Source organism: Anomaloglossus baeobatrachus, chromosome 1, assembly GCF_048569485.1.
Source record: "Anomaloglossus baeobatrachus isolate aAnoBae1 chromosome 1, aAnoBae1.hap1, whole genome shotgun sequence".
NCBI lineage: Eukaryota > Metazoa > Chordata > Amphibia > Anura > Aromobatidae > Anomaloglossus > Anomaloglossus baeobatrachus.
Window position 1 is genome coordinate 607,394,338 of NC_134353.1, and position 72,089 is coordinate 607,466,426.

A 72,089-nucleotide genomic window follows, 5' to 3' on the forward strand; every position below is an offset into this window, starting at 1 on the left:
CTGACCCAGGGGAAGAAAAGTCCTCTGAGAGCCATGACTTGTTCATCTTGGTTCTTTTAGAAACACAGCGAGGGGACTCCAACCACAGTCTCCCTCGTTGCCACTAACTGGGCCACACACACCCCACTTGACTGGCATCGGTTGAGCCCCCTTTTGAAAAAGAAAAAGATGCTTTGCATGAAGCACTCTCAAAAATACGCGTGCCTTTCCCGTCCCCTGGCTGACCCAGGGGAAGAAAAGTCCTCTGAGAGCCATGACTTGTTCATCTTGGTTCTTTTAGAAACACAGCGAGGGGACTCCAACCACAGTCTCCCTCGTTGCCACTAACTGGGCCACACACACCCCACTTGACTGGCATCGGTTGACCCCCCCTTTTGAAAAAGAAAAAGATGCTTTGCATGAAGCACTCTCAAAAATACGCGTGCCTTTCCCGTCCCCTGGCTGACCCAGGGGAAGAAAAGTCCTCTGAGAGCCATGACTTGTTCATCTTGGTTCTTTTAGAAACACAGCGAGGGGACTCCAACCACAGTCTCCCTCGTTGCCACTAACTGGGCCACACACACCCCACTTGACTGGCATCGGTTGACCCCCCCTTTTGAAAAAGAAAAAGATGCTTGGCATGAAGCACTCTCAAAAATACGCGTGCCTTTCCCGTCCCCTGGCTGACCCAGGGGAAGAAAAGTCCTCTGAGAGCCATGACTTGTTCATCTTGGTTCTTTTAGAAACACAGCGAGGGGACTCCAACCACAGTCTCCCTCGTTGCCACTAACTGGGCCACACACACCCCACTTGACTGGCATCGGTTGAGCCCCCTTTTGAAAAAGAAAAAGATGCTTTGCATGAAGCACTCTCAAAAATACGCGTGCCTTTCCCGTCCCCTGGCTGACCCAGGGGAAGAAAAGTCCTCTGAGAGCCATGACTTGTTCATCTTGGTTCTTTTAGAAACACAGCGAGGGGACTCCAACCACAGTCTCCCTCGTTGCCACTAACTGGGCCACACACACCCCACTTGACTGGCATCGGTTGACCCCCCCTTTTGAAAAAGAAAAAGATGCTTGGCATGAAGCACTCTCAAAAATACGCGTGCCTTTCCCGTCCCCTGGCTGACCCAGGGGAAGAAAAGTCCTCTGAGAGCCATGACTTGTTCATCTTGGTTCTTTTAGAAACACAGCGAGGGGACTCCAACCACAGTCTCCCTCGTTGCCACTAACTGGGCCACACACACCCCACTTGACTGGCATCGGTTGAGCCCCCTTTTGAAAAAGAAAAAGATGCTTTGCATGAAGCACTCTCAAAAATACGCGTGCCTTTCCCGTCCCCTGGCTGACCCAGGGGAAGAAAAGTCCTCTGAGAGCCATGACTTGTTCATCTTGGTTCTTTTAGAAACACAGCGAGGGGACTCCAACCACAGTCTCCCTCGTTTCCACTAATTGGGCCACACACACCCCACTTGACTGGCATCAGTTGACCCCCATTTTCAAGATGAAAAAGATGCTTTGCATGAAGCACTCTCAAAAATACGCATGCCTTTGCCGTCCCCTGGCTGACCCAGGGGAAGAAAAGTCCTCTGAGAGCCATGACTTGTTCATCTTGGTTCTTTTAGAAACACAGCGAGGGGACTCCAACCACAGTCTCCCTCGTTGCCACTAACTGGGCCACACACACCCCACTTGACTGGCATCGGTTGAGCCCCCTTTTGAAAAAGAAAAAGATGCTTTGCATGAAGCACTCTCAAAAATACGCGTGCCTTTCCCGTCCCCTGGCTGACCCAAGGGAAGAAAAGTCCTCTGAGAGCCATGACTTGTTCATCTTGGTTCTTTTAGAAACACAGCGAGGGGACTCCAACCACAGTCTCCCTCGTTGCCACTAACTGGGTCACACACACCCCACTTGACTGGCATCGGTTGAGCCCCCTTTTGAAAAAGAAAAAGATGCTTTGCATGAAGCACTCTCAAAAATACGCGTGCCTTTCCCGTCCCCTGGCTGACCCAGGGGAAGAAAAGTCCTCTGAGAGCCATGACTTGTTCATCTTGGTTCTTTTAGAAACACAGCGAGGGGACTCCAACCACAGTCTCCCTCGTTGCCACTAACTGGGCCACACACACCCCACTTGACTGGCATCGGTTGACCCCCCTTTTGAAAAAGAAAAAGATGCTTGGCATGAAGCACTCTCAAAAATACGCGTGCCTTTCCCGTCCCCTGGCTGACCCAGGGGAAGAAAAGTCCTCTGAGAGCCATGACTTGTTCATCTTGGTTCTTTTAGAAACACAGCGAGGGGACTCCAACCACAGTCTCCCTCGTTGCCACTAACTGGGCCACACACACCCCACTTGACTGGCATCGGTTGACCCCCCCTTTTGAAAAAGAAAAAGATGCTTGGCATGAAGCACTCTCAAAAATACGCGTGCCTTTCCCGTCCCCTGGCTGACCCAGGGGAAGAAAAGTCCTCTGAGAACCATGACTTGTTCATCTTGGTTCTTTTAGAAACACAGCAAGGGGACTCCAACCACAGTCTCCCTCGTTGCCACTAACTGGGCCACACACACCTCACTTGACTGGCATCGGTTGAGCCCCCTTTTGAAAAAGAAAAAGATGCTTTGCATGAAGCACTCTCAAAAATACGCGTGCCTTTCCCGTCCCCTGGCTGACCCAGGGGAAGAAAAGTCCTCTGAGAGCCATGACTTGTTCATCTTGGTTCTTTTAGAAACACAGCGAGGGGACTCCAACCACAGTCTCCCTCGTTGCCACTAACTGGGCCACACACACCCCACTTGACTGGCATCGGTTGAGCCCACTTTTGAAAAAGAAAAAGATGCTTTGCATGAAGCACTCTCAAAAATACGCGTGCCTTTCCCGTCCCCTGGCTGACCCAGGGGAAGAAAAGTCCTCTGAGAGCCATGACTTGTTCATCTTGGTTCTTTTAGAAACACAGCGAGGGGACTCCAACCACAGTCTCCCTCGTTTCCACTAATTGGGCCACACACACCCCACTTGACTGGAATCAGTTGACCCCCATTTTCAAGATGAAAAAGATGCTTTGCATGAAGCACTCTCAAAAATACGCGTGCCTTTCCCGTCCCCTGGATGACCCAGGGGAAGAAAAGTCCTCTGAGAGCCATGACTTGTTCATCTTGGTTCTTTTAGAAACACAGCGAGGGGACTCCAACCACAGTCTCCCTCGTTGCCACTAACTGGGCCACACACACCCCACTTGACTGGCATCGGTTGAGCCCCCTTTTGAAAAAGAAAAAGATGCTTTGCATGAAGCACTCTCAAAAATACGCGTGCCTTTCCCGTCCCCTGGCTGACCCAGGGGAAGAAAAGTCCTCTGAGAGCCATGACTTGTTCATCTTGGTTCTTTTAGAAACACAGCGAGGGGACTCCAACCACAGTCTCCCTCGTTGCCACTAACTGGGCCACACACACCCCACTTGACTGGCATCGGTTGACCCCCCCTTTTGAAAAAGAAAAAGATGCTTGGCATGAAGCACTCTCAAAAATACGCGTGCCTTTCCCGTCCCCTGGCTGACCCAGGGGAAGAAAAGTCCTCTGAGAGCCATGACTTATTCATCTTGGTTCTTTTAGAAACACAGCGAGGGGACTCCAACCACAGTCTCCCTCGTTGCCACTAACTGGGCCACACACACCCCACTTGACTGGCATCGGTTGAGCCCCCTTTTGAAAAAGAAAAAGATGCTTTGCATGAAGCACTCTCAAAAATACGCGTGCCTTTCCCGTCCCCTGGCTGACCCAGGGGAAGAAAAGTCCTCTGAGAGCCATGACTTGTTCATCTTGGTTCTTTTAGAAACACAGCGAGGGGACTCCAACCACAGTCTCCCTCGTTGCCACTAACTGGGCCACACACACCCCACTTGACTGGCATCGGTTGAGCCCCCTTTTGAAAAAGAAAAAGATGCTTTGCATGAAGCACTCTCAAAAATACGCGTGCCTTTCCCGTCCCCTGGCTGACCCAGGGGAAGAAAAGTCCTCTGAGAGCCATGACTTGTTCATCTTGGTTCTTTTAGAAACACAGCGAGGGGACTCCAACCACAGTCTCCCTCGTTTCCACTAATTGGGCCACACACACCCCACTTGACTGGAATCAGTTGACCCCCATTTTCAAGATGAAAAAGATGCTTTGCATGAAGCACTCTCAAAAATACACGTGCCTTTCCCGTCCCCTGGATGACCCAGGGGAAGAAAAGTCCTCTGAGAGCCATGTCCACATTGTCAGTGGACAGACACGTGTGCTTATCTGCCAGCAGACCCCCAGCAGCACTGAAGACAGGTTCCGAGAGAACGCTGGCTGCAGGACACGACAAGATCCCCAAGGCGTACGTGGCGAGCTCAGGCAATTTATCCAGATTGGAAGCCTAAAATGAGCAGGGCTCAAGTTGCACAATATTGGAATCGATGTTTCCTTGCATATACTCATATATCTCTGTGTCCTCCTCTTTTTCCTTGTCCAGCTGTTTTGTTTTCGCATGAGTATATGTCCTTGTCACTTTCCCATGTGTTTGAGTTGTTTGTCACCTTTTGGACACCTTTGAGGGTGTTTTCTAGGTGTTTTTCTGTGTTTGTGATTGCCTGCCATTGTTTCCTATGCGGTTCGAGTTCGGTTCGTCGAACGTTCGACGAGCCGAACTCGAACGGGACCTCCGTTCGGCGAACCGGCCTCGAGCTGAACCGGGACCGGTTCGCTCATCTCTAATGATAACACCAAAAGGTTCGACTTTTTCACTTGTATGTTGTGAGTTTTCAAATTGGTTTACGTCAGAACTGGTTCTAAACACTGATGACTCATAGCCATTTTCTGTGAGAGACTTGGGCCTACACCTCACATGAAGCTTATGCATGCTTACATTAACATTTTATGTTTTAGAGTGCACTTGTTTGGTTTTTTTTAAGAAGGGCAGTAACTGTTATTAATGAAAGTGTATGTGAATATTATTATACAATTCAATTCTTAAAGCATGGTTAAAGTCCAAAGCTTAAAGAATGCACTTCCTTGTGTATTTTAGTCTTGTGGTTATCATTGTAGAGGTTTTAAAATGTCAGTTGGAATATATCCAGTTCAATGTGGAAATATAAATACTAACATTGGGCAAGGATGTTACTTTTAGTTACAATGAATTAGCATTTGCAAAAGCTTGGACAGTCATAGTGTTTTTCATGATAAACAATACAATGACGTGTAAGACAGTGAGTAATAAAAGTACCATCCTCATCACTTGGGGGGAAAAGTATCAACAACATCTATCTATCTATCATAATCAATATATATAATTGCCTTATTCTGTCTGTCTGTCTGTCTGTCTTGCTCCAAAATTGTGTCGTTACAGTGACAACCAGCGGATTGGCCGCTGGGCTCGGCATGGCCCCGCCCCCTCCACGGATTGGCCGCTCAACCTGGCCCCGCCCCTGCACGGATTGGCCTCTCGCCCCGGCCCCCGGCACGTATTGGGCACTCGGCCAGGCCCCGCCCCCTCACGCATTCCCCGAACCCACACGGAGACGCCCGACTCCCAGGTGCCGAGCCCCCCTGCACGGATTGGCCGCTCGGCTCGGCTCGGCCTGGCCCCACCCCCTTCATGGATTGGCTTCTCTCTCCGGCCCCCTGCACGTATTGGGCGCTCGGCCAAGCCCCGCCCCCTCACGCATTGGATGCTCGCCCTGGCCCTGCCCCCCGCACGCATTCCCCGAACCCACATGGAGACACCCGACTCCTAGGTGACTGCTGCAGCCCCGAAAGCCCACACCGGCAGGACTAAGTGGAGAAAAGCCACTAGCTTACCCCGCCTGCTGGCACACGTGTGCCGGAGCTGGCGTAGGCTGGTAACTATAGTACACATCGGGTAACTATAGAAACCTCTTTCCTTAGTTACCCGATGTAACTAGCTTACCCCGGGTCCCGCACACGTCGGCACTGTCGCTTTTAATAGTTACCTTTTCTCCACTTTGTCGGCGCGCTCCCGTGCACTGTCTACACTACAGTTGCCGCGTGACAAGCTCCGATCACATGTTGTCATGTGACCAGGAAGTTGCGGCACAGCCACTGTCCTGTACACAGTGTACGGCTGCTTTCAGACGTCCGTGTCACACATAGCACTCATGCATGTATATACACACACAGCAGACACACATGGATACACCGGCGCATACACACATACCACACATGCATATACACACACACACACACACACACACACTCTGCTGTACACTCATCCAGCGATGCAGTCCCCGGCACTGAAGTCCCCAGCGCTGTTCCTGCTTCCAGCTCCTCAGGGCACTGAATATTCAGTGAGTATAATAAGCGGTGATAAGGAGCGGGAGGCAGCAGAGCCAGAGACAGCATCGCTGGAGAGAGGTAAATATAGAAAATATTTTATTAAAAGCAAAACCTATGGAAAAAAAAAATGCTGTGCGCACTATGCGGATTGTGACAGCTGCATGTTTTGCTGCGGGATTCCCGCAGCGAAAACAATTGCATGTCACTTCTTTTCCGCAGGTAGCTGCGGGATTTCACTCCATTGACTGCAATGTAATCGTGAAATCCCGCAGGGAATAACGCAGGCAGCAAATTCTGTGCGGTTCATTGCGTTTTCCTGCGTTATTCCCTACAGTATTTTGCGGTTTACCTGCGGTAATGTTCATCACTGCCTGTGGTTTGCAGGGAAGTGATGTCATTATGACAAGAAGAGGAAGCGGAGCAGAGAGTAATCACACACAGATCACACACAGAGACATATACAATACACACACATCACATCACACACAGACACAGAATACACACACATCACACTCACACACAGACACAGACATATAGAACACACAGAAATCAAACGGACATATAGAAAAAAAAACACGTGGGCTCTGCTTTATTTTTACCGTCCAGCCACGGTAAACACACAGTGGTGGACCGGTATTCTCAGGCTGGGGAGAGCGAGGGACAGCGTTAATGTACCCCCCCCCTCCCACAGCCGAGAATATCAGCCCGCAGCTGCTCCGGGACTGTCGTATCCATTATGCGGCGGTCCCGGAGTGTCCCCGGCTCTTCCAGACGCCGTGATGCGGTGGCAGTCCAGGTAATAAGGAGTTAAATGACAGCGCATCGCAGCCATTTAAGTCCCGGCTTTTAATCATGGCAGCGCCTATGAGACAGCTTTCATGATTAAAACCCGTAATTAAAGTGAATAAACACAAACACCGAAAAATCCTTTATTTTAAATAAAACAAAAAGCTCCTCTTTCACCCGTTTATTAAGCCCCCCAAAACACACAGCTCCGATGTAATCCACGTCCTCCGATGCCTGCATCCAGCTGTGACTGACAACAGCGCTGAATGAATGCAGCCTCGCAGGGAAACTGTAGAGGTAATTACAGGTCATTTCCCACGGCCGGTAATATAAACACACTACCGCCCGGGAGAAATGCAGCGTGTCAATCTGTCCTCTATCATCTATCTAGCTATCTATCTATTTCTCTATCTATCTATCTATCCCTCTATCTCAGAAGGAATTTTTATTTTTTTTTCAATGTGGTTTATTGCATTGAATGCATTAAAACACATGTACCAATCCGCACGCGGTAAAACCGCGGCAATACCGCGAACAATACCACGGTAAAGCCGCCGCAAACCGCATGTGGTTTTTGGGTGCGGTTTGCTGCGTTTTTTTTACTGCAGGTGCAGTAATCTTTCAGACCCTGCAGAATTTTCTTAAGAAAATTCCATTTTCCAGTGCACACAGGGCCTAATACTTACCTTTTCTCCACTTTGTCGGCGCGCTCCCGTGCATTGTGTACACTACAGTTGCCGTGCGACAAGCTCCGATCACATGTTGTCATGTGACCAGGAAGTTGCGGCGCAGCCACTGTCCTGTACATAGTGTATGGCTGCCTTCAGACGTCCGTGTCACACATAGCACACATGCATGTATATACACACACAGCAGACACACAGCAGACACACATGGATATACCGAGCGCATACACACATACCGCACATGCATGTACACACACACACATACACACACACTCTGCTGTACACTCACCCAGCGATGTGGTCTCTGACTCTGAAGTCCCCAGCGCTGTTCCTGCTTCCAACTCCTCAGGGCACTGAATATTCAGTGAGTATAAGGAGCGGGAGGCAGCAGAGCCGGAGAGAGCATCTCTGGAGAGAGGTAAATATAGAAAATATTTTCATTAAAAAGACCCATATTTTCTCTGGTATGTTTTACACTGATGTCGCACAGATCACATCAGTGTGCGATCCATGTGACATCCGTGCTGCCGGAGATGCCTGCGTGTGTGCGTGCGGGGTCATGAAAAGTCACATGGTCCGTGTGCAAACACAGACATGTTAGGCACATCAGAGAAAAACATGGGTACATGTGACATCCGTGTTACAAAACGCATGTCACACGTACCTAAAACACAGACGTCTGAAACCAGCCTACGGCAGCGCGCCGGATCCGACAAAGTGGAGAAAAGCTGGATGTGTGAAACCACTAGCTTACCCCGGCTCCCGGCCCACGTGTGCCGGAGCCGGCGTAGGCTGGTAACCATGGTACACATTGGGTAACTATGGAAACCGCTTTGCATAGTTACCCGATGTGTACCATGGTTACTAGCTTACCCCGGCTCCCTGCCCATTCAGATCGTTGGTCTCCCACTGTCAAATACGCCGATGCGTGCTGCACAGCAGGAGACCAACAAGCAAAAAATAAACCAGCACTGTCGCTTTGCATAGTTACCCAATGTGTACCATAGTTATCAGCTTACCGACGTACGCTGGTAACAAATGGTACACAATCCTGTAACTATGGAAATCGCTTTCGTTAGTTACCCAATGTGTACCATGGTTACCACCTTACCCCCGGCTCCTGGCACACGTGTGCTTGAGCTGGCGTACGCTGGTAACCATGGTACACATCAGGTAACTAAGCAAAGCGCTTTGCATACTTACCCAATTGTGTAACATGGTTACCAGTGTACGCCGGCTCCCTGCCCATTCAGATCGATGGTCTTCCACTGTCAAACACGCCGATGCGTGCTGCACAGCGGGAGACCAACGAGCAAGAAATGAACCATCATTATTCAAGACTTGATAATTATATTATTATTCAGTCTGCTAACCTACATACACATTCTAGACTACCCGATACGTTAGAATCGGGCCACCTTCTAGTAAACAATAAGCCCGCTCTCCTGATTGCATCAGTTAGTACATCTCAAATGGACATTTTTTCCAACACTTTTTTGCTAGGTTTCCTTCATAATATCATATTCTTAGATTAATTATTTATTTACAATTGCTTTTAATAGTTTTAGGCCTGAATTCTCTTTCACAGACTAGTAATGTCATAACCAAGGTATATCACATTAAGTATATAAACCTACTTATTGGAATCTATAAGGTTTCCTCAGCAGCTGGGTCAGAGAACTCCAACTCCTGATTGTCCTAGAAACATTTGAAAAATCCCTCTGGATCAAAATGATTGACCTTGCTTCACACTTTGCTTTAACCCTTTTACCCTCCAGCCTGTTTTCACGTTCATGACCAGGCCAATTTTTCAATTCTAACCAGTGTCACTTTATGATGTAATAACTCTGCAACGCTTCTAAGTTTGTGTTTTTGAGACACATTGTACTTCATGATACATGGTCAATTTGGTACAATATTTTTGTGTTTATTTGTGAAAATATCAGAAATTTGGTAAAAATGTCTCAATTTTCAAAATTTTAATTTTTATGCCCTTAAACCAGAGAGTTATGTCACACAAATACAAGTGCATCAGTAAATTAGAATATCATCAAAAAGTTAGTAAATACAAAAAGGGAATCACATATATTATATAGAGTCATTACAAACAGAGTGATCTATTTCAAGTGTTTATTTCTGTTAATGTTGATGATTATGGCTTACAGCCAAAAAAACCTCGAAAGTCATTATCTTAGAAAATTAGAATAATCACAATAAAACACCTGCAAAGGCTTCCTAAGCATTGAAAATGGTCCCTTAGTCTGCTTCAGTAGGCTACACAATCATGGGGAACACTGCAGACTTGACAAATATCCAGAAAGAATTGACAGGCCTTGCTAGTGCTACCTAAAAAAAAAAAATCGATTTATTATCTAAGAATATCCCTCTTATTCTGCATTTAGTGTACGGTGTGTTTCTAGAGAGGGGTTAATGCATTAGAGGCCTGGAGGCAGGGATTAAAAGTTTAGAGACCTTGCTGCTGAAACCTAAAAACAAAAGTCCTTTTCAGGCCTACATCTATTCTTCTTCCTATTAATACTACTATCAGCTGCATTTAGTCTAGATATGGCTGCTGGAGGAGAGATAGTTTTGGATCAGAGGCATATAGTCATGGTATATTGCTATATAGTCCTTCTGTAGGTATACTGGTGCTGCAACCTAACTGGTTTGGTCAGGGCATGGGTGTTGTTATACAAGAAGAACAGGTGTAAGGCTGGGATGGCACCCTGGGAAATATATTGTCGGATGGGGATTGAGTACTGCAGGATGGCCGCCACCATCATGTTGCAGAATGCCTCAGAGTGCATAAGCCTAAATGGTAACATTTCCAGGGCAAGTAGTCAGGATATGCAAGCATGTAACACTGAGTGTACTTACTTGATCTTCACAAAATCCACATGCAAAGCTTTATCTTTAATTGTGAATATTGAGCATTTGAGTACACACAGAAGCAGGATGGTGATGCTAATGATGACATCATGACTGCTCACCATCTTCGTTGATTCCTCAAATTTTTGTCAGTTGAGTGAAGACCACCTGCTGGCCCTCCAAAAATCATGAGTGATGGCTGACTGCTGGCCCTGTAAAAATTATTCAATGTTTGCATACCTTAGAGACTCAGATACAGATCTATATTTGTTAGGGCATATTTCAAGTTCAGTTTGCACCTGTTCACATTTGTCTCTTGGGAAGTGCTGTCAATTTTCTTATGTCAGCATTTTCATTTGATCATTTATTATGCTCCTAGTGGCATTAGGAACCTGCTCTGAGAAAACGCTATAGGCAGACCAGGCCAGCACCTTAAGGGCATAGAGGGACAGTTCAAACCACATATTCCAATTGGATACCCAGTAGTTGTATGACATGTTACTTTATGCCATAATAAAAAATCTAGGTTGAGAGTGACCCCCATCGAACAAATTCCCTCCTATATGCCTAATCGTATGGAGATTCTCAATAGGAAAGAAACCTTTTGGATTTATAAACTTGATACCCTTAAACCCCGAGGTCTTAATGAGATTACAGATCTATTTTATTAGCGGGTATATTTTGGTTTTATTTCCACATTTTATTGTTATACACATAGATATATATATATATATATATATATATATATATATATATATATATATATATATATATACATATATATATATATGTATATGAATATATATATATATATATATATATATATATATATATATGTTTATTTATTTATTTTTTTTAATAACATTTTGTTTTTTTATTTATGTATTAATTATACCTGCCTAATTTATGGTCCATTTTATTTACTCAATTATATAATTAATACTAAAAAAAGGGTTTTAATTTATATACTATATTTTTAGATTCTATGTTTTTAACTACCAGGTCTATCCGTGTTTCATGATATATGTAACTTTATATCTAAATGTATGCACCTTGTTTCCTGTTTTTATATAGGTATTTTCATATTTTTACATATACATATAATAATTTTTTTACCTATTTGTCTTTTCACTTGTAAGTTTTCTCATCACCAGCCCGATATTTTTATATTTTTATTATACACATTCACTATAATATACACGTATTTAATCTGTAAAGATGGGCATTTAGTGCCTTCCTCCCCCTTTTTTTTCTGCTTCTGCTTTTTTCATAAGCATATCACACTCTTTCATTTGCTTCCATAACTACTTAATTGTATTCTTGGCCTTAGTACTGTTTCACTTCTTCTCATAGACACATGCGCCCTTCATTTTTTCCCACGCCTTTGAACTCTATTCACCCCTTCCCCAACCATCCAGCGATACTACGGAGTTTTTTTCTTAGCACTTGCTTATTGCTCCTGACTGACGCATGCACCCCTGTTATTTTCCCACGCTTTTGAACCCATTTCACCCTACCCTTGTGTCTCCAGCAATACGTCTATACTTTTTGACAAGACTGGTCCGATTTTTTAATTGAATTACATACTTGTTTCTCTACAGTGTACACTTTTCCCCCCACACATTTCTTCGTTTCCTCTTTTTATCCTTTTTTTGCAGCAGACCAGACCTCGGTTCCTCACTAATTGTAAGTCCGAGAATACGGGGGCTGCAATATGGGATATATACCTATAAATATATAATTTTTTCTTTTTTCTCCTTTTTTTTCGTGGTCCTCTGATGAAAATCACTATTGTATAAAAACATCCTCTGATTTCAAGAGCTTTCCTATCATACGTTTACAAGCTTTGCTGGACAACTGGCTAATAATTTCCCCTTTTTCTTCCCCTTTTTTTCTTTTAGACCATGCCCACATATAACCACCCTCACTATCTTTCACTTGCGCAGTCTTTTTTCCTCATGTTCTGAGCTTAGTGACCCCATTTCTAGCCAATTTGGCTGTATGTCTTTTTATTAATCTTAGGTTTTTTTATTTCCAGCGGTATTTCTAGGTTATACCCTACTCATAACATATCCCCTGTCCTTTTTCTCCTTTTTTCATTCTTACAATTTTTCCCGTTTCCTTTACTAGTTCTTTTTTCCCATATTCTTAAACAGACACATACCAGACACACGCTTGGGTGTGTGGACTTGTATCACTTGCTTGTATCACTCAAGTTACCCATAGAGCCTACAAGTGATGCGAGTTCTAGACTCCTTCAGCACATTTAGGGTTTAACACTCTATATGTTCATTTATACTTTATATATTTTTTGCACATTCAAGCACACTTGTTGTTTTTTATTATAATGTTTTTTTATTAGTATTGTTTCATGACCTTAGGCATTTAGAGAATATGCTTGATGGATACATTTTATTATTCCTGCATATCAGTGTATTATATCACATTATGGTATATTGTGCTGGTTTCCAACTGATTTTTTTCTTCTTGGGGGAGGTTCCCTGACGTCACACTGTGTATATACATTCTGTATGCATCTACCTCGGTAGATTTGATGTATCTTATGCCTATCGATCCTGAGGAAGGGAGCTGAGCCTCCCGAAACGCGTAGACCTGTGGAAAAATAAAAGTTTACATTAATCCAAGATATCATCAGTGATCATTGGCGCGGTGTTTGAAAGCCCCGTTCTACTACCTCTCTCAATTTTCTTATGTCAGCATTTTCATTTGATCATTTATTATGCTCCTAGTGGCATTAGGAACATGCTCTGAGAAAACGCTATAGGCAGACCAGGCCAGCACCTTAAGGGCATAGAGGGACAGTTCAAACCACATATTCCAATTGGATACCCAGTAGTTGTATGGCACAGAGGCATCATGGAGGATGCTGGTATGGTCAGCTAGGTACTCCTTGACCATCTTCATAAATGTTTCCCTACTTGTTAGACTACCCAGCACATCAGGGCCTTGGCGCTGGGAAGATCTAATGAAACTGTCCCAGACCTTTGATAATATTCCCCTGCCTCTGTTGGAGCTGGTGTGTCTCCTCCTTGGTTGCGCCAGCATTGTCAGATGGGAAATTTTTGAACTAATTGTTCAACTAGGGCTTTCTGGTAATGCCCCATTTTAGTAGCCCTCTCCACCTCAGGAAGGAGAGATGGAACATTCTCCTCATAGCGTAGGTCGAGAAGGGTGAACAACCAATGATCAGTGTTGGGCAAAATGCTTATAACTAGATATGAGCAATCCTGATCGCAAAGGTTTGAAAATGTTAAAATCTTATGACCTTTGGCCAGATTGGATCATCAATCTTGCCCATCACAGCCATGTTAAGTATTGCCATGGCTTTGATTGCCCACTGTAAGAAAAAAGGAAGCATAAGGGTTAAAGCAGTACATACTTACCAAGCCTCCTCGCAACTGCAGCGCTACTTCTTGGGCTGATAATTATCCCTCATCCATGTCTGCGCGGGTCCCTATCGTGGTATAAAATAAATAAATAAAATTTGCGTAGGGTCCCTCCATATATTGATAAAAGCACAGATAAAGACCACACCTACAGACTGCAGCCCCCAGCCGTGCGCTTATCTTGGCTGTGTATCAAAATAAGAGGAACCACATGCAGTTTTTTTTTTAATTTAAATATTTTAAAAAAACCTAGGTGTGGTCCCTCCTGATGGTGGCTGGTATTCTCAGACTAGTGACACCCATGCTTATTGGGCCCCCCCCAGCCTAAAAATCCATTAGATTTGACAATCCCAGCACTTTACCTGGCTCTTCCAAGTTGCTCTGGTGCAGTGGCAATCGGGGTAATAAGGGGTTAATGGTAGCCCCCAGCTGGGACCTCAATGAACTCAGTGACATCACCTCAGAAGGTCCTCTGAAGTCAGGTTACCTGCTGTCACAGGTGGAGGACCATGGGAGCCTCCAGCTGTGACTGCAACTTACCTGAGTGATGTCACCACTGATAGCGCAGCTCATTCATTCTCTGCCGGGAGCTTACAGTGGGAGGTCATGTTCTATGGTGCCCACTCTGAATTGTATCTGAGTTAGGATTGTTGTGGGTAGAGATGAGTGAAGCTCTCAAGGTTCGGTTCGCCGAGCCCACCCAAACATATGCTACATTCGCCGAACTGTTCACTGAACCGAACTCAAATCTTTATCAAAACTTTCCGAACCCCATTGAATTCAATGGAAGGTCAAACGAAAGGCAGAGAAAACACCTTTAGGGTGTCGAAAAGCTTCCAAAACAACAAAAATACAGTGCAGCACCACTGTTTTGGCATAGCAATTAGCTTCCTAGACTACTGACATAAGAAACATAGAGGTGGATGAGAGACAGGTGTAGAGCTGGTGCTCCCATATCCCTGCAAATACAGACAAAAGACAAATATGAGACGTTTCTTGGAGTCTCGACATTCAAAAACCTTTCAGACAGCACAGCAGTACAGTAGCACCAATTTCCCTCCTCCCCATAGGGCCTTAAAAGATCAGGGACATACGGTTCATGTAACACACAGTCTGTGGCTTTGCCTTTCAGTTTTAATAATGAAAACATGCTTGAATGACCGGTGTAGGTCTCTTGCTCCCAGAAGACTGGCATTACCCACAAGACAAAACTTGGAGACCCATGTTGTAGTCTTGACATTCAAAATCCTTTCCGCAGACAGCAGTATATTAGCATCAATTGCCCTCCTCCCCATAGGGCTTTAAAAGAACTGGGAGGTACTGTTTCCTATTTTGTGGTCTCTAGATTTAAAAATGTTCAGGCAAATAGCAATACATTAGTATCAATTGCCCCCCCCCCTCCCTATAGTGTCTTTGCACACCAGAGAGGTACGGTCCATGTAACACACAGAATGGGACCCGGAATTTCAATTTTAAAAATGAAGACATGCCTGAGTGGCAGGTGTAGGCCTGTTGCTCCCAGAACTTGGCACTACCCACAAGACACAATGTTGAGACCTATCTTGGAGTCTTGACATTTAAAAACCTTTCAGGCAAACAGCAGTACAGTAGCATCACTTGACCCCCCCCTCCTCATAGTGTCCTTGCACAGCAGGGAAGTCCGGTTGATACAACACACATGCTGTAGCCTGGCATTTCAATTTAAAAAATGAAGACATGCCTGAGTGGCCGGTGTAGGCCTACTTCTCCCAGAAACCTGACACTACCTACAAGACACAACTGTTATGATTCAGTGATCGAGGAGGATCAAAGGAGAAAGAACTAGGGAACCCAGAGAATCACCAGAGTGGTTGGAAACTCAGCTGACTGCAGACCTCTAACTGACAACACAACTAGAAGTAGCTGTGGGACGTGCCTACGATGACCTGGTCGCCTCAACACTGCCGGAGAGCTAATTGTTCCTAAAGAGAGAAAAACAAGGAAAGCTAATTTGCCTCGGAGCAGTTCCCAAAAGATTATAGGTAGCCCCCAAACATGTAAAGCCGGTGAGACAAGATGAAACACAATACACAAGTAGAGAACAGATGCAGCAAAGATGAGGCCCAAACTATCTATATAGGAAAGGACAGAAAAGAGCACTGTCTGCAGCTGTGCAAAACCCTAACAAAAAACCAACACACCTAATATGAAAAAACTGAGACCACATGATCTCTCCCCCACTAAATCAGTACTCTGGTGTTACTGTAATCCAAGCAAAACACTAATGTAGAGGAAGGACTGAAATTAATACCAGGCATGACAAAACAAAAATACATTGCAGGATATGGAGCTCGGTAAACAGACATTCCCAGCAGGGAATAATCCTACTCCACCCAGAACTCCACACAAACAGAAACCAGGAACAGCCTTAATACTACAGAAATAAAAACGACAAAAAAGTGGATACAAACCAGCAAAAGGTACAAAGACAAAACTCAAGGAGTTCATGGGGAAACAGAAGATAGGGCAGGCTCTAGAATATCCACAGCACCACAGGAGACAACATTGATCGCCCAGGCCGAGAAAACACTAATTAGTTATATAGGTCCAGTCTGAGCAGCCTGATTTCCAATCATAATCAGCTGTCTGGATCCTGTTAAGCAGACTAACTCTACTACCAACACTGGTCACAAGAGGGAGCCCCAAACCAGAACCCAGTACAAATGTGTTTGCAGTACCCCCCCTTGAGGAGGTGTCACCGAACCCTCACCAGAGCCCCTGGGTTTGTCAGGATGGGCCCGATGAAAAGCACGGACCAATCGATCAGCATGTATGTCAGAAGCAAACACCCAAGAATTATCCTCCTGACCAGGTACTTGACCAGGTACCAGAGCTTCCATCTAGTAAGACAGGAATCCAAAATGTTCTCCACTACATATTCCAGATCCCCTTCGACCAACACAGGGTCAGGAGGAGCAGCCATTGGCACTACCGGTTCAACATATTTTTTCAACAAAGACTTATGAAAGACATTGTAAATCTTGAAAGTCTCTGGAAGAGCCAAATGGAAAGAAACAGGATTAATAATCTCTAAAATCTTATAAGGCCCAATAAAGCTTGGTTTAAATTTCAGAGAAGAAACTTTCATAGGAACATTTCTGGAGGACAACCAGACCATGTCCCCTACTTGAAACCGGGGACCCACAGTCCTACGCCGGTTTGCAAACCGTTGGGCATTTTCCTGTGAGCGAGACATTTTATCCACCACTTGATCCCAAATTTGTTGCATTTTTTCTACCACAGAATCAACGCCCGGAGAGGCCGAAGCCTCCACCTGCCCCGAAGAAAACCGAGGATAAAACCCAAAATTGTAAAAAAAAGGAGACATTAAAGTGGCTGAACTAGCCCTATTATTAAGAGTAAACTCAGCCAAAGCCAAAAAAAAATCCATTCATCCTGATCAGCAGACACAAAACATCTCAAATAGGTTTCCAAAGTCTGGTTTGCTCTCTGTCTGTCCATTGGTCTGAGGATGAAACGAAGAGGAGAAGGATAACTCAATTCCCAGACTTGAACAAAAAGCTCTCCAAAATCTAGATACAAACTGGACTCCCTTATCGGACACAATGTTTTCAGGGATCCCATGCAAACGAACCACCAGACGGAGAAACAAGGGCACCAACTCCGAAGACGATGGCAACTTAGGCAGTGGCACCAAATGGACCATTTTGGAAAACCTATCACAGATTACCCAAATAACCGTCATCCTCTGAGAGATAGGGAGATCGGAAATAAAATCCATTGAGATATGAGTCCATGGTCTCTTAGGCACCGGCAATGGCAATAACAATCCATTAGAATGAGAACAACAAGGCATGGATCTAGAACAAATCCCACAGGATTGCATAAAACCCCTCACATCACGAGATAAAGAAGGCTACCAAAAGGTCCTATTCACCAAATTCCTGGTGCCAAAAATCCCAGGAGGACCAGCCGATGCAGAACAATAAATCTCAGACATCTTTCAGGTTTGTCCTCCTGAAATTCCTCAAGAACTAGTCTCAAATCGGGTGAAATAGCGGAGAGAACCACTCCCTCATGCAGGATGGTAGCAGGCTCAGTCACATCAAGAGAATCAGCAAAGAAACTTCTAGAGAGGGCATCCGCCTTAATATTCTTAGTGCCTGGAAGATAAGAGACCACAAAATTAAAGCACATGAAAAACAAGGCCCATCTAGCCTGCCTGGGGTTCAATCTCCTGGCTGATTCGAGGTAGATAAGATTCTTATAATCAGTGAGTACAACAATTTGATGTCTGGCCCCTCCAACCAATGTCTCCATTCTTCAAAGTCCCACTTCATAGCCAATAATTCCCTATTCCCCACATCATAATTCCGTTCCAGTGGGAAAAATGTTTTGCAAAAAGAAGGCACAAGGGTTCATTTTAGAAGTCACAGGATCTCTTTGAGACAAGACAGACCCTACTCCGATCTCTGACGCATCGATCTCCACCTGAAACGGAAGAGACACATCCGGCTGCCGCAGGACTGGAGCAGAAGTAAACCTCCTTTTAAGCTCCTAAAAAAACAAGACTGCCTCTGGAGACCAATGCACAACATTAGCTCCCTTCTTGGTCAAATCAGTCAATGGCTTGACGATACCAAAAAAATTACTATGAATTTACAATAGAAATTAGCAAAACCCAAAAACTTCTGAAGGGCTTTCAAAGAAGTAGGCTGAACCCAATCATGAATGACCTGGACCTTGACTGGATCCATTTCAATAGAAGACGGGGACAAAATGAACGCCAAAAAAGAGATCTTTCATACGCCAAAAAGACATTTCGATCCCTTAACATACAGCGCATTGTCCCTAAGAACATGAAACACTGTTCAAACCTGTTCAACAGGAGAATCCCAATCATCAGAAAAAATCAAAATGTTGTCCAAATAGACAATCAAAAACTTGTCACCAAAGTCCCGGAAAATATCATTCATGAAAGACTGGAAGACGGAAGGGGCATTAGTGAGCCCAAAAGGCATCACTAGGTACTCAAAATGCCCCTCAGGGGTATTAAATGCCATCTTCCATTCATCACCCTGCTTAATGCAAATGAGATTATATGCCCCCCGAAGATCAAGCCTAGTAAACCAACTAGCACCCTTTACTCTAGAAAACAGGTCGGAAATCAGAGGCAATGGATATTTAACACTAATTTTATTAAGGAGACGATAGTCAATACAGGGTTGCAATGAGCCATCCTTCTTGGAAAGAAGAAGAAAAACCCGGCACCCAAAGGTGAAGATGACGGTCTAATGTGACCCTTCTCCAATGACTCCTTAATATAAGTCCGCATAGCAACATGTTCAGGTACAGATAAATGGAAAAGCCATCCCTTGGGAAATTTACAGCCAGGCACTAATTCAATAGCGCAGTCATAGTCCCTATGCGGAGGCAAGAACACAGCCTCGGTCTCATTAAACACATCCATGAAATCCGACAAATAGTCAGGGACCTCCTGTGTCTGAGACGAAAGAGACAAAACAGGAGTATCACTTTGCGTACATTGACAGTCCCAACTAGTCACAGACGAAGATGTCCAATCCAGAACTGGATTGTGGGTTTGCAACCAAGGGAATCCCAGTACCAATATGTCATGCAAATTATGCAACACCAAAAACTTACAATCCTCGTGGTGGTTTGGTGCGACTCGCATCGTCACCTGGGTTCAAAACTGGGGCTTATTTTCAGCTAAAGGAGTAGCATCAATACCCCTCAAAGGAACAGGAGTTTGCAAAGGTACCATAGGGAAACCACAACGCTTAGCAAACCCCAAATCCATCAAGTTCAGGGCAGCTCCTGAATAGAGATGAGCAATGTTCGAATCGAACCGTTCGACAATTTCAAATTAGAGTTGTTTTGGGCGGTGTTCGAGTCGTTCGATAAATTTGAACGATTTGCTTCACATTCGACAGTTCGAGTTAACGTTCGATAACGGTTCGATCACCAAAAGCGTGGCTTTTCACAGTAAGGCTATGTGCGCACGTTGTGTATTTGCATGTGTCCTGCGTCCCCAGCACAATACCTCTCTCTTTCCTACTCACCGATCAGCTGCATGGCTGTCACAAAGCTCCGGCGGCTTTTCCTCTTTTGAGAATGGCTGCCGCTCATTATTCAATCTGGTATTCCCAGCTTCCCCCGCCCACCGGCGCCCATGATTGGTTGCAGTCAGACATGCCCCCATGCTGAGTGACAGCTGTCTCACTGCAACCAATCACAGCTGCCGGCGGGCGTGTCTATATCATGCAGTAAAATAAATAAATAAATAATAAAAAAATAAATAAATAATACAATTTTTTTTAAAAACAACCTGCTCCATGCAGCAACTGAAGCGAGCCGCGCTGTCATCGGAGACTTCACTCAGGTAGTGCCTGAGTGTGTGAGAGGATGATGATGGAGGCGGTAGTGCTTGTGTGTGCGGTGATGATGATGAGTGCGGTAATACTGGGGTGTGTGCGGTGATGATGATGATGAGTGCGGTAGTGCCGGGGTGTGTGCGAAGATAATGATGAGTGCGGTGGTGGCGGGCTGTGTGCGGTGATGAGGATGAGTGCTGTACTGCCGGGGTGTGTGCGGGGATGATGATGAGTGCGGTAGTGCTTGGGTGTGTGCGGTGATGATGATGAGTGCGGTACTGCTGGGGTGTGTGTGGGGATGATGATGAGTGCGGTAGTGCCGGGGTGTGTGCGGTGATGATGATGAGTACAGTAGTGCCGGGGTGTGTGTGGTGATGATGATGAGTTCGGTAGTGCCGGTGTGTGTCCGGTGATGATGATGAGTGCGGTAGTGCCGGGGTGTGTGCGGGGATGATGATGGGGGCGGTACTGACGAGGTGTGTGCGGTGAAGATGGTAAGTGCGGTAATGCCGGGGTGTGTCCGGGGATGATGAGTGCGGTAGTGTCGGGTTGTGTCCGGGGATGATGATGGGGGCGGTAGTGCCTGCGTGTCTCTCTCCCTCTCTCTTCTCTCTCTCTTCCCTCTCTTCTCTCTCTCTTATTTTCTCTTCCTCTCTTTCTTTCTCCTCTCTCTCCTCTCTCCTCTCTCTTCTCTCTCTCTTGCTCTCTAGTCTCTCTCCTTTCTCTCTCTCCTCTCTCTCTTCTCTCTGCTCTCTCTTCTCTCCTCTCTCTTCTCTCTCCCTCTCTCCTCTCTCTCATCTCTCTCCTCTCTCTCTCCTCTCTCTTCTCTCTCCACTCTCTCCCTCTCTCCTCTCTCTCTCTCTCCTCTCTTCTCTCTCTCCTCCCTGTTCTCCCTCCTCCCTCTCTTCTCTCTCTCTCTTCTCTCTCTCTTCTCTCCTCTCTTTTTTCTCTTCTCTCTCTCCTCTCTCTCCCTCTCTTTTCTCTCCCCTCCCCTCTCCTCTCACTCTTCTGTCTCTTCTCTCCTCTCTTCTCTCTCTTCTCCCTCTCTCTTCCTCTCTCCTCTCTCCTCTCTCATCTCTTTCACTCTCTCCTCTCTCCTCTCTCTCCCTCTCTTCTCTCCCTCTTCTCTCTCTCCTCTCTCTTCTCTCTTCTCTCTATCTCAATTGAAGGAAAAAGAGAAAAAGAAAGTGTTATAATTCAGTGATCGAGGAGGATGAAAGGGGAAAAAACTAGGAAACCCAGAGAATCACCAGAGTGGTTGGCAACTCAGCTGACTGCAGTCGTCTAACTGACAACACAACGAGAAATAAGCTGTGGGATGTGCCTACGATGACTTGGTCGCCTCGACACAGCCGGGGAGCTAATTGTTCCTAAAGAGAGAAAAACAAGGAAAGCTCATCTGCCTCGGAGCAGTTCCCCAAAGATTATAGGTAGCCCCCAAACATGTAAACGACGGATTTTCTTCAGCTCACCTGCTGCCCGGGCTGCTAGTCCTTGCGGGTGCCTGGAATCTGCCGGTAAGTCCCAACCGGTTGGAAGTAGTAGAGAAAGGAAAAAGATCCGGCACAACCTCTTCTAAGATAAAATCATCCAAACTTTATTTATGAATATTAAAAAGTTCCATCCGTGAAACCAAAAGGAGGTGTTACTCCATGGAAACTTTACGCGTTTCGGACTACCGCATTAAAACAAAAAAGAGTCCTTAATCATAAGTAATCCATGTATACCATGCGGCTACTAAAATAGACTGGTTCATTAGGTGGACAAAGGAAGGGCTGGCTATCTCTAATTGCACACATCTGTTAATGGGTGTTATTCAACGCACACAATTATAAACAAGAAGTTGACCAAGTAACATGCCATAATGAACCAAAATTACATGCATGCATATCAAAAAATAATGAATGGACATACACATCCTTAGTGTTGGTAAAATTAATCCAACAAATCATAATGTCTTGGGCAAAAAAATATATACATATAAAAAAATGTAAATAAATAAAAAAATATATACACACATATATATATATATGTATGTATACGTACACATATACATACCCATACACACACATATACTAATATACATACATCCTGATATAAAAAGCTGCCCACATAAAAGTATGTAAACGTATAGGCAGAAATGTATAGAGAGATGCATGTATGTAAAGAAAACCTCCCATTATAAATAAGCAATATCAAAAACATCCGGGGGTCATAAAAAAAGAGAGAGAGAGGAGGCTCATCCAGAAAAAAAGAGAGAAGATCCAACCAGAAAAAATGTGTATGTCCAAATATATATGCATGTTCATTCATATAAATACTCATGTGAAAAAAACTTTTTTTCTAATTTACCGAAATGAATACCGGCTTAATGTTCACATTACAGCGATCATATATACATACATGAAAAAATTTCACTCAACCGAGTATAAGGCAATAGACCTCACACCGATTGTCCTCAGCAGATGAAAGTACGGATTGGTGAAATATAAAGAAGCAGTACCTTATAAGTTGTAAATTAGAAACCTTGTAACCTTAACAATAGAGCTAGCTCTACCACGTTGGTGTCCCCCTTTTTCTGCAATTTTGGGTATCACCCTAGGTTCCTCTCAGGGCAGCTTGAGGCGTCTGACTGTCTGGGGGTGGATTCGGTGGTCAACAGAATGCAGCAGATTTGGGGGCAGGTAGTGGATAAATTGTTTCAGTCCCAAGAAACTGCCCAAAAGTTTGCCAACCGGCGTCGGACTGTTGGTCCCCGGTTTAAAGTAGGGGACATGGTGTGGTTATCCTCTAAAAATATTCCTATGAGAGTTCCGTCTCCTAAATTTAAGCCCAGATTTATTGGACCTTATAAGATTAAGGAGATTATTAATCCTATATCTTTCCGTTTGACTCTGCCTACGCCATTTAAGATTCACAATGTCTTTCAAAAGTCCTTGTTGAAGAAACATGTGGAGCCGGCAGTTTCTGCAGCAGCTCCTCCTGACCCTGTTTTGGTACAAGGGGATCTGGAGTATGAGGTTGAAAAAATTCTGGATTCCCGTCGCAGTAGGAGTCAGCTTCAGTACCTTGTGAAATGGAAGGGTTATGGGCAGGAGGATAACTCTTGGGTTGTGGCTTCTGACATTCATGCGGACAGGTTGGTTCGCGCCTTCCATCATGCTCATCCCGAGCGACCCGGTGGCGTGGGTGAGGGTTCGGTGACCCCTCCTCAAGGAGGGGGTACTGTTGTGAATGTTAGTTATGTTTTGGCTGCTGGGAGGCTCCCTCTGGTGGCCAGGAAAGGTTTGGACAGAGACCAGGTGTGTTGTGCAGTGGGTGTTTCCTTTGCTAACTCTCTGCTTATTTAAGTCCTGGTCTGATTGCAGGCTGTTGCCGGATGTCAGTTGTTCTTTGTATCTCTAGCCTGCTTAATCCTGCTCTACACCACATCTACTCCAGATAAGTGCTTGCTCTTTATTTATTGTCTGGTTCTTTTGTTTATCTGGGTTTGTCATTTGTTGTGGTTGGTTTCAGTTTATTTCCTTCCAGGGATTTTTCCCCTCAGTGGATTGTTGAGGAACTCCCTGCAGTTCTGTGTGGAGTATTGCTCCTTTGGGTCCATGTGTTTGTGGCTTGTTGAATTTGTTATAATTCTTGTTTTCTGTTCATTGGTATGACAAGGGCACCTGGTAAAGGACGGAGTTCAGATCGAGTGATCTGAGGGGCTTTTTGTACTATCAGGAAGTTGGTATTTTGCAGGGTTTTTCTCTGGCAACCATCAGTCCCTTTCCTGTCCTTTCCTATTTTAGTCAGCGGGGGCCTCACCTTTTGCTAATCCTGTCATCTACCTGTGTATTGTGTTTTTCCTATATCACCGCAGTCTTTGAATGTGGGGGGCTTGCTATTCTTGTCTATTTTCTGAGGCAGAGAGTTATTCATCTTTCCTACCTTTAGGATAGTTAGTTCTCCGGCTGGGTTCGCGGTGCACAGGATGTTAGTTCACCCCTCGGCTACTTCTAGTTGTGTTGGTTAGTAAGGGGATGGCGGCTAGATTAGTTGCCAATGCTCTTGTCACCTTTTTTGCCAATGATTTGTGGTGGTCTTCCATGGTTCCGGATCATAACAACGTGGGCTTCGCCATATTTTTGTGTCCAGCCAGGTACAACTAGGCAGCTGGGGATTGGAATCCACGGCACAGGTTGGCCTGAGCTTTCTGGGCCCCTCTGCTGTGATTTGCAGTCCGCAGCTGCCCCAGAAAAGGGCACTTTCATAGAAGCGCCATCTTCTGGCACTGTATCCAACTCTTCCAGCTGCCTGGTGATGGGTGGCTCACTGGATAATAATGGGGTTGGGGCTAGCTGTATATTATCAGCTGGCCCTAAGCCCTAAATTCATGGTGTCCCACCAATATTAGACATGGCCACCATGAATTTCTAGTACCGATAATAAAACCCACAACACACAGAAAAATATTTTTATTAGAAATAAAACACAACACAATTAGTGATTCCATCTGTATTGAAATAAAGAACCCCCCTCCGCAGTAATCCTGGGTCAAGGGTCCCGCGCCTTCCAATCCGGATCCAATATCATCTGATCGGTTTGCTGGAAGGCAAAGCGATCAGATGATGTGTCAGGTTCAAGGGCCTGAATCACATGACACAGCAGCTGATTGTATAAACAGCTTTTATACAATCAGCTGATGCATCAGTGCAAAAAAACCCAAAACAAACTACACACTTCAGTGCAGACTCCTGTCCGACGGCATCAGCTGATAGTTTAGCTGGCCGGGCGGTAAAAAGCCGGCCTCACCGCTCGACTTATAGTGTCAGCTGATCCCGTCAGGTGACCGCATCAGCTGATCATCGCCAGGTCTGAGACAGAGAGAGAGAGAAAGAAGAGAGAGAGAAAGAGAGAGAGAGAAAGAAGAGAGAGAAAAAAAGAGAGAAAGAAGAGAGAGAGAAAGAGAGAAAAAAGAGAGAGAGAAAGAGAGAAAGAAGAGAGAGAGAAAGAGAGAAAGAAGAGAGAGAGAAAAAAAGAGAGAAAGAAGAGCAAGAAAGAGAAAGAAGAGAGAGAAAGGAGAGAAAGAAAGGAGAGAGAAAAAGGAGAGAGAGAAAGAGAGAGAAAGGAGAGAAAGAAAGTAGAGAGAGAAAGGAGAGAAAGAGAGAGAAAGAGAGAGATAAAGAAAGGAGAGAGAGAAAGGAGAGAGAAAGAGAGAAAGAAGAGAGAAAAAGGATAGAAAGAAAGGAGAGAGAGAAAGGAAAGAGAGAAAGGAGAGAGAGAAAGGAGAGAGAGAAAGGAGAGAAAGAGAGAGAGAAAGAGAGAGATAAAGAAAGGAGAGAGAGAAAGGAGAGGGAAAGAGAAAGAGAGAAAGAAGAGAGAGAAAGGAGAGAAAGAGAGAGATAAAGAAAGGAGAGAGAGAAAGAGAGAAAGCAGAGAGAGAGAAAGGAGAGAGAGAGAAAGGAGAGATAGAGAGAAAGGAGAGAAAGAAAGGAGAGAGAAAGAGAGAAAGGAGAGAAAGAAAGGAGAGAGAGAAAGGAGAGAAAGAGAGAAAGGGGAGAAAGAAAGGAGAGAGAGAAAGGAGAGAGAGAAAGGAGAGAGAGAAAGGAGAAAAAGAAAGAGAGAGAGAGAGAAAGAAAGGAGAGAGAGAAAGGAGAGAGAAAGAGAGAAAGGAGAGAAAGAAAGTAGAGAGAGAAAGGAGAGAGAGAAAGGAGAGAGAGAAAGGAGAGAAAGAGAGAGAAAGAGAGAGATAAAGAAATGAGAGAGAAAGAGAAAGAAGAGAGAGAAAGGAGAGAAAGAAAGGAGAGAGAGAGAAACGAGAGAAAGAAAGGAGAGAGAAAGGAGAGAAAGAGAGAGAAAGAGAGAGATACAGAAAGAGAGAGACAGAAAGGAGAGAGAGAGAAAGGAGAGAAAGAAAGGAGAGAGAGAAAGGAGAGAGAGAAAGGAGAGAGAGAGAAAGAGAGAGAAAGAAAGGAGAGAGAGAGAAAGGAGAGAGAGAGAGAAAGAAGAGAGTGAAAGAGAGAAAGAAGAGAGAGAGAAAGAAGAGAGAGAGAAAGAGAAAGAAGAGAGAGAGAATGGAGAGAAAGAAAGTAGAGAGATAGGAGAGAAATAAAGGAGAGAGAGAGAAAGGAGAGAGAAAGAGAGAGAGAAAGAAAAGAAAGAGAAAGGATAGAGAGAGAGAAAGAAAGGAGAGAGAAAGGAGAGAGAGAGAAAGGAGGGAGAGAAAGGAGAGAAAGAAAGGAGAGAGAGAAAGGAGAGACAGAAAGGAGAGAGAGACAGAAAGGAGAGAGGGAGAGAAAGGAGAGAGAGAGAAAGGAGAGAGAGAAAAAGAGAGAGAGAGACAGAAAGGAGAGAGAAAGGAGAGAGAGAGAAAGGAGAGAGAGAGAGAAAGGAGAGAGAGAAAGAAAGGAGAGAGAGAAAGGACAGAGAGAGAGAAAGGAGAGAAAGAAAGGAGAGAGAGAGAGAGAAAAGAGAGAAAGAAAGGAGAAAGAGAAAGGAGAGAGAGAAAGGAGAGAGAGAAAGGAGAGAGAGAGAGAAAGGAGAGAGAGAAAGAAAGGAGAGAGAGAAAGGAGAGAGAGAGAAAGGAGAGAGAGAGGGCGAGCTCACAGCTAATGTCCGGCTCCTCCTCTCAGTGCATAATTAAATTATAATTATGAATATATTATAAATATATTATAAATATATTTTAAAATGAAAGAAAAATAAAAATTATTTACCGGGACTTGAACTCACGACCTAATGCTTCTTATGCAAGCGCTCTATCCACTCAGCTACTGCTTCTAATGATAAAGATAGGCAGATTTGGTAGCAGAGCTGATAGTGTCGTGTGGATTACGTTGGACCTGGAGGGGTATTTGAAGATTAATAAAGGGGTGAAACAGGGTGGTTTTTTGTCTTTTATTCCAAATAAAGGATTTTTCGCGGTGTGTTTTTCTTTACTTTCAGTTTAATCATGAAAGGTGTCTCGGGGAGATGCCTGGCATGATTAAACTCATTATTACCCCGATTGCCACCGCACCAGGGCAATTCGGTATGAGCTGGGTAGAGTTCCGGGACTGTCGCATCTAATGGATGCGGCTATTCCGGGCGGCTGCTGGGTGATATTGTTAGGGTGGTGGGCTCCCCATACCGTAGCGCTCCCAATCCTGACAATACCAGCCTCCAGCCGTGCGGCTTTATCCTGGCTGGTATCAAATATGGGGGGAACCGCATTTTTTTTTTTTAATTATTTATTTTACTGCACGATGTAGACACGGCCTCCGGCGGCTGTGATTGGTTGCAGTGAGACAGCTGTCACTCAGCTTGGGGACGTGTCTGACTGCAACCAATCATAGGCGTCGGTGGGTGGGGAAAGCACGTAATAACTAATTGACTAATGAAGCGGCAGCCATTTTCTAAAGAGGAAAAGACACCGCAGATTTGTGACAGACGTGGAGTGAGACGCCCGTGATCGGTGAGTAGGAAAGGGAGAGGGATTGTGCTGGGGCCGCAGGACGCATGCAGATAGCAATGTGTGCACATAGCCTTACTGTGAAAAGCCACGTTTATGTTGATCGAACTGTTCTCGAACCTAACTCGAACTGTCGAGCTTTTAGCAAAAAGCTCGAGTTCGAGTTCGAGTTCGATCTTGAGCACCCCCCAAAATCACTCGAATATGAATTTGGCGAACCTCGAACATCACTCAACTCTAATGTACACCTCCAACATCCCACCTATTCCCCCTTCCATGACAACCTCTTTGTGATTTACAACTCATAGTTAATGTACCCTTCCCCTTTCAAGTAGATGTTATGCAAACCTATGCCCACACCTCTCAGACACCTGACACAAAAGATAAATTATTTTCTGTCTGAGTTGCCAATATTGTGAAGACACTGAAAGTACCACTACCTACAAATGCCTTTCACTGTGTAATTTAGAGCAGACACGGAAAAGTAGCTCCTGCGCAGGAGATTTCACTGTCCGTGCACACGATCAGAGTGACTGTCAGTGCATTTTCGCTATATTCTCCCGCTCAGAGCACTAGCATTGCTGTTAGAATAAATTGACATGCTGAGGATAGGAAAGCAGCACCAGAGGTCAGTTTTTGAAGTGGTTAAAAGAAGCACAAGGGGCCGGAGATTCCTATAAATCCATCCACTGTGCCTGTACTGTACAACACAGCATTTTGGACTCTGTGAAAACACTTTGCATCCAAAACACTGCTGACACTGATTGTGGGCTCGTGCCCTAAGGGCTCTCTCACATATGTGTTAGGGAATTTAATTTGTCTTTCTATGATTATGAAAAGAAAATTGAAATTAACCCCTGCACTGTGACATAGCTTTGTCAACACTTTATGGCCTCCTTCACAGTTACCACGCATACCCATTATAAGCTATGGTGCTGCTCGCATGTCCGTGTGTTTACACAGACCGTGTTTGATCCCTATGGAGACATCTGTTTTTTATCCCAGCAGCGCACATGACAAGGGCCAATAGAAGTATATGGGGCCGTGAAAAACACATACAGCACACACATGGCTTAAGTGTATAGTCTGTGTACCAGCCGTGTTCCGTACAAGTTTAACATTGAAAATATAGAATAAGCTTTGCAATTGCTGTATATGTAGTTAGCTGGGTTATGGTACTGTATCTATGTAGCAAGTGTGGTTTTGCTCCTATAGCAATACAGTAAGCTCAGTTATGGTACCATATTTAAGCAGTAAGCTTAGTTCTGGTACCATGTCTATGCAGTAAGCTTTTTCTGTTCCCATAGCTATGTAGAAGGCTTGGTGTCCTGTTGCTGTTTCTATGTAGTAGACTGAGTAAGTACGATTTTGTTCCTGTATGGGTAAGCAAGCTGTGTTCTGCTCCTGTATCTCTGTAGTAAGCTTGGTTCTGCTCTCATATCTCTGTAGTAGGCTCGGTTCTGCACCCTTATTTCTGTAGTAAGCTCGGTTCTGCTCCCTTAACTTCTGTAGTAAGCTCGGTTCTGCACCCTTATTTCTGTAGTAAGCTCAGTTCTGATCTCGTATCTCTGTAGTAAGCTCGGTTCTGCTCCCTTATATCTGTAGTAAGCTCAGTTCTGCACCCATATCTCTGTAGTAAGCTCGGTTCTGCTCCCATATCTCTGTAGTAAGCTCAGTTCTGTACCCTTATCTCTACAGTAAGCTCAATTCTGCTCCCTTATCTCTATAGTAAGCTTGGTTCTGCACCCTTATCCCTGCAGTAAGCTCAGTTCTGCACCCTTATCTCTGTAGTAATCTTGGTTCTGCTCCTATATCTCTTTAGTAAGCTCGGTTCTGCTCCCTTATCTCTGTAGTAAACTCAGTTCTGCTCCTTTTTCTCTGTAGTAAGCTCGGTACTGCTCCCATATCTCTGTAGTAAGCTCAGTTCTGCTCCTATATCTCTGTAGTAAGCTCGGTTCTGTACCCTTATCTCTGCAGTAAGCTCGGTTCTGCTCCTGTATCTCTGTAGTAAGCTCTGTTCTGCTCCCATATCTCTGTAGTAAGCTCGGTTCTGCACCCTTATCCCTGTAGTAAGCTCGGTTCTGTCCCCATATCTCTGTAGTAAGCTCTTTGCAGTTCCCATATTTATGTAGTCATTTTGGTTCTGTTGCAGTAAGAATGTAAGCAATAAGCTTGGTTCTTTTCCCATATCTCTGTAGTAAGCTCTTTGCAGTTCCCATATCTATGTAGTCATCTTGGTTCTGTTGTAGTATCTATGTAAGCAGTAAGCGTGGTTCTGTTTCCATATATATATGTACCAGTCTGTTCATAAAGTCGGTTACCAATGCTGCTTTAATGCAGTGGCCAGAGATAAACAGACCAAAGGTGGACCGACGCAACTTGAGGGCCACTGCCTTATGATTGCCCCCCAGTCTAAAATGTACCAGCCAGCCCCTGCCGCAGGAGCAGCAAGTGAAAGTGAATTCCTGCTCCCTGCGGCGCCCCCTCTGCTGTCTGCCAGCCAGAATCCTGTGCGACAGCACCATTTGTACATAGGTAAAGCCGTTCTTACCTCTATTGAGGTTCCTTTTGCAGTACCCTAGCCCTTACTATGACCATTTTATAGCCCCAACCTTTGGCTCCTCATTGACTTGTATGGGGTTTGTTATTCAAAGTCAAGTTTGGGGTCACGTTTGGCTGCCGAACGTGCTGGTTAGGCGAACCCGCGAACCCGAATATCAATGGGTTCGTTAATCACTAATGAAAAAAATTAATGATAGAGTCTGGCTGATGAGACTCCACTGATCAGCAAAATATTTAGACATGCAGTGATATAGAAGTGATGGCATACCCTAGCAATATGTCATCACTTACTTTAGTAGTGAAACTCATATATGGTGATTTTAAACAGAGTGTTTATTTATATAGATATAATAGATAAGTCAATAGTTAAATATTGAATTCAGAACAAAATACATATTTTGGTGGTGGTATGTTTTCCACACAAAAAAAACATACTCTAGGCAAAGTGTCTTTTTCAGGCATATCCCATAGATTTCTTTATAAAAATCTAAAATGAAAAAAAGTCTGATTTCTAAAAACACACAAAAAATAACAGTTTTACAAGAAAAAAATTCTGTAAAAACTGTTAAATGAAATCCTATTTTGAATGTTCAAAACTGGGGCAATACTGCCATCTACAGTGCGTAAAGAATAATCTGTGAATATACAATTTGTTTTACATATGTTTTTTAAGTGAAGAACTCCAGGTATCAACTTCTTCATATTGAGGTAACTGTACATCCTGCGCTTGGAAGACGTGCATGGAGAGAGTTTCAATGTTAAGCACCCTCCACATGGGGCTGATTCTGGTTATATTAAATAGTTGACATCTAACTCAGAAGGGGGACACATCCTCCGAATAGTGAAGCTACGTGGAAATTAGTTTGTCGCAAGAAAGCTTTTATTATGCTCACAGGATATAAACTTGTTATAATACACATATAAAGGAGGGGGCGTGGCCTGGCTATGGAGGAGTAGAGACGTGAGTCTGCTAAGCTCCCAGCCCGGGCCGACAGAATCCCACAACATCAGACTACCACAGCACCCAAATCACCCCATGGGAGCGAAGAAAAGGAAGGGAGCACATACCAGATCGTCGGGACCAGCAGAAGCCCTCTCCCAGGATATCTCCTGCTTCATGTCGGGAGCGGGCCCTGCAGACAAGTGCAGGCCCGGACCTGTGATGGAGGCACAGGCAGACGGCGGGACGGAGGGACAGCAGCCGCCGACAGCTAAAACTGGAGCAGCAAGAGGCAGCAGAGCAGCGGCGGTTCCAGACGGAGAGGGACCGGCAATGATCAGGGCTCAGGTCAGAGGAGATGGGGGAAGTGCGGGACCCACACCACGAGGTAAAGATGGCGCCACGGTGGGGGACAGAGACGTACCAGATATCGCAGCACGGGCAGAGGTGGAGGGAGGCCCCCTGACAGGGAACAGAGGGAGAGTTGGTGCTCAGGCTCTGTTGCAGTCAGAGCCTCCAGAGAGGGGAACGCCGCAAGGAGTCACTGCAGCACAAGGAGCAGGCAGGCCAGCACCACAGGAAGATGAAGGCAGGGATAGGCAGGATCAGACGCCATCCCCCACAGCAGATCAGAGGGGGGACCCCCAGACTACTGGTCCAGGATACAAAGGAGCAACCCCAGCTCCAGAAACAACACAAACATCCCAGCAACTAGGGAGGGGACTCCAGGAGCAGGGAAATGAACCCCACCATCACCATATGAACCCCCCCAGAGAGATGCTCACTCCCCACAGGGAATTCAAGATCAGATGATGCAACTGGGGGATGAAGGTCTCAGGTCGGTGAGAAAGGCGGCCCTGAGAGACCTTCGGGACTTAAGCATTAGAATTAAAAACATGCCATCACGGGAGGAAATGGAGCAATACGTATCCCGACTGGAAAACGCATACAAAGCGGAACTGATGGCTCTGAAAGATGATGTACAGCATATGAGGGAAAGAGTGAACACCGTGGAGACAACTGCAGCATCTATTTCACAAACACTAAACACCCACTCCTCTGACCTGTCAATCCACTCTTACCAACTGCATTACCTGGCTGATCAAATGGACGATGCAGAAAACAGAGGGCGGCGAAATAATATAAGAATACGGGGCCTCCCAGAGTCTATTGAGCCGGGGTAGCTGGATAAAACAACACGTCATATATTCAACTCACTCCTGCAGGTCCCCCTGGATACCAACCTCGAGCTAGATAGAGTCCACAGGGCCTTAGGACCCAAATCAATTGACCCAGAATACCCCAGAGATGTGATCTGCAGGGTCCATCGCTACCAGCTAAAAGACTCTATCATGGCACGGGCCCGCGAGGCCGGAATGGTCCGTCACCAAGACAAGCAACTCCAGATCCTCCCAGACCTATCCAGATGGATTTTGCAAAAAAGAAAGGCACTGAGAACCCTACTGGATGTTCTCCGGCGGCACAATCTGCTGTACACATGGGTGTTCCCGTTCCGCCTATGGGTCCGACACGAGAGAAGAGTTCACACCCTCAGCCACCCCAGAGGAATCGACGCCTTTACTAATGCTCTCCGATTGCCGCCGGTGGAGATCAGGGACTGGCCCCAGCTTCCCTCAGGTCTTTTGGGGGGGAGACCCCCGTACCCTGCTCCCCCACTACCCCAGAGAGGACGGGACCCCAGGAGAAGGGGAGAGATTGACTGAGCATGGAGAGATGAGATGAGAAGCCTCCAATACTCAAGAGAACAAAAACAAAAATTTATGCCACAGAGACACTCCCCAGTCCCCCCCCTGGAAATGGACTGTCGAACGACAAGACGGAGGAGGGACTCGACGGAAAGTGACGAGCGGCGAGACCAAAGAAAAGAAGCCCCTGCAGGGACTATTAAGCTCGCCATTGTGAAAACAGTCAATTGCCACTTATGAAAGCCTAGATGGGGGGGTGGAATAGGGGGGATGTCCATATCTTTATGCAAGGAGCTCTGTTATACAGCGGGGATAATCGCTATTGTTATACTTGAGAATATGATCGTAACGGTTGGGTGTTAATTGTTGACATATTTTACTTTGAGTTACAGATTGTGGTTCTGTCGGTCTGGGGGGAGATCTCCTCGGTAGAAAGCTCGCTGACCAAAGAAAGGGAGTACCATCTAGTGGTACGGTAGGAAAACTTCTTTCCATATTCCCTTTGATTCTAGGGGTACCCCTCGAATTGAGAGTGCCCCATCACTGTCTTTTCTAACACTTTTCTCACTCAGTATCCACAAATACTTCCTGTTTTCTCCCCTCTAATACTTCTTTAACAACCTTTCTTTTACTTCTCCCCCCTTTTTTTGTCCCCCTTCATATCCCTCTCTCTCCCCTACTCCTCCTCCCCCTCCTCAAATTTTTTTTTTTTTCTTTCTTTCCTTTTCTCTCTTTCTTCTCCCCCTTTTCCCCACCCGCCCCTTTCCCCCCCCCGTACCCCCCTGGCCACCACAACACGGTAATAGACACACAGGCTCTACGCCATCCGGTGACGGTGGGATTCATTGAACATGACATCTCTGAATTTCGGATCCATTAACATCAGGGGATTTAATACCCCACAGAAGAGATCACAAGTTTTATATGGTATGCACAAACAAAAGATTCAGGTACTGATACTAGAGGAGACACACTTTAAAACGGGCCACACCCCCAACATCAAGGATAGGTACTACACTGAATGGCACCACAGCTCTAACACGGAATCGCGTTCAAGGGGGGTTTCCATAGCGATCCATAAAAACTTGGGTCACTCTGTGATTGATTCAATCACAGACCCCAACGGTAGATTCATACTGATAAAAATCAGAATCAACTCAACGCTTTATACGATCGTGGGATGGTACTCGCCTAGTCAGAATCAAGCAAAAGCATGCATCTCTTTCCTGAAAACCTTGTCCGGATTCGCTGAGGGGGTGGTGGTGATAGGAGGGGACTTTAACCTGACACTGAACCCAGGGATGGACACCACATCGGGACGGAGTGCAGTCCCGGGAGGGTCACTTAGGGCTTTGAAAAAAGAAATACATAGACTGCAACTGGTGGACATCTGGAGGATAATGAATCCCCAGGGGAAGGACTACACGTTTTTCTTGAACCCCCACAACTCCTATAGCAGAATTGACCTATTTTTAATAAGTCACCACGCCCTCAGGTGGAAACCTAACACCTCCATAGGCAACTTCTTGTGGTCAGACCACGCACCGATCTTTTTGACACTGTTTTCCCCGGATAGACCTGAGCAAACTTGGAACTGGAGACTAAATGACACTTTGCTCTGGGACCCTATGTGCATGACAGACATTGGAGACTCAGTTGACTCCTTCATCTCAGTACACGCATCAGACGATACACCGTACCCCATTAAATGGGAGGCCCTGAAGTGTGTCTTGAGAGGCACTTGTATAAAACAGGGAGCACGTGTCAAAAGAGCAAAAGAAGCAAGGGTGACGGAGCTCTTGGCCCAAATTCAAATACTAGAAACTCAACATAAGAGTCTACCATCTCCAGAAAAACTGATAGAACTCACTAAATGTAGAGATGACCTAAAAGCCATCTTAAACTTAAGTTACCTGAGATTCAAAAATCAATTCAAAAAGACCTTATATCACCACTCAGATAAACGCGGTCGCTCAATGTCACGCCTCCTTCACCCCCATACACAGACTCAATATATCCCACGGTTAAGGCACCCAAATGGGACAGAAACACAACCCTGAAGAAATCCTAGACATTATGAAAACATTTTATTCCAATTTATACAATATCAAAGGGAAATTCTCGGATATGGATCCTCAGGAGTTTCAGAGACGGGTAAAAGAATACATGTTGGACACAGCCCTCCCGCTAATAGGGGACGAAGTAGCAACTCAGCTGGAAGAACGCTTCACTGAGGCGGAGGTGGAGGCAGCTATCAACAACACACCTAGCGGTAAGAGCCCCGGACCAGACGGCTTTTCCCCACTATTCTTTAAGACCTTCAGAGACCGGCTCACACGCTTCATGACAAAGGTGTTTAACTCAGTCACATATACCAATGGGTTTACCCCCCAATCATTAGAGGCTCACATAGTTGTAATACCCAAACCAGAGAAAGACCCCACAATGGTAACAAATTATCGCCCTATCTCATTGATAAATGTAGACATCAAAATCTTCGCCAAACTATTAGCCAACAGACTGACACCGATACTCCCAAATATAATACACTCAGATCAGGTGGGATTCGTTTGGGGGCGAGAGGCGAGAGACAATGTATGTAAGACCATATCGCTGATTGCCAGGGCAGGGGCGAGCCCAGGGGGAGTGGGCTTGCTGTCAATTGACGCCGAGAAGGCTTTTGACCGCGTACACTGGGGTTTTATGGAGGCGGCCCCTAAACAGATCGGACTGAGGAGTCGGTTCCTAGCTAAAATAATGGCCCTTTATACAGGCCCTACATCTCGGATAAAAGCAAATGGCTCGCTATCCACCCCTTTCCGGATCCACAACGGTACTAGACAGGGATGCCCGCTATCCCCACTAATCTACGCCATTGTGATGGAACACTTGGCAGTGGCTATCAGGAAGAACCCCAGTGTGCGAGGTCTGAGCTTGAACGGTAGACAATATAAAACGGCCCTGTACGCAGACGACCTACTGCTATATTTTACAGAACCCCATGTCTCCTTCCCCTCGCTCCTGAGGGAGTTTGAATGTTATGGGAACCTTAGTAACTTTAAAGTCAACTATAAGAAAACGGAGGCCCTAAACATTTCACTACCGACGTCAGAAGTACAGAGATCCCAGGAAAACTTCCCATTTAAGTGGCAGGCACACTCAATTAAGTACCTGGGAATCCAGATCCCAGCCGACCTTTATAAACTGTACGCACTAAATTATCAAACCCTACTAGACAAAACCATTAGGGACTTCATCACATATAATAAAAAACCCCTAACCTGATTTGGGAGGATTAACACTTTTAAAATGGACATTCTCCCAAGATTCTTATATGTATTCCACGGTGTTCCCATAAATCCTCCAACAAGTTTCTTCAAATCCATGAAGACCGGTCTTACAAAATTCATATGGAAACAAGCAAAACCCAGAATAAAGTTCTTGACACTCACCAGACACAAGCAAGAGGGGGGGGGGGATTACCAAATCTACAAATCTATCACCAACCATCGGTACTGGTCAGGTTGTTTGACTAGCACTTCCATGCAGACACCAAACAATGGGTAGAGCTGGAGCAAGGTTGCACCCAAACACCTTTAAAAAACCTTCCGTGGATAGGACAGAGGGACAAGATACATATTGACCCGGAAGGGGTATTGGTGAAGGCAACAATGACGGTGTGGGATAGACAGAGTAAACAGTGTACTGACTAAGACCCCTAGCTCATTAACTCCCATATTCAATAACCCAGAGTTCCCCCCAGCGATGGGAGTGGAGAAATTTCTACGATGGCACCAGAAATCGGATCTTCGGGTGGTTCACTTACTGCAGGACACGAGTATCCCTACCCGGGAACAGTTGGAGGCAAGAGATCCTCCCATGAAACTCTCTTGGTTGCAGTATGGACAGCTGCGGTCCTTTTTGGGGGGATAGCGAGCAGAGGAGCAACATCCTCACCCAGCGACACCTACGCCGTTTGAGGGCCTGTTTCTGGGGAAATCACCACCCCCCCATCTGATCTCAGTGATATGTAAACATCTTAACGGACGGTCCAATCACCCGAGCCCGGACTTTGTCCGCGCATGGGAGGAGGAACTGGGCATCACGATCTCAAAGGGGGATAAGCAAAAAGCCTTTCTCTTTACACACAAAATGTCGGTGGCAGGGTTTGCTCAGGAAAAAAATTACAAGATTCTGGCTAGGTGGTACCTATGCCCAACTAAAATTCATAAACTATTCCCTTCGGCCTCAGACAGGTGCTGGCGCTGTGGCACTGAAAAAGGGACAATGTCCCACATATGGTGGAAATGTGATAAAATCAAACCCTTCTGGGACGCAGTATTCGGGGCCTATACCAAGATCACAGGAACTCAGATTGGGCCTACCCCCCAGGTGGCGATCCTTTCCATTCTACCAGGCACCATAGGGGCACAAAAAAGAGATATTCTAAGGTTTTGCTTGATAGCAGCTAGATCAGTAATCCCCAGGTACTGGCAGAGGATGGAGACGCCACCTATTGGGGAGTGGTTTACGGAGTTTTCACACATAGCCCTAATGGAAGAACTATCCGCAATAGCAAATGACAATGCGGATACTCACACCCGGACCTGGCAGTCCTGGATCATATTTAAGGAAACTCAGGATTTCTCGAGGATACTGGCTCAGTGAGGCGAGGCCTCGGGTAATGGTGTGTCATAAATACCCCTGGCCCTACCACTCCCCTCCTCTGTCCCCACACCCTTCCCATCCCTTAATTACACATCCATCTCATAATCCCCAAACCCCTCCCACCCTCTCCCCCCCTTTTTTTTTTCTCTCCTCTTCTCTCTTCTTCCTCTCTTCCTTCTCTCCTTTCTATCGTCTCTTCTCTCCCCAGTACATTCCCCCCCCCCCATGCACTATATACCCAGTTTCTTTTCTGACATCTCTTTCCTCTTTACCTAACGACTTCATACGATCTCCCCAAGTACACTAAAACATTCCCCTCCTCTCGCAACCCTCATATATTCCACCTACAAACAATAATTGGATGGAGTCCCAGTGGACCGTACTGAGGGGCATTGCTTAAAACCTACTCAGACGTATAACAATGGGTGGGGGGGCATTTTGGCACTATCCGGAGGCAAGACATTCTGACATTAAGGGGGTTACATTGAAGATCCTCCCCCCCAGACCGAAAAATAGGAAAATAGCATAGTTCCAATTATATGTTCGATAGAAAATGGAGTTAATACGAAGCAAGATATAGAACTTGAAACACGTCCGTAAGTGTAAGGAAACGAGAGTGGAAACAGATAGTTACTAGCTAACTGAGAAGGAATGCTAATATAACGTAAAGGAACAGTTTATTTTTCGATTCTCAAATGGTATATGCTCTAGATTTATAGAAAGGTTGGACATGGAGAGGGACTGTTCTAACGAACTCGTTATCTAATCTTGCTTTGCTTTTGTTTTTTCTTTCTATACTTCATTCTTGTATATGTATGAAAATTAATAAAAACAGATTGATCATAATACACATATAAAATCAAGATCAGCTGCAATGCAAGGTTATTCCAAGGGAGTGTTCTGGTTTGCAAACTGTCCATAAATTTTACGGACATCCGTAAAAACCCAGTGGTTTTCTCTGCTGTGTGTAGCATTTGGCAGAAAAAAGCACCATTCGTGATTTTATTTTTAGCCTATTTTTGACATTCTACTGCGAATGGGCTAAAGAGACTGCCATGCACAGTACAAACAGGACACTACTAGAAGAAGAAATACACTGACGGGAGGAAAGAAGATCAGCCAATCAGCGCCAAGCGCACCTTGACTTCATTTTTATCTTCTGTTTCAGTGGTCATAGACGCTTGTGGCTGGTGAGTATATTTGTATGTGTCTGTCTTTCGGCTCATGTTTCCAGCTCATACACAGCACCATACTGTATATACAGGTCGACACTATATCTTGTGTTACAATATGTCTCTCTACAATATACAGTATGTATATAGTGTGGATCTGTGTATTGCTTTTTTTGCTGTTTATACACTACTAGCTGTAGCACCCGGCGTTGCCCGGGATAGTAACTGTCTCTCTATTTCTCTCCCAGTCTTTGTCTGTCTCTGTCTGTCTGTATCTGTCTATCTGTCTCTCTCTGTCTCTATCTCTTTGTCTGTCTGTCTCTTTCCCTATCTGTCTCTGCCAGTCTCTGTCTATTTCCCTGTCTGTCTCTGTCTCTTTCCTTGTCTGTCTCTCTATCTCTTTACCTGTCTGTCTCTCTCTCTTACCCTGTCTGTCTCTCTATATCTTTACCTGTCTGTCCCTATCTGTCTTTTTCCTATCTTTCTCTTTGTCAGTGTCTGTCTCTTTCCCTGTCTGTCTGTCTCTTTGTCTGTGTCTGTCTCTTTCCCTGTCTGTCTATTTCCATGTCTCTCTGTCTATGTCTGTCAGTCTCTTTCCCTGTCTGTCTGTCTCTGTCTCTTTCCCTGGTTGCATTGTGACATGCCAACATTCCATTTAAGTCTGTCGCTGCGCATTCTTCTGAATTTCTGGCTGCACTGTGGCTCCCAGCTCCATTATTGTTAATGGAGGCAGGTTTTTTGACGAATAACCTAGTGGATATAAATGGTTTCCGAAACCTGATGGCAGTTGCAGTACCCTAGTACCAGTTGCCCAGTCGCCATTACTTCTCTAATAAAGCTGTGCCTGCACTATACCATCATGTCCCTGTCCCAGCCAAGATTACCTCTTTCTTGAAAAACTCTGTGTTTCCAAGGGTGCATTTCACCACTGACACCTGAACATGGCCATGGGCATTAAATCTTGTTGACTAGGCACTGGGTTACTCTGGTGGTTGCGGGGGCAGTCAAAGAAGGGGCTGCTTCACAAGTGTTGAAATCTCTAAGGCTTGCGAGACAAACCTCTGGATCTAGGGGCTCCAAGTTGCCAAGTTGGCTTTTGTCTGTAGTGCCAGTCTTCTGGGAACAAGAGGCCTGTCCCTGTCGTCATGCATCTTTTGATTTTTAACATTTAAATGCCAAGCCACATCCTGTGTGTTGCATGGATCATATCTCCCTGCTGTGAAAAGACACTATGATAAAATAGGGAGGGGGCAATTGATGTCACTGTCCTGATGTGTGCCTGAAATGTTTTTAAATCTCAACACTGCAAGTTGGGTTTCAGCATTCTCTTCTGACTGCAGGTTCAGTGGTCTGAGATCAAGAGGCCTATGCCTGTATGTTATCTTGCTGTCTCTGGTGAAGGTAGAAATGCTGGTTCAGGCCTTGTTCCAATGCCGATTCCATGCAGCCATGTTGCTTTGTTGGACTATTGGTAGTGTATGCCAATTGTTGCTACTTTTCCTGTTGCTTGACCTTAATTTTTAGAAATGTGGGGACTCTAAGTAGGGTCTCCAAGTTGACTTTTGTCTGTAGTGCCTGTCTTCTGGGAGCAAGAGGCCTACGCTTGTTTGTCATGCATTGCTTGACTTCTAACACTGAAATGCCATGCCACATTTTGTGTGTTGCATAGACCATACCTCCCTGCTGAGCAAATACACTATGGGGAGGGGACAATTGATGCTACTTTACTGCTGTCTGCCTGAAAGGTTTTTAAAGGTCAAGACTCCAAGATGGGTCTCAAAGTTGTGATTTGGGGGTAGTGTTAGGCTTCTGGGAGCAACAGGCGTACCTGTCACTCATGCAGATCTTCATTTTAAAATTGAAATGCCGAATCACAGCCTGTGTGTTGCATGGACTATACCTCCCTGCTGTGCAAAGACACTATGGGGATGGGGCAATTGATGCTACTGTAATGCTGTCTTCCATTAAGTTTTTCAAATGTCAAAACAACAAGATGAGTCTCAAAGTTGTGTCTTGTCTGTACTTGCATGTGTATGGGAGCATTAGCCCTACACCTATCTCTCATCCACCTCCATATTTCTTTTGTCAATAGTCTAGGAAGCTAATAGCTATGCCAAAACAGTGGTACTGCACTGTAAAACATATTTTTGCTATTTTGGAAGGTTTTCGACCCCCTAAAGGTTTTTTGTCTGCCTTACATTTGGCCTCCCATTCAATCCAATAGGGTTCGTTGAGGTTCGAAAACGGTTTGGATTTGGTTCGACGAATGTATAGATTGTTTGGGTGGGGTCGGCAAAGCGAACCTAAAGAGGTTCACTTATCTCTAAATACGACCTCTCTGACACACATCGGGGACGCCACTAGTCGGGGATTACACAGTTGTTGCTGGCAGTGGATCCGGATGATATGCCCAAGAGTATTCAGTAGCAGAATCTTCCTCAAACCATTAATAACATCGCTGATAGCAGCCCAGGCTGGAAGTGCCGGGATTTCTGCACGTGGCTCATACTACATACTTATTAAATGAAAATGTTTTCAAAATGCTGTTACCATATTTTCATTATTTGCAGATCAGTAATGTCTCCATCCTGTGATTTCCATAATCTACAAGTTTTCAATCTTGGTATTGTAATTTCAATGTTGTGGAGGGTAGTAAAGTGTAGAGCTGTATATATAGTGCAAAGTGTGGACTCCACACTATAAATTATATACATTGGCACAGCTTCACACTGTATAACATATACACAGTTCTACACTATATAGTATGTTATATTATAGTATATTGTATGAAGCTACAGTATATAGTGTGGGCTATATTACTGTATATAGTGGGAAATTTGTACAGGGGGTGTAATTATACACAGCACAGTACCACTTCTCCTGTCCTGTATACTGGTTGTAGTTCTCAATAACTGTATTAGTCTGTCTTTATATACTATACATATGTGCTTTTACTCTTTATCTCTATGGACATCTCAGAGGGTGTAGTTTTTCCAAGGGGCATGGCTTTATTAAGGGGTGTGTCATATGTCCATTAAAAATTTGGACCTTCCACAAATTTTGGTTCAGTTATCCAGGAAAAATTGAATAGTAGGTTGGCAACCATGGGTATAATCTCAGGGCACTGCTGGGCATCTGTGACAACCTAGAGACTGGACCCCCAACTTGGTCCTTCTTTGAAGTTTAGCAATGAGATGTGCTTCAAAACAGATCAAGATTACACTACAAAACAGATTACAAGATTACTCATTTTACGAGACTTGAACCTGTGGTTATTTGATTGCTTGTCCTATACACTGGAATACTATAATAATGTAGTATATTATATATGTACTACAATATTATAGTATATGTACTACAATATTATAGTATTCCAGTGTATAGGACAAGCAATCAAATAATCACAGGTTCAAGTCTCGTAAAATGAATGAATAATAAAGTAAAAATAAAAAAAGGTTTTAAAATAAAAAAAAATTATAAAAAATGTAATACACCCCCTTTTTCCCTATTCCCTAAAGAAATGAAAACAAAAACATATCTGGTATTGCTCTATATTTAATAAGAGATAAAAAAAAAACAAAAAAAAAAGAAAGAGAAAAAAAATCAAAATGCCTGAACTGGGATTTTTCGGTCAAGATAACTCTAAAAAAACCACAATGGATGATCAAAAGCTCATTGAAGATGAAATAAAACAACAAAGTTAAGGTATCGGAAAATGGTGAAACAAACTACATTTTTTTTTAATAAACTTATGACTTGTTTTCACCCTCCAAAAAAAGAAAATGCAAGTTTGGTATCGCTGTAATAAAACTGACTTAGGCTACTTTCACACCTCCGTTTTTTGCAATGCGGCACACTCCGGCACTTTGCAGGAAAATCGCAACTGTTTTTTTTTTTGCTGCCGGTTGTGTTTTTTCTGCATAGACTTTAATTAGTGCCGCATTGTGCCGCAAGGCCTTGCGTTCCATCCGGTTTTTGCCGCATGCGGCAGATTTAGCCGATGCGGCGGCCGGATGGAACGTTGCCTAGCACGTTTTTACGTGCGGCAAAAAAAAACGCATCGCGCCGCATTCGGCCGATGCGGCGTATTTTTCAATACATGCCTATGGCGGCCGGATGCGGCGCGATGCGGCAAAAACCGCATCCGGCCGCCGCATGCGGTTTTTGCCACTGCGCATGCTCAGTAGCATGCCGCAAGCGGCAAAAACCGGACGGGCTGCATGGGAAAAACTTATGCAAAGGATGCGGTGTTTTCACCACATCCGTTGCATAGCTTGCACAGCCGGATTGAGCCACAGAGCTCAAGCCGGATGTGTGAAAGCAGCCTGAGAGAATCAGGTTTCCAAGTAATTTTTATATATACATACTTAGAATTTTCTTCCTGTTATTTAATATATTGTATGGTAATATGAAAAGTGTCTTTCAAAACTACAAATTGTACTGCAAAACACAAGGTTTCATATACAGTTGTGCTCAAACGTTTACATACCCCAGCAGATTTTTTGCTTTCTTGGCCTTTTTTCAGAGAATAAATAAGAGAATGATAACACAAAATCTTTTTTTCCACTCATGGTTAGTGGTTGGGTGAAGCCATTTATTGTCAAACTACTGTTTTCTCTTTTTCAATCATAATGACAATCAAAAACATCCACATGACCCTGATCTAAAGTTCACATACCCTGGTGATTTTGGCCTGATAACATGCACAGAAGTTGATGGGTTTGAATAGCTAATAAAGGTAATATCCTCAACTGTGACCTATTTGCTTGCAATAAGCGTGTGTGCGTAAAAGCTGAGTTAGTTTCTGGGATCCAGACAGACTCTTGCATGTTTCATCCAGTCACTGACTTTTCTGTATTGTGACAAGAATTGTCAATGCATCTACAGGAAAAGATAGTTGAACTGTATAAAACAGGAATGTGATACAAAAAGATATCCAAGGAATTGATAATGCCAGTCAGCAGTGTTCAAACTGTCATTAACAAATGGAAAATCAGGGGCTCTGTAAAAACCAAACCATGATCAAGTAGACCAACAAAATTTCGGCCACAACTGACAGGAAAAGTGTTCGGGATGCAAATAAAAACCCACAAATAACATCAACTCAAATACAGAACTCACTGAAAACTGTTTTAAGATGCACAATAAGGAGACACTTTAAGAAAAATGGGCTGAATGGTCGAGTCGGTAGAAGAAAGCCATTACTGCGCAAATGCCACAAAGTATCTCACCTACAATATGCCAAACAGCAAAGAGACAAGCCTCCAAACTTCTGGAACAAGGTAATTTGGAATGATGAGACCAAAATCGAACTTTTTGGCCACAACCATAAACATTACATTTGGAGAGGTGTCAACAAGGCCTATGATAAAAGGAACACCATGGCTATTGTAAAGCACGGAGGTGGATTGCTGATGATGTGGGGATGTGTGCGCTACAAAGGCACAGGAAACTTGGTCAAAGTTGAAGGAAAGATAAATGCAGCACATTATCAGCAAATACTGGAAGCAAATTTGCTCTCATCAGCCTGGAAGCTGCGCATGGGATGTACTTGGACATTCCAACATGACAATGATACAAAACACTAAGGCTAAGTTGACCTGTTATTGGCTACAGCAGAACAAAGTGAAGGTTCTGGAGTGGCCATCTCAGTCTCCTGACCTCAATATCATTGAACCACTCTGGGGAGAACTCAATCCCGTAGTTCATGCAAGAAAGCCCAGGAACTTACAGGAACTGGAGGCTTTTTGCCAAGAAGAATGGGCAGCTTTACCATCTGAGAAAATAAAGAGCCTCATCCACAACTACCACAAAAGACTTAAAGCTGTCATTGATGTTAGAGGAGGCAATATTAAGAACTGGAGTATGTGAAGCTTTAATCAGGCTCATTTGGATGTTTTTGGTTGTCATTATGATTTAAAAAAAGAAAACACAGTAGTTTGATAATAAATGGCTTCACCCAACCACTAATCATGAGTGGAAAGAAAGATCTTGTGTTATTATTATTATTATTATTATTTATTATTATAGCGCCATTAATTCCATGGCGCTTTACAAGTGAAAAAGGGTATACATAAAAACTAGTACAACAATCATTAACAGTACAAAACAGACTAGTACAGGAGGAGAGAGGACCCTGCCCGCGAGGGCTCACAGTCTATAGGGAATGGGTGAGGGTACAATAGGTGAGGAGAGAGCTGGTTGCGCAGTGGTGTACTGGACTGAGGGTTATTGTAGGTTGTAGTCTTGTCGGAAGAGGTGGGTCTTCAGGTTCCTCTTGAAGCTTTTCATGGTAGGAGAGAGACTGATATGCTGGGGTAGAGTGTAGCGCCCCTGAAACCATCAGGGTGCTACAAGGTTCTGCATCCCCACAATAATGCAGGGCCTACCACCTTAGGGACCCAGAATCCCAGTGCCGGTACGAACAAAAACCCAGGTAATCCCAGTTTTCCCCAACAATCCCCCATACAATGGTACCCAGCTAGGGTGGGACCAATGGATGGCCGCCTAGAGGTGGAGCCAATCCAGTCCACTAGTTGACCAGGTGGGAGGGGCAGACTGTGGACAGAAAAGTCGCTAGTCGGTCTAGGAGAGAGAGTTGACTGAGAAGACGTCCTGACTCGGGTTAACGGTGACTTGGTACTCAGGAGAAGTGGTCGCCGGTGGAGTACGGTGGAGTACTCCCAGAACTACGCACCGATGGGGTACAGGACCCTAGGACAGGAAAGAGCTTCAGGCCGATCTGTTAACACCTGCAAAGCAAAGGGGACCATTAAGGACCTTGCTGATCCTAAAAAATCCAAAGACTCAGTAGCAACGGGAGAACTGGGGACAGGACCAGAGACTCCAAACCCACAGGGTTCACGCTATCGTCAGGCGGACAGAAGTGGACAAACCACAGAACGGGGACCCCCAGTGTTCCATACAATGGGAAACCACTTACCGGAGACAGGTGCAGGAGAAGAAGGTACCAGAGAAACCAGACTGGCACTGGAATGAAGGGAATCTGGAGGTGAAACCAGCCAGCCTCATGCCCCCAGTTACCATCTCAAGAAACTGAGTAAACCAGTTGCACTGAATACCTGTGTATACTCCCTTCTTCCGACGCCCATTGCACCATACACCTGCTGGGGCCCTACTTGCGGAGGGACTACCATACTAGCTGCCAATACCACCAACCCCAGTAGAGACATTCTGCAGTGGCGGCTCCCTACACTTAGAAGCAACACCGCAAGTGGCGTTATGTATAAACTTTATTCACCAATCCCCTGTAAATATCCCCATTACAAAAAGGGCCCAGGGCATGGAACCGGGTAACGACCACCAATGTGACATTCTCCAGGCGTACACTGCCCGGATCCAAGTTCCCCATATCCCTGGGTGCTACATAGAGCATTCCAGAGAATGGGGGAGGCACGGGAGAAATCTTGTATGCGATTGTGGGAAGAGGAGAAAAGAGAGGAGTAGAGATGGAGATCTTGTGAGGATCTAAGGTTGCGTGCAGGTAAGTACTGGGAGACTAGGTCACAGATGTAAGGAAGAAACAGGTTGTGGATGGCTTTGTAGGTCATGGTTAATGTTTTGAACTGGAGTCTTTGGGCAATGGGAAGCCAGTGAAGGGATTGGCAGAGTGGCGAGGCTGGGGAATAGCGAGGGGAGAGGTGGATTAAGCGGGCCGCAGAGTTCAGGATAGATTGGAGGTGTTCAGGAGTGTTGGAAGGGAGGCCAGAGAGAAGAAGGTTGCAGTAGTCAAGGCAGGAGATGATGAGGGCATGTACTAATGTTTTTGCTGATTTTTAGTTAAGGAAAGCATGGATCCGGAAGATATCATTCATATTCTCTGAAACAAGGCCGAGAAAGAAAAAATCTGCCAGGGTATATGAATTGTAGCTATGCCGATGGAAGAATACACAGTTATGTTGCGTGGATAAAGAATAGAAAAAATGAAAGTGCAAAAGAGAAAAATTCCCCAGGAGTAAAGAGGTTTAAAACTGGGGTGTAATATTTACATTTGCAGAGAGCAGGGCCACGACTGGGCCTGTGCTGGAAAGGGGCCCGCCAACCCAGGATTTAGGGCATATGTACCAGGATGAGGGACATATATGCCAAAGTGGGGGACATAGATATAAGGATGGAAGACATATATACCAGGATGGGGCCCAGGGTGGGGGACATATATAACAGGATTGAACCCAGGAAAATGGACATATGTACCAGGAATGGGGACATACTGTATATACCAGGATGGGCCCAGAATGGGGGATGTGTATATCAGTATGGGGCCCAGAATTTAGGACATATATATATATATATATATATATATATCAGAATGGGGGAAACATATACAAGGATGGGCTCCATGATGGCGGACATATGTTCCAGGATAGGAGGCATATACAGTACAGCCCAAAAGTTTGGACACATATCATTCAAAGAGTTTTCTTTATTTTCAGGACTCTGAAAATTATAGATTCACATTGAGGGCATCAAAACTATGAATTAAAACATGTGGAATGAAATACTTAAAAAAGTGTGAAACAACTGAAAATATGTCTTATATTCTAGGTTCTTCAAAGTAGCCACCTTTTGCTTTCATTACTACTTTGCACACTCTTGGCATTCTCTTGATGAGCTTCAAGAAGTAGTCACCGGAAATGGTTTTCCAACAGTCTTGAAGGAGTTCACAGAGATGCTTAGCACTTGTTGGCCCATTTGCCTTCACTCTGGGGTCCAGCTCACCCCAAACCATCTCGATTGGGTTCAGGTCTGGTGACTGTGGAGACCAGGTCATCTAGCGTAGCACCCCATCACTCTCCTTCTTAGTCAGATAGCCCTTATACAGCCTGGAGGTGTGTTTGGGGTCATTGTCCTGTTGAAAAATAAATGATGGTCCAACTAAACACAAACCGGTTTGAATAACATGCCGCTGCAAGATGCTGTAGTAGCCATGCTGGTTCTGTATGCCATCAATTTTGAATACATCCCCAACAGTGTCACCAGCAAAACACCCCCACACCATCACACCTCCTCCTCCATGCTTCACGGTGGGAACCAGCCATGTAGAGTCTATCCGTCGTTCACCTTTTGTACAAAGACACGGTGGTTGGATCCAAAGGTCTCAAATTTGGATTCATCAGACCAAAGCGCAGATTTCCACTGGTCTAATGTCCATTCCTTGTGTTCTTTAGCCCAAACAAGTCTCTTCTGCTTGTTGCCTGTCCTTACCAGTGGTTTCCTAGCAGCTATTTTACCATGAAGGCCTGCTGCACAAAGTCTCATCTTAACAGTTGTTCTAGAGATGAGAAGGTGTGTCCAAACTTTTTGTCTGTACTGTATACCAGGATGCGGAATATATATAGCATACATGTATGGGTGACATTTATACCTGTAAGGGGCCCAGGATAGGGGGCATTGCTACATAAAGAAGGTGGGTGGCAATATGTGCAGTTGTTCCTTATAAGATTTAAAGGGAACCTGTCAGCAGAAATTTCGCCCAAAAGCTAAAAGCTTCCCCCTCTGCAGCTCCTGGGCTGCATTCTAGAAAGGTCCCTGTTATTATTGTGCCCCATGTGAGACCAAAATAAAGAGTTTATAAAGTGGTACCTTTTTGTATTCAGATAGTGTAAATGTGACACGGGGGCGGGCTTTCTGGCGTCCGTTATTCTGCCCCCTGGTCCTGTATGCCGCCCCCATCGCTCCTTTCCATAGCTGATTCACCGCCCACTGCTCCAGCCATCCCCGCGCATGCCCAGTGCCAGTCTCACGGGACTGAGCAGTGTGACCGCTGGTGACGTGTGCGCAGGCAAGTGATTATGAGCGGGGCTGTGATTGTTATCAGCAAGTACCCGCCCATAATCTCGTGAGCGCGCAAACCTCTCCAGCGGTCACACTGTGCTCAGGGTAGTGCTAGACTGTATGGGCTGCTTCCAGGGATGACGTCCCTTTTGTCACGTGATAGTATTTTGAACACGCCCCTATCACGTGACAAAAGGGACGTCATCCCTGGAAGCAGCCCATACAGTCTAGCACTACCCTGAGCACAGTGTGACCGCTAGTGAGGTTTGCGCGCTCACGAGATTATGGGCGGGTACTTGCTGATAACAATCACAGCCCCGCTCATAATCACTTGCACACGTCACCAGCGGTCACACTGCTCAGTCCCGTGAGACTGGCACTGGGCATGCGCGGGGATGGCTGGAGCAGTGGGCGGTGTCATCAGCTATGGAAAGGAGCGATGGGGGCGGCATACAGGACCAGGAGGCAGAATAACGGACGCCAGAAAGCCCGCCCCCGTGTCACATTTACACTATCTGAATACAAAAAGGTAGCACTTTATAAACTCTTTATTTTGGTCTCACATGGGGCACAATAATAACAGGGACCTTTCTAGAATGCAGCCCAGGAGCTGCAGAGGGGGAATCTTTTAGCTTTTGGGCGAAATTTCTGCTGACAGGTTCCCTTTAAAATGCTACAAGGGCCCATAACTCTGACCGACATCCAAGTGAAATGGGCCCATGTCCAAATTTTGCACTTGGTTCAATTGGACTCTAGTTATGCCACTGGTTAAAGATGCTTTAGTATAGATTTAAACGTACCTCTTTTTTAAGATTCGAAAAAAGAGAGAGAGGGCGCTCCTGTGTGGGATCTTAATGTACCGAGGTATGTACAATGTGAGGTGTACACTCACCTGATAGTGTTGTACGTCAGGTACAACACTGATAGTGGTATTGAAGGGGGATCGCAAGTTCACCGCTCCTTGTCAGCAGGGATCCAGTCCTCCTGACTCCGCAGGACTCTGCTCACACGATCAGGGTTTCCACGTGCAGTGTGCAGCCGCCGGACCGGCGTCTGATAGCAGCTCCTCCTCCGGGTCGGATGGTCCCGTGATCACAGATGCGGTGATTCCCCAGCCCCTGGTGTTAGATTCAAACGGATAGTACGATCCTGGAGATAAAGATGCAAGGAAAAAAAAAAAATGCACGGTTTCGCTGCGCTGCTCAGAAAGGTAGTGATAAGGTTATTTGGGATGTAGATTTATTAATTATTTACATGCCACTACGCGTTTCGGGGGTACAACCTCCCCCTTCCTCAGGTAGCCGACCTGAGGAAGGGGGAGGTTGTACCCCCGAAACGCGTAGTGGCATGTAAATAATTAATACATCTACATCCCAAATAACCTTATCACTACCTTTCTGAGCAGCGCAGCGAAACCGTGCATTTTTTTTTTTTCCTTGCATCTTTTTTAAGATTCACTATTTAAATTTTGAACAGCTTGTATTGTCATTGATATTTTTTTCTATTAAAGATATTGCTATATATTGTTGTGAAACTATATATCTGTGTATGATAATTAAGTCAATGTTTATTAAAAAAAAAAAACCCCTATTGCATTTTTAATTATTTTACTCTTTGCCTTTCTGCTGAGCACTACATTAGGGTTTCTGTTGGAAAAACAGAATTTAAATGTCAACAGAGCTATGACAGCGCTTTTTACATCAGTGAAGACAATGAAGACACTTTGGACACTACTTGGCCTCCTTTGTGGCAGTTACATAGTACAGTTGAAAAAAGACACATATTCATCAAGTCCACAAGAGAGATAGGAAATGGAAGGGGGAATAGCAGGGCTGGATAGACTATTAGGCAAATCTGGAAAATGCCATATGGGTTGGTCTGGCAGTGGGCCACATTATCCTTAAAAGTTTTTAACAGTATCTGTGTTTTGAGGACACCCAAGATAGGGACATATATACCAGGATGGGGGACATATATACCAGGATAGGAGACTTATATACCAGAATGAAGATATATATACCAGGATGAGGACATAAAAACCAGTATGATAACATATATACCAAAATAGACCTAAGATGGGGACATATATACCAGGATGGGGAAATACTAACCAGGATGGGGACTTACATACCAGGAAGGGCCCATGGGAGCACATACATACCAGGATGGGGCCCAGGATGAGGACATATAGACTATGATAGGAACAAGAATGAGGACATATATACTAGGATGGGCCAAGGATGGGGACATATATACCAAGGATGGGGACATACATACTAGAATAGGAGACATATATACTAAGATGTGAAACATACAGTATATACCAGGATGGGGCCTAGGATGGGAGACATATATACCAGGATGGGATACAGATATACCAGGATGGGACCAGGATGGGGGATATGAATAGCAAGTTGGGGGTCATATAAACAAAAAAAAAACAGGATGGAGAACATTTATACACAGATAGGGCCTAGGGTGGGAGACATACATACCAGGATAGGAGACATATATACCAAGGTGTGAGACATATATATATCAGGATGGGACACAAATATATCAGGATGTTGGACATATATAGTATACTAGGTTGGGGTCCAGGATGGGGGACATATATACCAGGATATGAGACTTATATACCAGGATGGGAGACATACAGTATATACCAGGATGGGGCCTAGGATGGGAGACATATATACCAGGATGGGATACAGATATACCAGGATGGGCCCAGGATGGGGGATATGTATAGCAAGTTGGGGGACATATAAACCAGATAAACTAGGATGGAGAACATTTATACACGGTTAGGGCCTAGGGTGGGAGACATATATACCAGGATATGAGACTTATATACCAGGATGGGAGACATACAGTATATACCAGGATGGGAGATATATACTAGGATAGGGACAAATATACCAAGAAAGGGGACATATTTACCAGGAAATGGCCCAGAATGGGGACACTAGTACAGCATGGAGGACATTACAACAAAATTAAGGGCAATAGGCAACTCATACAGTGCTGGCCAAAAGTAATGGCACCCCTGCAATTCTGTCAGCTAATACTCAGTTTATACTTGAAAATGATTGCAATCACAAATTCTTTGGTATTATTTTCTTCATTTAATTTGTCTTCAATGAAAAAAAAGATAAAAAAAAATGTCAGAAAGCCAAATTGGATATTATTGCACACCAAACATAAAAAAGGGGGTGGACAAAAGTATTGGCACTGTTTGAAAAATCATGTGTAGCTTCTCTAATTTGTGTAATTAACAGCACCTGTAACTTACCTGTGGCACCTAACAGGTGTTGGCAATAACTAAATCACACTTGCAGCCAGTTGACATGGATTAAAGTTGACTCAACCTCTGTCCTGTGTCCTTGTGTGTACCACATTGAGCATGGAGAAAAGAAAGAAGACCAAAGAACTGTCTGAGGACTTGAGAATCCAAATTGTGAGGAAGCATGAGCAATCTCAAGGCTACAAGTCCATCTCCAAAGACTTGAAAGTTCCTATGTCTACGGTGCGCAGTGTCATCAAGAAGTTTAAAGTCCATGGCACTGTGGATAACCTCCCTAGATGTGGAAGGAAAAGAAAAATTGACAAGAGATTTCAGCACAAGATTGTGCGAATGCTGGATAAAGAACCTCGACTAACATCCAAACAAGTTCAAGCTTCCCTGCAGTCCAAGGGTACAGCAGTGTCAACCCGTACTATCTGTTGGCGTCTGAATAAAAAGGGACTGTATGGTAGGATACCCCACTTCTTACCCCGAGACATAAAAAAGCCAGGCTGGAGTTTGCCAAAACTTACCTGAGAAAGCCTAAAACATTTTGGAAGAATGTTCTCTGGTCAGATGAGACAAAAGTAGAGCTTTTTGGGAAAAGCCATCAACATAGAGTTTACAGGAAAAAAAAAGAGGCATTCAAAGAAAAGAACACGGTCCTTACAGTCAAACATGGCGGAGGTTCCTTGATGTTTTGGGGTTGCTTTGCTGCCTCTGGCACTGGACTGCTTGACCGTGTGCATGGCATTATGAAGTCTGAAGACTACCAACAAATTTTTCAGCATAATGTAGGGCCCAGTGTGAGAAAGCTGGGTCTCCCTCAGAGGTCATGGGTCTTCCAGCAGGACAATGACCCAAAACACACTTCAAAAAGCACTAGAAAATGGTTTGAGAGAAAGTACTGGAGACTACGAAAGTGGCCAGCAATGAGTCCAGACCTGAATCCCATATAACACCTGTGGAGAGATCTCAAAATGGCAGTTTGGAGAAGGCACCCTTCAAATCTCAGGGACCTGGAGCAGTTTGCCAAAGAAGAATGGTCTAAAATTCCAGCAGAGCATTGTAAGAAACTCATTGATGGTTACCAGAAGCGGTTGTTCGCAGTTATTTGGACTAAAGGTTGTGCAACCAAGTATTAGGCTAAGGGTGCCAATACTTTTGTCTGGCCCATTTTTGGAGTTTTGTGTGAAATGATCAATGATTTGATTTTTGTTTCATTTTTTTTTTTTCGTTTTTTCATTGCAAGCAAAATAAATGAAGTTAATAAATACCAAAGAATTTGTGATTGCAATCATTTTCAAGAAGAAACTGAGCATTATCTGACAGAATTGCAGGGGTGCCAATACTTTTGGCCAGCACTGTATGTCTTTATAGGATTTAGATTGCTGTAATGTCCTATACATCTGACCATCATGCAGTGAGGTGGGGAGGGTATACGCTCAAACTTTGCAGTGTGCTCCATCAGACTCTAATTACGCCACTGATGGGAGGGCTTATTAAAAGGTAGATACTGACTTTTAGGATTGCTTTTTCTAGTAGGTGGTACTATAGTTCAAGTCCTCTTCCTCTGAAGAGGCAATTTGCAAAACTAAGTTTTATATATTCATCTTAGCCTGAATAGCTTTTATGTTTTTAGCCACCAGGAGGAGCTGTTTCCTTTTTTTGTGCTGCGTATGACACTATTATTTGTAACGATATTGATGTTTATAATAATAATAATAATTTTATTCATTTATATAGCGCTATTAATTCCACAGCGCTTTACATACATTGGCAACACTGTCCCCATTGGGGCTCACAATCTAGGTTCCCTATCTGTATGTCTTTGGAGTGTGGGAGGAAACCGGAGTACCCGGAGGAAACCCACGCAAACACGGGGAGAACATACAAACTCCTTGCAGATAGTGTCCTTGGTGGGATATGAACCCAGGACCCCAGCGCTGCAAGACTGCAGTGCTAACCACTGAGCCACCGTGCCGCCCATGTTTTATACCTTTCTCTAACACTGCCTTAGGGACTTTATAGGAATTCTATTGAAATATATTTCAGTAATCTGCCTCATATGACATATAATCTCTCTATTAAATATACATTACTTTGCTTTCTGGTCAGCACTTATGGTAGGCTGAGCTCTGCATTGTGGCTCAGACTGCCATTCACTCCAGCTAAATGCAGTATGATAGTCTAATAATAAAATCTCTATGATAATTATCTTAATTGATACAATAATAACAGCAATAACAAGATAATGAAGGTATAACATTTTTGGTTTTAAAGTACGACATAGTAATTATTTTATCTACTTTGTTTGCCTGTACAAATACTGTACATACCATATTAGCATTATTACCTGAAATTTTGGATAAAGGAGAAAAAAAGCTCCCTCTACAAAAAAGTCAGTTTACAGCCATTTTTAAGTGTCCTAAGAATTATACATAACAATCTCAGCATAAATCATCTAAACTGTTAAATAAATACACTTAAATGCCCTCACTTAAGCAAATAACTTGCTGATGAATGTAATAAACATTATGGTATTAAAATGAGCGTAAGCCAAAAATAAACATTGTACACCTACAAAGACCTCATGTAATAATATACTATATTATTAATGTAATAATGTATAGAATTAAACTCAGTATCTTAAAAATAATCATTTAATCGGATAACGTACAGGTATAAATAAGAAACAATTACCAAATTCTAATCAAAGTAAAGCATCGGGAGTACCTGTCAGTAGTATCACTATGTGGCACTGTTCAATGACACCAATAATTATAGAGATATGAGATTATGAGACTGGAGCCATTCTAATAAACTATTACAAATCATATAGGTCAGTTACTTATGCAGCTTTCTACAGAGAGACAGCAGAAGAAAGAAATTGAAACTGGGCTTCAATACAAATTCTGTAAAGGAATCCAACCTACAGTCCATTTATAATTCCGGTGTCCTTTTATGTGGCAAATGGGTGTTGATTGAGACACTTTAAACATTGAGGCTAGAACTTATGAACCAGTATACACTATATTATATATATAATATAATATATATATATATATAGAGAGAGAGAGTATATATATATATATATATATATATACACACACATAGATATATGTACGCCTTACACATACAATATACTGTATATCAACGTACACATATATGTATAATTATGTTGCTCTATCATCTATCTACATATATATATATATATATATATACACACAAACACACACATTTTTATATATATATATATATATATATATATATATATATATATATACATATATATATATATACACACACACACACACAAGTATATGTATATATATTTTTTTATATATATATAGTGCATATATATCATGAATAAGCTCCTATGTCATGTCTGCTTTATATGTCTATTGTATTTCTCAAACAATTTCATCTAACTTTATAGCCATCTCCTGTTAATAAAGTATCATATCAATTATTTAGGTTGGGGACATTAAATCTTTCAGTGGCTCTCATACCATCGCTATTGTTATAAAGGCATGAGTGATTTACTGCTGTGGCTTCCAGTCCTCAGGGCTCACTAATAGGTCACATTTCGAGGATGACCCCGACTGACCACCTGATGACAGAATCAACTGAATGAAATAATTGACTAACTGGACAACTAATGACAGATCTGAGCTAATGACCGCCTTGCTGTCTGCATGTAGACCACCTCAATTAGAACCATCTATAGAAAAGATGAAGAAATTGTTTTTCATTCCAACTACAATTAGATATATATACATATATACTCCTAATATATATATATATATATATATATATATATATATATATATATATACATATATAAATATATATATATGCAATTATAATTTGAATGACTAACACTTCCTACAACTTATGTATATATGTGTGTGCGTGTGTTTGTGTAAGTGTAAAAATAGTCATTATTAAATGCTCTTTTGTATTTATTTTTATTATACTCACATTTGTGCAATAAAATTATAAGAAAAATGCCATTTATTTTGTATTCACACACTTTTTTATGGCAAACTCTGATGTGGTGTATAATAGATATTCACTTCAGAAATCCGTGGATTTTATATACATAAATTTACATACATAATACATAATTTTAAAATTCTGACTTTTTTATATAGAGTTTTAAGAGGTTTTTTTCACACCTTTTTTGCAACCTATTGACTTCAATGTCAAGATTGATTACATTACTCAAAAAAACTCTGCCTCAAAGAAGTGACACGTCTTTTTTTTTTTTTGTGGCATGTTTTTTAAGTCAGTTAAGTCAGAAAAAATAGATGCATGCTCACTAATCCATGCATCAATTTTTAAAAGATTTTTTTAGGAGTTATGTTCAGAGAGTATTTGAAGTGTTTATGTAAATTTTGTAGCAAATCTTTTTTAAAATCAACAAGAAAACAAACCCTCTGTGTACATACTCTTATTTGAGTGTTTGATATTTTTTAAATCTGCTCCAAGGCCTCAAATTTAGAAATCATTTACGATCTGGAAAGTGTATGAGGTTTTGGAAAATCCCATTTATTTACATTATGCAAGGCTTTTCTATAGTATTTTATCAGTTATGTGCCAACATGGCTTTATTGTGCAAATCAGCTAAACAAATAATAGCGAAGCTGTAGTCATAATAAGCTTAAAGAGTTATTCCCATCTCAAAGACCCTATCCTAATATGTAGTAGGTGTAATAATAATAATATTAGCAAATACCTTCTATTAGAAATGTGGTATACGTCTTATGATTCACTGTTGCTTACCTCATGTTTGGGGCATTGCAGGACCTTAGGTATCCATGGTTTTGACCACGAGCAACTAACTAACTGTTACTATATGTGTGGTTCTAACCATGGATAACTAAGGTCTTGCAATGCCCCAAACATGAGGTAAGTGACATAGTACATCAGGCGGTAAATTAGAGTTATTTGTTTACATTATTATTACACCTTCCACATATTAGGATAGGATCTTGAAGATAGAAATACCCTTTAATTAAAGTGTACATAAAGAAACTGCATAAATGACAGTTATATAAGGAAATGTTCACACTTGGATCAGAGCCTTTGTCAGTAGACTTTGTCAACATGGTAATTTTTTTTCTGTTAAAGATAACCTATCACATTATACATGCAGTGTGATCCATTAAAAATATCCTATATTGAACTATAATCAGAATGATATATAGGTTTGTGAGGAAAGATTCATTGAAATCTTCATATAAGTCCAGTGGGCCATACTGTAAAAATACAAAATATTTTTCTATATGCTTTTCTACTGTGAGAGTATAATATATATATTTCTATATGTTTTTATATAACCACTATATACTTTTCTATAACCAAGTTTTCTTTTGTATATGAGGAGCAAGGTGAAGTTTTAAAGCCTGCAGCAGATGTTGCATATATTTTTCAGTCTTTTTTCTGGTTACTGCAGCATATCAGGAAAACTATGCGTATGTCAAGGCACAAGCTGGACTGATAAAAAGCAACGGAATGCAGATGTGTTAAGAAAGACTGGCTACCTGACGCAAGTCCAAATTTATGGCCTGTGTGAGCTGCCTGAGAACAGCGCCACAAGCAATGGAAGGGACAGAGAGGGGAAACTCCAACGTCACAGACTCTTTGCATATGTTTTTAATATAGCCAATGGCATACTATTGGGAGTTTGAATGAGGAGCTTATAGCATTAACATTAGCATTATTAAAATAACATTTTGTTTGGTCTAATTTTCCTCCTGGCTAGCATTCAGTAACGCTTGATTTGAGATTTCAGCAGACATTCGCCGTTATCAAGGAGGTTTCCGAAACTATGGAATTTCTCCTTGACAATACTATGAGTGATTGACAGCTATCTCTGCATGCAATACAATGAGGACTGTCAATCACTGAATAGCACCGCCCACTGGACTACTATGTAAACAAGCATCAAGGTTTTCTTCCATAAGCAAAAATACAAGTTTTACTGACACTTTTCCCACAAAAATACGTATGTATTAATCAGATCAGCATCTCCTGCTCTATAACATCCTACCTGCAGATCAGACACCAACAGGTTTAATTTAAAATAATGACCACCTATATGGAAACCAAACAGACCGCATTATAATGATCACTCTGCCTCCATTATGGGATGGATCTGTTTCTTCTGAAATTTCAATCTTCTGTTCTTCTAATCATTATAATCTAATGAAACAGAAGAAAAGACTAAACTGAACCTCTCCCAGCAAGTCTGCGGAATATATAATTCTGCCTCGAATTTGTAAGTAAATATTCATTACCATCCTATATGTCACTGTCTGCTAGTGGGTGAGCAAAGCAACAGCAATGGAAGTATATGTCCCTGCAGAATTTTATGGCAACTCTCGTGCAGCTAAGGCTTCATTCAGACGTCCATGAAAAACCAAATAGAACGATTTTTATGTTTCCTCCCAAGAGAGTGTAAAAAACAAACAGCATTCTGATAGCAAACAAATGACGTCCCAGTTTTCACAGATCCACACACTTACATTTGCAAGTGTGATATTTTGAATCGGATCAAAACTTAAAAGTGTATTCCCATCTCAAAGATCCTATCCGAATATGTAGTAGGTATAATAATAATAATAATAATATTAAAAAATACCTCCAATTAGAAATGCGCTCAACTGTCACTTACCTCATGTGCAGGGCATTGCATTACCTTAAGCATCCATGGTTACGACCCCGCATATAGTGAAAGTTAGTTGCTAGTGGCCGTAACCATGGATACCTAAGGTCCTGCAATGCTCTGAACATGAGGTAAGCAACAGTAAATCAGGAGAACCATACTACACTTCTAACTGGAGGTATTTGCTAATATTATTATTATTATCATTATTATTACATCTACTAAATATTGGGATAGAATCTTGGAGATGGGAATACATCATTAACGTCTGTTCTTTCCATCTAAAAATACCCCATGGACATGTGAACAGACACATAAACTATAACTGATATTTGTTCTATCTTTGAAAATCATGGAGAAGAACACGTATGTGAAAAATAGATGTCTGAATGAGGCCTTAAGGGGTTTATACAAAGATTAGGGGATAACATCCCAGTGGTCAAAAACCTTGCGATCCCCAGAATGGGGGTTTGAAGAACTCCATCTGAATAGACTATTGCTTCATTCATTCTCATGGGACTGCTGCAAATATCAATCTCCATTCCACACCGATGAAATAGCCCCGTTCTCGTGAGCACAGGGGAGTGCAGTAATCAGGTAATCTCCTGTCTCCTGGATAGGGAATAACTTCAAAATTTAGTCTAAACTTTTGAGAGATAGATTTGTTAAGTGATTTATATTCAAGAAATTCCCTTATACTTACATTAAAGTGGCTCTAATTTCAGCAGGTACAATATCCATATTGCTTTCCCCATTTAGCAACAGTAAAAAAGGAAAAGCTAGTGCGAGAAAAACTGTTAGTACATATTAAAAGTGGAATAATGTGATGGATGCTGTTATCAGTACTTGCTCATTATGTAATGTGTTATGTTGAGAAAACACCTAGTCTGTGTACGAAAAAATGCTGCCGGTATGGGAGCAGATCTAAAGGCCCCGTCACACACAGAGATAAATCTTTGGCAGATCTGTGGTTGCAGTGAAATCATGGACATATTGTTCCATTTGTACACAGCCACAAACCTGGCACTGATTGTCCACAATTTCACTGCAATCACAGATCTGCCGCAGATTTATCTCTGTGTGTGACAGGGCCTTAAGGGGTACTTTGCACACTACGACATCGCAAGCCGATGCTTGCAATGCCGAGCGCGATAGTCCCCGCCCCCGTCGCAGCAGCAATATCTTGTGATTGCTGCATCGCTACGGCAGCTTCACATGCACTCACCTGCCCTGCGACATCGCTCTGGCCGGCGAACCGTCTCCTTCCTAAGGGGGCGTGTCGTGCGGTGTCACAGCGACATCACACGGCAGGCGGCCAATAGAAGCAGAGGGGTGGAGATGAGCGGGACGTAAACATCCCGCCCACCTCCGTCCTTCCGCATATCCTACGGGAGCCGCGGTGACGCAGGTAAGTTGATGTTCCTCGCTCCTGCTAATCGTATCATAAAGGATTTACACACTACGATATCGACAGCGACGCCGGATGTGCGTCACTTTCGATTTGACCCCACCAACATCGCACCTGCGATATCATAGTGTGCAAAGTACCCCTAAGACTCATCCTCCATTCCTCACAGTCTATTAATGTGTGTACTGCTCCAATTAATGTTTCATCAGTAATTTTCTAGTTTGGCCTTTAAAAAAGATTGCAAGTCTTCTCTTTTCCACTACCATGTTATACGCTGAAAGCACAATAATGGTATCTGTATGCTGTCTTTGGTTTTCAAGGCACCATAAACTTGTGTGGGTCGGTTTGGGTCAGAAACGTATGTCTTTGTGATCTTTTTGCTGAAAAACACACAGACATCTGGATAGCATAGACTTTAATGCGTATGTGTGGTATCTGTGAAAATCAGGGATCGAACATGTACAGGATTCAGGGATGAAGTCTAAAACAAATGCAATCTGTTAATATTTCTGTTTCTTTATATATTTTTTAAGATGTACAGCAGAACACTAGTTGGAATAATAATAAAACAGATGATGGTATGAAATATAAATGTACAGTATGTATTATTATGCATTTCATGTGTCAATGATATTGAAGAAATGCAGACTCAGCATGTTCTCCTAAGAGGCCCGGCACCTAGATGTGTCAGGAAGGGTCTGACTGCATTATCACTAATGCTGATCAGCCAATTCTGAGGATGCAATCAGAGGAAACCCCAGGAGACCCAACCAAAGAACCATCATCACTTTCATTAGCTTTTTTTGACATTATTTTCCCACAAGTGGGAAGAGCTGCTGTTAAGTAGTTAAACAACATGAATGGAGTCAGGTATCAAGATGACGGAGCGAGGCTTCACGGCTCTTTACAGTGGTCATCATTACTTACTTCATACGATACTTTTATGGAAATCTCATACAAAGTATTTTAGCACCTTCATGTGAAATCTTATAGGACTTTAGTATTGGGATCAGATAAAAGCAGATAAAAGTAAACAAATTCGATAATTTCATTATAAAAATAAAATTAAAATGTGTTATCTGACATCAATTTTTTTTTACAAAAAGTTGTCAATGTAATAATAAAAACAAAACCATATAGTATTCACATATTTTTTCCTGACAGCTCGAAAATGGGAGCCGCAATGTCAATCACACATACGCTACTGGCACCGGCTGCAGTAACCATGAGCACGGGGCTCTTAGGAAATGACAGTGTGTCGCCCAGAGCTATGGGGTACTCGGTCCCCGGCGGTATATTGCTGGGGAGATGTCACTTGGTGGCCGTTGCCCAGTTCCGTGACCTTGGGGACGCTTTTTAAAAGGGGTATATTTACAGGGGAGATTAGATGAAAGTTTATGTGACGCCACTTGCGAGTTGCGGCTATGTAGATGGAGCTGCCACTGCATAGTTCTCACTACTGGGGCTGGTGTTGGTGGCAGCCTGGATGTTAGGCCCTCCGCAAGCAGGGCCGGGCCCCAGAGGATAGGTGATGTTGATGGGTGCAGAAAGAAGGTAGGCCACACAAGGGATTGCAGTATAACTGGTGCCTTTACTCACAGTCTGTTGCAAACTGGTCACCTGAGGAAGGCTGGTCCCCTTAGTCCCAGTGCCAGTTTAGTAATCTGGTGGCTTCTTTCCCCTGCACTTGTCTTTGGTTGGAGGGTCCCCGTGGCTTGGAGCATCAGGGGGTCCCCTCCTGGTAGTCTCTCAACTGTAGTCCGTTCTCCCGTTGCTACTGTGTCCTGAACTTCAAGGTTAGTGAGGTCCTTGATGGTCCCCTCACTGTGCAGATTTTATCAGGTCTGCCTGGAGCGTTTGCCTGACCTAGGATTCTGTACCCCGTTGGTGCTATGATTCCGGGAGTACTCCACCGTACTCCACCTGCAACCACACGCCTGGGCCCTCAGGTTACCGTCACACTCCTGCCAGTGCTTCCACTCGCTCTCTCTCTCTGTCACCGATCAACTCTCCCTCTGTTCTGACTCTGACTATCCACTGTCTGCCCCTCTCACCTGGTCATCGAGTGGACTGGATCGGCTCCACCTCTAGGTGGCCATCCATTAGGTCCAACCCTAGTCTGGCAAAAGTCTTTGGGGAATTTGGGGAAAAACAGGGATTAACTGGAATGTTCTTGTTGTTACCGGCACTGGTCTTCTGGGTCCCTGGGGGTAGGCCCTGCATCCTGGTGGGGATGCAGTACCTTGTAGCTCCCTGATGTCTTCAGGGGCACTACAACAGCGCACCACTGCAGGCTCAGCACTACAACGTACAGGTTATTTTGGTATTTCCTATCAGCAGCTGATTATAAACATTTTTAAAACATAGCATAACCTGCTTATTATTTATAGGGCAGGGTAAGTTACGATAAAAAAAAAAACAACAATGGCAGATCTACTGTTTTTACCTCTGCAAACTCGAATAGCAGTGAATCAATAAGTTTTAATTGTCTAACGGTCTCGTAGAATGTGGCATCACTAAAACAAGTTACTGTTCCCTGCAAAAAAAGAGCTAAGAGCCTTGAATTGGGGATTCATTATAAAATCTGAAGATAGAAAATTAATTAATTTATTGGTCTATATGATATATGAGGCATATTGGTCTATATAAAAACTGAAGACCAACGAAAAATATAAGACTAAGGTGTATAATATCAATCTATCTATCTATCTATCTATCTACAGTATCTATCTACAGTATCTATCCCTCTATCTATTTATCTATCTGTCTGTCTATCTATCTATCCATTATCTATCTATCCATCCATTTATCTATCTTTCTGTCCATCTATCAAGACCCTCAGTGATCTGAGAATAAGCCATGTTTGCAGAGAGCAGGGGTTGAGCATGCATACCAATTCCACTTCATTTAATCTCAATGGTAATACTATAGATATTTAAGCCCTGTGCTCATTTTTATCCAGCAGTCCCATTGAGATAAAAAAAAACATTCTTGGGATTGCTGGGGGATCCCCAATGATCAGGAAAGTATCTCCTATCAAATGGATAGGGGACAAGTTCTTATCTTGGTACAAATCCTTTAAGGGATCAATTTGTTAAGTAATTGATATTCAAGTAATTATTAACCTAGCACTAAAGTGGTTTTAATTTCTTTTAAATATGCATATTGTATTCCCTATTTAGCAACATTAAGAAGGAAAAGCTAATGGCATCACTAAAACAAATTACACTCTCCCACAAAAAGAGACTTACATTGGAGATTCCTTATAATAATTAAGGAATACAAAAAAATGAGTTATTTTAACAAATTAACATTGACTGTCTGTCTGTCTGTCTGCCTATTGAAGTGATAAGGGTACTTTAGTCACCCATGTTGGACCACGATACTGTGTTGTTATATACGTTAGTAAAGTATCACCTAACTTTTGAATTTTTGTAAATCCTGAATCTATTTATTTTCTAATTATTTGCTAATTTTTCTAAGAGTGAAGTAATGATGTCTTCTTTTGAACATTAAAATCTGCTAAATACCATGCACGTTAAGAGCTGGATGGTCAGGTTCCACTAAACCTTTATGTGCTGGACTCCTTTCCTCTGTAACGATTGAAGAGTTAAGTAGTGTTCAATGCACAGAGAAATATTAACAAAACATAAAGGAGTCTAAGTGCAAAGTCAGCTGCACCCCAAATGACTTGTAACTATTTAAGGCACATTTCCTGCCTACCAAGGTCACTTCTTTAGAGATGCTTTCAGGCTTATTGTAGACTCATATCCAAATGGTTTGCATCTTTTATCTATCAGAGTTATTTCTACTGTATGTCTCCTTGAAACGCCATAATAAATTAAAAATTTATGCTGAACAAAGTAATTCTCCCAGGAATAGGGGAGTGGTGATCTGATGCAGCCTGCTGTGCTTGCTGAATTTAACCCAACTCATACTATCAACACAACAAACAAGACCTAGCACTGGCCTGATCTGTCTTTGATCTATTAAAAGATAGACCATATAAAGTACAATCTCAATGGTTTGGCATAAGTTGTATAAAGGAACAATCTGCGGAGTTAGGAACCTTCTAGAGCAGTAACAGGGATGGAATTTGCCTGGCCCTTGGGCTTTCTGGGAGGGCCACAGTGTTTTGGCTGCTGACCACATTTTACCAGACACTGACCCTTACATTTTTCTGTGGTGCATGTGTGGCGCCCTGGCCTAGCCAGATCGTCACAGATAACATCCAAACACCCCCACCCCCACTAGACAGGGACACCAGCCAAACAAAAACCCTTGTTGCCTCCCTCCAGTGTCTGATGTCCACACCAGGTGGGGCGGAGCTAAGCGGTTGTCCCCACCCACCGAGGAGTTCACAGGCCTGGAGGCGGGAAAAGTGACAGTTTAGTGTTGGAGTTTGAGGAGTGAGGAGTAAACACTTGGGTGTCTGGGTTTGTGGCCCAGGCACTAATAGCAAGGTTGGCAGACGGTGGTGGCCGTCTGCAGGAGTGGTGGAGCAACGTGGAACCGTAGGACCGGGGATGGGCGACGGCCCGCCGGTACCGACCGAGGAGCGAAGTGAAGCCAGCACACACAGGCAGGGCCATCGGACCCCGACCAGGCTTGGAGCCGCCGACAATAGTCAGAACTGAATGTGTCTGGAACCCCAGGGGTTTCACAACAGCAAAAGTCCCGATTGAAGGGAACAGCCCACACCGTGAGGGTATACAGCTACCGCCTAAGGCTAGAGACCCAAGGGCCAGCGTCTGCGGGCAAACGGGCTCCTCCGGTAACCATACACCGGGGAGCGGACTACCGTTGGGAATCCATAGTAGTCAGCAAGAGAACATTAAGGTGCAGGGAAAGACAACCGCCATCACCTGTCCGGGGAGAAGCACTGCAGCCGGCTGCGGGACCCGTCCATCCAGCCGTTTTGTTTACCGAGGACTTTGTACCTTTCTTGCTGCGTGAGTACCCCCGTGCCATCCGGCACCGCACCGCGCTGTCCCTGCAACCCTGCACCTCACCGACCCTGCCTCCCCGTCACTTCAACGGGCCCCAGGACCACCGACCCCTACCCACGGAGGGGGGAAACAACATCCCAGCTGCTCCTTACCATCGCTCCCGGGATCCCCGTCACCAGCAGCGGTGGTGCCCATCTTCACCACGACCCATGGGTGGCGTCATGGACTAAATCCCCCAAACCAACCACCTCTTTCACTCACGGGCGAGGAGCGCCGCTCGAGTCCCTGGATCCGGCCCACCGCTCGAGCCGCTGAGCAGCCATCGCAGCAGCACCGGACCCGAGCGTTAGCAAGCGCAGCGCAGTGGCGTCCTCCCCGCCCGTGACACGTGTAGTGCCCCACAGGGCAAGCAGTCAGCCTACTTATCTCCAGGCCGTTTCGGGTTGGGTGAGACGTTGTCACGGGTGGCCTTGCCCGGTTCCGTTGCCCCGAGGCGTACAGTTAAATGGTGGGGAAAGCTGGGTATTGGGAAGATATTGTCGTGACGCCACCTGTGGTACACGGCCAGTAGTAGCCGCCGCTGCAGAATTCCTCTCCGGGGCAGGTGTTAGGACAGCCTGGATGGTATCGCTCTCTACAGGCAGAGCGGACCCCAGGTGGATGATGAGGGAGAGTAATGGCCATTGGCGCCTAAGCGCTGGGTGGCGGCACCGGTAAGGATGAGCCAACACAGTCTCTGCGGGTTCAGGGTGTAGTTTACTCTCAACTTCAGCTGCCAGCCCAGCCACACTGGTCACTGCCGTGATGGGCTCAAGTCAATCCCAGGTCCAGTCAGGGGGTCACCACCGACATTGTGAAAAGAGAAGAAGAGAGAGAGAAAGTGTCCTATCTCTAGGGTGTCCCCATCAGCAGTTAGGTACCCCAGCTGAGCTCCTGCACCAAGCCACAGAGTAGGGCCCAGTAAAGTCCAAGTTCTGCAGAGATGTGTTGCCAGATCTATAGTTCAGACGGGTCTGCTCCCTGATGTGCGTGTGATGTGCCTATTTCTACTCCAATTGGACCCCCCCCCCCCAGGTGGCTGGCTTCAGTGACCGGAGAAGTCCATGTTCGTATGGCCTCCCCACTGCCTACCGTGAGCCAACCCACTATATGTGAAGGCTCCTGAGCTGTGGGTAGTGTGTGTGAATGGTGAACACCAGTGAGTAACCCCCTCCTTACCTGAGATAGATACCACACCTTAACTGAGATGCAGTAGCCTGTGGTGACCTGAACCCCAGGGGTGCCACACATGTGCATGCAGCTTTTACTACAGAATGTCACTAGTGTTAGGACGTTCTGTTTGGGGACACTTAACACATGTTTTTCCAAAAATAAGACACTGTCTTATACTTTTTTTGTTGCCCTGAAAAAGCACTAGGGCTTATTTTCCGGTAAGTCTATTTTTGTGGGAGACACGGTTGGGGGTAAGTTTACCCCCCCAAAAGTAGACCCCCCTTCCCAGGTAAATTATACTTGCCAGACTTCACACGTCTGCGTGGCTCCCAGGTCCTTCTACGATCTTTGGAGGATACTCCCAGCAGGTATGCTCCCCAGCAGTCCTCCCCTGCTTCTGGCTGACACACTCACATACATCAGATCAGTTGGGGAAACCTTCATGGACTAACAAATCTGCAGGGGTTGGGGATTTCATGTCCCATGTCCCATCACCTTCTTTTCCGGAGCACTGTGATATATAGGATCCGGGTTTCGAGTTTACAGCCAGGCCCCATGGCGAGGACCCACGTCACCTGTGTACGGGACAGGACACTTAACACGGACAGTGGAGTCCCAAAGTTGCTTCAGGCCACGGGGACAGCATACTGACATGGTGACAGCGCAAACACCAGTGATTGCCTCTGATTCACCTGGGACTGGCTAGAGTCCATCCATCGCGGTGGAAAGCGGCACCTTCGGGGAGCTTTAAGAACTGTGAGTAAAAAGAACTTTGAACAACAGCCCGAGTGTTGTCCTTGTCATTGCCGGCGCTGCTGCGCTTCAGCGCCACCAACCGTCCCCATTGCCCTCATCCTCCCTGGGGCTCGCTCCACCTGTTTGGAGCTGGACTTTCTGGGCTGTGTTAACATCAGCACCGGAGGAGAGCAACATCTCCCAGCGGCGGCCGATTCCTGGCCACACACCACGGGTGGCGCTGCAAAGCATCACCCATTCCCATCCAACACCGCCCATGGAAGAGGAAAAGTCGTAGGAAAGGTCGACGACGGAGGAGGCCGAGACCCCAGTCACCGCTGCAACTGGTCACATGTTTCCCAGGAACCCTTCACCCTCCTTCCATCCCCCTTTACATCTTGCACCCGCTTGTTTGTCTTTTACATGTAGCCGACAGGGCTACGGAGCCAGGTCAGGCCAGTCACAGCAACCCCACAAAACCACTGACCCAGTGATGAGCAACCCCTTAGGCCCCGTGAGGCGCTACATATACAAGAGTCACATTGTCTCCTATATAATGTACAATATTTACAACAGGTATATACAACAGCCCCAGTATATCCTATGTGATGTACATACAACATTCAAAGTTTCTCCAATGTGATGTATACAGCAGTCGAAGTATCCCTTATTTGATGTACAGTATATACAGCAGTCTCAGTGTGTCCCATATGATATATACAGCACTCTCAGTGTCATGTATTTGATGTATGCAGCAGTATCAGTGTCTGCACTTCTGAACACTTGCTGTGTTATAGCTATATAGGTCATAGAATAACAATAAAATACTTCTCTTGCAGCAATCTAAAGTGCCAATGCAAAAAAATAAAGCTTTGAATCCACTTGAATGTTAGCCTGGAAGTGCGCTGGAGGCATTTCAATGTACTTTGAGCTCATCTATACATTCACAATGCACTTCCAGGCTAATTTGTTTGTGGCATCCAAGCTCAATTTCCCAACATTGGCACACTTGATTACTAGAAGACAGGTATAATTTTTATTGTTGTTTAAGACTGATACCTAATAAATTCCCTTTAAAGACCCTACAATATTATATATTATTGTGGGCAGCACGGTAGCTCAGTGGTTAGCCTTGTAGTGCTGGGATCCAGGGTTCAAATGCCACCAAGGACAACATCTGCAAGGAATTTGTATGTTCTTCCTGTGTTTGTGTGCTCTTGCTCCCATACTTCAAACAGTACATATTAATAATGGATTTTAAGGAGTTGTCCACTACTTGGACAACCCCTTCTAATTCGTCATGTTTAGTCCCATTAAAATAATAAAGATTATACTCACCTTCACTACTGGCACCGTTCCTTTGGTGCTGACACTAGCGTTCCTAGGACTCACGGGAGGTTATGACGTCACGCGAGCCCCGCGCCCAATTATCGCCAGCCTGTCTCTCCCAGCCTTCAGACATATGAGTAATTAACAGGAAGTGAGAGCTGCCGCTGCTGCCTGCTTTCTGTTGATTGCTCATGCGTTCGAAGGCAGGGAGAGAGAAGCGGGTGGTAATTCGTCGTGGGGCTCAAGTAACGTCACAATCTCGTGAGCCCCGGGAGAGCGAGCGCTGGCATAGAAGCTGAGTATAATCTTTTTTATTTTAATTGGGCCAAACATAAGAAGAGAGAAGGGCTTGTCCTGGTGGTGGACAACCCCTTTAAGTCTATTGACTGTTTGTTGCAGGGCTGTCAAAGGGAAGTGCAATTCTCTGATCTATTTTATACCAGTGCAATAATTTGGGTAATGACAATATGATTGGCAATTAAACATTAAGCAATACCTCCCAATTGAAGGAACTATAAATTATGTTCTACCCATTTCTAAAAGACATGCCCCAAGCAGGTACAGCATATGTACACCTTAATCTGTGACCTACTTGTAGATATTGTCACGCTCCCGGTGTCCCAGCACCACTCCTTACCCACTGATCCGGTCGCACCATCCCTACACCGCTCCTTAACCACTGATCCAGTCCACGTGTCCACCGGTCATGGCTGCCGCTCCCGCTCGTGCTCTCCTGTGTCCTGCTCCTGGTCTTATGAGTCTCACTCTGAGTCTTAGCCACATGTTTCTGTATAGGACCGGGCCGCGCCCACTCTCCTGGTCTTATAGGCCCAGCACACCTGCAGCAGGAAATGACATGAGGCTGTGCTGGGTATATAAGACTGGCCTTTCCATATGGGCGGGGCCTGATCAACGTGTCTTGTAGCATAGTCTTATGAGCTAGGTGCTCAGGCCCCCTAGTGCCGTGTCCTACAGACTTCTTGTCTTTGCTCCCTGGTACCTGTGCCTGTTTTCTTTACTGTCCTAAACAACTCCGTGACCCTGGTGACCTGGTTATACCCATTCCTGCCACGCCTGTGCTCCGGCTACCATGTACCCAGCCCTCCTGGTGGGGTGCATGGTCCAGTGGATCCACCTCCTGGGCCTACCAGTCCTCCCCGGCCCTGACAGATATCTGTTCATATGATTTTTTTTCTGTAAAGTTAAAGACTTTGTAGACAGCAATTTACCAACCAGGATTTTTACTATAATTAGAGGCATATTATTTTAAATAAAATAAGCAGCATAATTTAATAATCTGAGCTTTATATAATGCACTAAATTCTTGGATATTTAGATATTTTTCATAGGACAATAAACTAGATAGAATATTCTCGTGTGAAGCTGAAAATCAATGTGACTGATAGGTTACAGAGAATACACATTGCCAATGTATTATATTGCATTGCTATGAGTTCCAGAAGGAGAAAACTTTAAATGTTGTGGAAATCATTTGCAAGAATATTATGCAGTAATTGCTAAATCAGTTTTTACACTACTACTGCCAAAAGAGTTCAGAAACTATTGTGTTTAAATTCCACCATCCTCTCCAGGTCTCAGTAAGTCATCCAAATTCCATCTTCCTTTTAAGTTGATATTCTACATTTTGCTTCCCAAACATTTGCCTTGACTCTTTAGTTCTAATCATCCCTCAAAAGCCTAATCACTTTCTGAAATTCCACTCATGATTCCAGAATTCATTAGATGTCCAGATGTCTCTTTTTAGGATAATGCTTCTCTGTAATGTCTAAAAAAAGAAGCTTATGTCCATCTCATTTATGGATAGGTGCACACACAAATTTGACTTTTTGCCCGACAAACAATACTTTAGGGCAATAAGATCACAAGACTGTGGGAATCTGCAAAGGCCAGAACTAGGCTTATTCCATATAACACTTTTTCTCTTTATGCTTCTATAACCCACCTTCAAATAAAACATCCTGAAAATATGTTTGTTATACATTGTGTCATTTTTTTATTGATGCTTTTATTTTCATGCAATAAGGGCACGGACATAAATAGAAATTCTGGGGTGCCATGGGAAAGGTCCAAAATGGGCCCCGAGCCAACAGTGATAACAACAATCTTGTTCCCGTGATCATGTCGTGGGGGCTCAATTGGGGTGACAAAGAGCCTCTTCCTGCATAATGAGTTAGATGCTGTAGTAGCTGTCCACAAGGGGTTAAACTACTGGAATTAGAGCTATCTCCAATGGCAGTAGTTGCTGTTCTGTAAAATAGTCATTACCTGTTAAGTATGGAGCAGGCTTAATAACTGAGTCTGTGCTATATGAGTCTGTTCTATGCAACTTTTCCTGATTTTTGCTGTACATATACAGAGGATGTTGGGAAATAGGGGGAGATTCCTCCACAACTCATGGAGCTAATACTGGTACACCACTGACTTTGGGCCTATTTTATTAAAGAGGATCACCCACCAGGATTTTCCTATATAAACTAAAGTCATTACTATACTGGTGCTATCATGCTGATTCTAAAGATACCTTTAGTTGTGAGATCGGATGTATAGTTTCTGAAATATAGGCAAGTAAAGTTTGACATAAGGGGGCTTTACACGGTAGCGATATCGCTAGCAATTTCTAGCGATAGCGAGCGTGTAAGTACCTGCCCCCGTCGCGCATGCGATTGTTTGTGATCGCTGCCGTAGCGAACATTATCACTACGCAGCGTCACACATACTTACCTGGTCGGCGGCGTCGCTGTTCCTGCCGAACAATCCCTCCTTCAAGGGGGAGGGACGTTCGGCATCACAGCGACATCACCGCAACATCACTAAGCGGCCGGCCAATGAAAGCGGAGGAGCGGAGCTGAGTGTGATGTAAACATCCCGCCCACCTCTTCCTTCTGCATTGCAGCTGGCGGCAGGTAAGGAGACGGTCCTCGCTCATGCGGTGTCACACATAGCGATGTGTGCTGCCGCATGAGCGATGAACCATAACGCTAAACAACCCTTACCGATTTTTGAGTTTGGGACGACCTCTCCATGGTGAACGATTTTCACCATTTTTGAGGTCGCCTAAGGTCGCTGGTAAGTATTACACGCTGCGATATTGTTAATGACGCCGGATGGGCGTCACTAACAATGTGACTCCGACGATAAAACATTAACGATATTGTAGCATGTAAAGCCCCCTATACTGTACACTGTTATTTGATTGATAAAAGCTACAGAATAGCTAAACTAATAGTTGGGTTGGGTTTTTGTAGTTATTCCTGCCCCTGTCTGCCTTTCTGTCCTTCCTCCCCCTGTCTCTGTTATTAAAGGGGGAGAAAGGACAGGGGGGAGAAAGGACAGGGGGGAGAAAGGATAGGAAGGGAGACAGGGGTGGGAGTAGCTAGCAAAACCCGACTCCCCAATTACCTATTCTGTAGCTGCTATCAATCAAAAAACAGTGTATTTCACAAACTTTGCTTACCTGTATTTCAGAAACTATACATTCGATCTCACAAGTAAAGGTATGTTTAGAATCAGCATGATAGCGCCAGTATAGCACTCACTTTACTTTATATATCAAAATCCTGGTGGTTGGTCTTCTTTAAGAATGGCACACCAATATAGAATTTCAATGTAGCATCCAACATATTGTTGCACTATGCACTTTTCAAAGAGTCTTGGATGTGATGATATAGCCCCCATGGCCCCCATAGAGCCCTCATGTCAATTCTGAAGAATTACAAGAAGATACAGCAGGGCTTAAAAAAGGCTACATCCAAACAAGATACATGGTTTGT